General features: G+C 44.9%; 5 protein-coding genes across 5 annotated transcripts; 3 read left to right on the top strand and 2 right to left on the bottom strand.

Annotated features, from left to right (window-relative positions):
• Window positions 1-5,201: 5,201 nt before the first annotated feature.
• Window positions 5,202-6,196, top strand: LOC123114420 (protein NUCLEAR FUSION DEFECTIVE 2). The gene has a single exon (XM_044535881.1). It carries the CDS (start codon window positions 5,355-5,357, stop codon window positions 5,910-5,912), a length of 558 nt encoding a protein of 185 aa, XP_044391816.1. The 5' UTR covers window positions 5,202-5,354; the 3' UTR covers window positions 5,913-6,196.
• A 111-nt stretch (window positions 6,197-6,307) lies between these two features.
• On the bottom strand, window positions 6,308-9,955 carry LOC123114418 (nucleolar protein 12). Its single transcript, XM_044535878.1, has 6 exons — window positions 9,263-9,955; window positions 9,105-9,163; window positions 8,362-8,431; window positions 8,107-8,229; window positions 7,846-7,974; window positions 6,308-7,034 (listed from the first exon to the last, which is right to left on the bottom strand). Exons 1-6 carry the CDS (start codon window positions 9,938-9,940, stop codon window positions 6,588-6,590), a joined length of 1,506 nt encoding a protein of 501 aa, XP_044391813.1. The 5' UTR covers window positions 9,941-9,955; the 3' UTR covers window positions 6,308-6,587.
• Window positions 9,956-10,049: 94 nt separating this feature from the next.
• On the top strand, window positions 10,050-13,245 carry LOC123114419 (exosome complex exonuclease RRP46 homolog). The gene is made up of 7 exons (XM_044535879.1): window positions 10,050-10,408; window positions 10,484-10,584; window positions 11,662-11,682; window positions 11,910-11,982; window positions 12,077-12,144; window positions 12,649-12,778; window positions 12,870-13,245. Exons 1-7 carry the CDS (start codon window positions 10,177-10,179, stop codon window positions 12,971-12,973), a joined length of 729 nt encoding a protein of 242 aa, XP_044391814.1. The 5' UTR covers window positions 10,050-10,176; the 3' UTR covers window positions 12,974-13,245.
• A 13,510-nt stretch (window positions 13,246-26,755) lies between these two features.
• On the bottom strand, window positions 26,756-37,500 carry LOC123114417 (E3 ubiquitin-protein ligase listerin). Its single transcript, XM_044535877.1, has 14 exons — window positions 37,179-37,500; window positions 36,955-37,017; window positions 36,761-36,838; window positions 36,152-36,243; window positions 35,671-35,773; window positions 34,673-34,825; window positions 33,231-33,886; window positions 32,646-33,132; window positions 31,514-32,001; window positions 30,535-31,333; window positions 29,385-30,075; window positions 28,252-29,288; window positions 27,666-28,136; window positions 26,756-27,530 (listed from the first exon to the last, which is right to left on the bottom strand). Exons 1-14 carry the CDS (start codon window positions 37,359-37,361, stop codon window positions 27,072-27,074), a joined length of 5,760 nt encoding a protein of 1,919 aa, XP_044391812.1. The 5' UTR covers window positions 37,362-37,500; the 3' UTR covers window positions 26,756-27,071.
• A 14,899-nt stretch (window positions 37,501-52,399) lies between these two features.
• On the top strand, window positions 52,400-55,582 carry LOC123114415 (F-box/FBD/LRR-repeat protein At1g13570). The gene is made up of 5 exons (XM_044535876.1): window positions 52,400-52,660; window positions 52,858-53,235; window positions 53,331-54,191; window positions 54,278-54,421; window positions 54,877-55,582. Exons 2-5 carry the CDS (start codon window positions 52,864-52,866, stop codon window positions 55,189-55,191), a joined length of 1,692 nt encoding a protein of 563 aa, XP_044391811.1. The 5' UTR covers window positions 52,400-52,660; window positions 52,858-52,863; the 3' UTR covers window positions 55,192-55,582.
• Window positions 55,583-62,515: the final 6,933 nt, after the last annotated feature.

Here is a 62,515-nt window from a genome sequence, read left to right as displayed (position 1 = left end):
ACGTTCGTTCGTTCGTTCGTTAGGATTTTTTTCTCAGGATTTTTTTGTTGAGACTCAAAAAATGTGTAGGAACAAACACCTTTGTGTTTTTCAGCGTTTTGCGCGGAACGGAAACCTTGCCTTCTGCCCATCATAAACTCTCATCTCTTGCATTACATTATTTGTCATTTGCCTCTCATTTTTCTCTCCCCCACTTCTAAAACGATTTTCAGAAAACACAAAAATATTTGCCTTTTTATTCACCTTCTTTCCATTTGCCTTTATGTCTTACTCGGTTTGTTTGCTCGTTTACTTGGCATAATTGTGTTTATTCAAATTCAGAAGCAAAGAGATTTATGGATCCTCATCCACTTACTAATCTTTTTAAAAGATCCAATTATGATGAACCAATTGCTAGTGAATTGAGTGCACTAGATTATCTCTATGAGGTTTTGCTTAAAATTCATGAATCTGGAAATTGTGATGAAGTGTTGAAACAAGAAAATTATAATGTGATTCACGATAGTGCCTTGAATGAAAAGCATGATTGCAATGATATTATTATAAATTCCATTAATGTCAATTGTGCTAATGATATGAAAAACCTAAGCTTGGGGTTGCTAATTTTGCTATGTCTACTAGCTGCAATAATCATGATTGGGGTGATTCTTCTTATGATCTTGAAAATTTATTTAAGCCCCATGATGAATATGAGATTGATAATAATGTTTGCAATAATATTGAAAATGGGTTTGGAAGAGTGTCAACTTTAGATCCCACATATTTAGAAAATGTTCAATCTTATGATTTTTTTTGATAAAAGTGGGTTTGGAGAGGTCATGCACTACAAAAAAGACACATCCGTGACATTTTGGGCCAAACGAAAAAATTTCCTGTCATACTTATGACACTTCTATGACGATAATTGTGACAAAACCCGGTATCATCATAGATGTGGTGGGCTCCTACTTCTATGACAAAAAATCATGACAGAAAATGGGCTTTTCATCCTGGGCGGGCCGGAGACGCAGCTGCATGACATTCTTTGGGCCGTCCATGACAGAAAAAACCGTGGTAGAAGCGAGGGCGAGGAAAATATCGGGGTGTTCCCGGTTATGGTGGGTGGTCGGGGCCGAGCGATGCACATAGGTTTGCGCATTTCTCTCGTACACGCACGCGCGTGGGTGCGAGGCGTTGGGCTCTAACTGAACCCGAGCGAGGCGTTCGCCTACTGAACCCGAGCGATTGCACTGCAGGCTCCGTGTTACTGAACTCGAGCGATAGATCGATGACTGTTAACTGAACCCGATCGAGCGGTTCCTTCGCTACTGCTGCTAACTGAAGCCGATCGATGCTGCCTCAGGATGAACAGTGAGCGTTGTTGGGGGGTGGATGAATAGTTCCGGTGGGGGGTTGGATGAACAGGACCCCGTGGTAGTAGAGGTCGTTGCCGCTGGATGAACAGGACCCCGATCGATCGAGCCGGTTGGGGGTGGATGAACATGACCCCGTGGAGGGCTGGATGAACAGGATGACCCCGTGGAGGGCTGGATGAACAATAGCCGGTGGAGGGCTGGATGAACAGTAGCCCGTGGAGGGGTGGTTGAACAGGACCCCATGGAGAGAGCTGGTTGAACAGTAGCCGGTGGAGTAGCGCACAGTGGAGGCTGGATGAATAGGAGCCCGTGGATGAACAGTTGCAGGTGGAGGCTGGAGGAGGTTAACGGTGGATGAACAGTAGCCCGTGGAGGCTGGAGAAGGTTGACGGTGGAGATGAACAGTATCCCTGGAGTCCCATTTTGCGGTACGCCACACCCCTCTCGATGAATAGGACCCCTGTTTCGACTGTAGCGCTCCAACACAAGTTTGTTGCCTCTGTTTTACGGTACGCCACACCCCTCCCGATCAACATGACCCCGTTTCGACCATAGCAGGTCCAACAAAAGTCCGTTTCCTCCGTTTTGCGGTACGCCAGACCCCTCCCGATGAACAGGATCCCGTTTCAACTATGGCCAGTCGAACACAAGGCCGTTTTCTCCGTTCTGCGGTACGCCGGGCCTCGTTTCCATTGGATGTTCTGTCCAAACCCTCCTGATGAACACGACGACGCATTCCGTTCCGACCCAGCCGGTTGGCTCCCCATGAACACGACGACGATGCAGTTTCTCCATTTCGACCCAGCCATGTACACGAGCCCTGGCCGTACGTATGCGTGAGTAGGCATTCGAGACCCCGCCCGTATGTACGTACGTGGCCGTATTTTCATTCTGGCACACTGGCCGCTGTACGTACGTATGCGCGAGTAGGCATTCGAGACCCCGCCCGTATGTACGTACGTGGCCGTATTTTCATTCTGGCACACTGGCCGCTGTATGTACGTATGCGCGAGTAGGCATTCGAGACCCCGCCCATATGTACGTACGTGGTCGTATTTTCATTCTGGCACACTGGCCGCTGTACGTACGTGTACATGCTACGTGCGCGCCTCTACTACGACACGTGCCCTTCCTTACACGGCCATGGTTCATCGCTGCAGCCTGCAGACAGACCGATTGTATGTACGTACACGTTCGCGACCAGAATGACAACACTATGGGCCAGTTCTTTTGGGCAATTCTCCGAGAATTGCCCCCCTCCCCAGCTTCTCCCAGAATTGCCACTTCGTCTTTTTTTACAATTCCTAACTAGTTAAGATCTAGTTAGCTAGGAATTGTAAGAAAATATAGAGTGGCAATTCTATATTTTCTGGGAGAAGCTGGGGAGGGGGTCAATTCTCGGAGAATTGCCCAAAAGAACTGGCCCTACGTATGCTTCGACCAGGTGGGTCCCGACTGTCAGGCACTCCCAGGTGCCCCTCTCCTGCAGGTCTTGGCTCCAGAATTTTTTATTATTGATATAAAAAATCCTCGCAAAGTTTCGTTCCATTCTGAGAACTTTTATTTCTACACAAAAACAACACCAAGGTAGTTCTGCTGAAAACATCATCTGTCCGGGGTTAGTTTCATTCAAATCATGCAAATTAGAGTCCAAAACAAGAGGAAAAGCGTGAGAAAAGGTAGATATGTTGAAGACGTATCAGGTATCTGCATAGAAATCTCCGCTCCTCGAGAGGCATGCTTGGAGAGCTGCTCCTCGGGAGGTCTTGATGTCGTTCTCCTCGCGAGGCTGGAGGCCCCGTGAGGGTCTTGTCTTGGAGGGTCTTGCAGCTAGGCTGTACCGGGCCGTCATCAGGCCCATGCGCTGAGCCGCAGGCAGGCAAGTCTGGGTACCTCCGAACCCAGAACGCTGACAGGACTAGTGTTCGAACCCGGATACGGGAGCCCGGCCATCCAACCATGTATGTATTTACCGGGTTTTAGTAAACCCAGACAATTATCCTGAAACGTGACAAAATTAGCATCATTTTAGCTAGCTTCCACCAAATAAAATCCATATTAGCATTGCATTACAGTAGCTTGCGCCAAAGAGAAACAAAGCTCCGCCAAATTGATGCATGCTAGCTTTAGCTTCGGCCGAAAGAATTACATCATTAGTAGCTTTTGCCAAATGCAACGCTTAATTTACTAAATGGTAGTGGCCTTTCGCCCAAATAGCTTTCCATCAAAACGCCTAATCACCTTTCAGTTAGCAGCCTTCCGCCAAATGCCACATGCTAATCTTCCGCCAAATCTCAACAACGAACGACCTTGGTCCATCTAGATAGAGAGAGAGGGGTATGTGGTGCCCTTGGCTTCCCGCAAAGCCCTCCTTATTTGTCTTAGAAATGTGGAAAAACAATCAAACAAATGCAAGACTGCGTTGGATGATAAAATGTGCTCATACGCTTATAATGCAGACGCTTGCGAGAGGTATGAGGGTAAGGATGATACGGCAAGTGGGAGGCGTGGCTATAGATTAGATTAGAGTAGACGGCCTCGAGGCTCGAGTCCATGAATCGACAATGATGATGATGAGGAGGAGGAGGAGGAGAAGGTGCACACGGAGAGTTGTAAGATTCCTAGTCACGATGGCAGGAACACCTAGCTAGCTAGACAGCCGATCTGACATTCTGACATTGCGTTGCAAGTTCAACGTCTCACTCGAACCTCCAAGCATGGGAGAAGTTGAGTAGCATATCACCTGCCTTTCTACCTACCTACACGAGTCAACAGATACATCGGATCTGTGAATGTAGGCTGCACGGTGCACTTCACCTGCCAACGTGAACGTCGCTTCGAGTTTAGGGCAGGGCAGGACAGTGTGGGAAGCACGAGACCAATTTCGCCATGCTGCCGTGCCGATTGGCCCATTGGCCCCACAGACGCCAGAGGCCCGATTCCGACCCGGCCCGTACACAGCCCAAGGGCTCTGACTCTCACCAACTAGAGAATCCCCACTCTCTCAGAAAAAAACACACCTAAAAAAAATACCTAGAGAATCCCCACGTCAACACGACCGGACGGTCACATTTCCTCTCCCGCACTTCCCCACCCAAACCTAGCAGCAAGCGTGAAGTGCTGGCCGGGAGCCAAGGTCAGCACAGAGCTCCCCGGTGCAATCCAACAATTAATCAAGGAAGAACTGGATACAGAAGGATTCGTTGAACCAGTTTTCAAGACGGACGACCCAAGACGAAGAACAACTCGGAAAAGTCAAGGTACGACCCAGACTTGAAGACCGGTTCAGGGGCTACTAACGATGTCCCGACTAGGGGGTCTCTCAACACATCGTTTCCCGGACAGGTGGGCTAGGCCGGACATGGTCGAATCCTACTTGCACTGCACGCGCAGATGATGGCGGAGCTGTGCGGGGACACGTGGCGTCCTGCACATCCCCGAGGCACGACCAAGGAGCACGCGAGCGGGGCAAACAGGATCCCGACAAGCTCGACCATGGTGGCAGGTGGCAACGACGCGAGCAGGGAAGTGTCTAGAGGCGCGGGTTCGGATGCAAAAGAAGGGGAGTAGGCCAGGGGTGTACACAGGGACCACGACATTACCGAGCACCAGTCATGGCGACGGTGGCCTTGACAGTGGGTCCCACCTGTCGGCTTTCCTGTGAAAACGCGATCATTCAACCACTTGGTATTTCTAGTAGATTAGACAGCCGATTTGACATTGAGCTCCAAGTTGAACGTCTCTTTCACTCAAATCTCCTGGCAGCAAGATGGGCATGGGATCTGTGAATGCATCGCTTCGAGTTTAGGCCATGCTGCCGTGCCGATAGGCCCATCAGGCCGACATACGCCAGTGGCCCGAGTCCAGCCCGGCCCGTACCCAGCCCAAGGGCTCTGACCCACTCCACCTCGCCAACCAGAGAATGAGAATCGCCACGTCGACGCAACCGGCCGGTCACCTTTCCTCTCCCGCACTCCACCCAAACCTACCACAGCAGCAATGGCGCCCCCGCCGCCGGCAACGCTCGCCGCCGTCCTCCTCCTCGTCTCCGTCTCCGTCTCCGTCGCCTCCCACCCACTAGCCTCGGGACTGAAGTATTCCCCGGCGGCCTCGTCTCCGTTCGACGCGGCGCTGGCGGCGCTGCAGGGCCGGATCGGCTACGCGTTCGGGTCCCCGGACCTGCTCCGCCGGGCGATGACGCACGCCTCCTACTCGCGCGAGAACGGCCGGGCTTTGGCCGTGCTGGGCCTGGCCGCGGCGGAGTCGGCCGCCGCGCTGCGCGCGCTCGCAGCCGACCGCGACGCGCCGGCCTCCGCCGTCTCCCGCGCCGCGCGCGACGCCGCGGGGGAGGCCGCCTGCGCCGCGGCGGGGGCCCGCGCGGGGATCCCGGCCGTCGTGCGCGTCGCCGGGTCCACCAAGGCCTCGGCCCCGCCCGTGGTCTGCGGCGCCCTCCGCGCGCTCCTCGGCGCCGTCGCCGTCGACAACGGCACCGCCGACGCCGCCGCCGAGGTCTTCTGGCGCCTCCACGTCGTCGCCGCCTCCGCCGCCGCCATGTGACGCGTGCACGAGTAATAAATCATCCAATATGGTTTGCTGCTGCTGCTGCTGCTGCTGCAATCTACCACCTCTATGTAAATTATGAACTCTCACTTCCACTTTGATTTTCTATGCAAATTATGAACTGCCACTTCGAGTTGTGCTATGTTTGGTGTGATATCCATCCAGATCCAGGAATGCGCGATCGAATTTCCGTTTTGAGATGGATCATGGAACAAGAGTTCCTTGTCGAATTCAGTAAAACCTAAACCCATGTTTGATCTTGAGAATCAAATGCTTCTGCATTTGACACTGTCAGTCAATCCCTCTGTTCCATTTGAATTTAAACCACAATAAAAATTATGGAATGGGGTCTTTACCAAGACCAATGATTCTTTTTTAACCAAACATGATACTTGTAGTTCCATCACTTGATTGACATGGGAACAAGCAAGGCAAAAACGGTGTCAGTACATGATGTTACATAGATAAGCATCATCTTGACATTAGTACAGCGGCCAAGACTCCAAAGGCAAGTACCAAATGACAACACTCGACTCTTTTCAGCATTACATTAGCAATGTCAACCTCGTATTTTTTTCCCTCGCTGAACCAAAGGCCATCAGGGACTCGTCTCATCCAAAACCCTCAACACTCATATTACAAAGTGAAGCGAACAATCCATGACAGGGGTGGCTACTTCCTCGCCTTCTTGCTCCGGTGCGTGTTCTCGGGCGTCGAGCCGTCCTGCTTGCGCTTCTTGTTCAGCTGCTTCGCCTTCCTTGCTGCCACGGCGGGCCGCTTGGCCTTGCGGGCACTCTCGCTTTGTCCCGTCTCGCTAGGCCTGCCTTGCTGCTTCCCTTGGTTGATGGGGCGCCGGGCCACCTTCACCTTCTTCACGACGCCGGATTTGGTCGACTTCAGGCCTTGGTAAGACAGGCTTGCCGGCGCCTTGCGTTTGTTACTGTCGCTGCCTTCGCGAGACTTGCTGCCTGGCGTGAAAGGTGTCTTCTGTTTTGGAGTGCCGCGCTTTTTCCCAGAATCTGCCTTCGGCGTCGCGTCGGCTGCCTTTGCATGGGTGAGCCTCAAAAAGCGGTCTCTGATCTTAAGGCCACGTTTTTTCACAACAGAGTTAGCAGCTTCCTGCATAATAACACAATGAAACAATTATGAGAGAGATCCTGACGAGATAACAGTGTATGCAGAGAATGTGGAAAATTGTTCAAAGCATATTACGCGATGATAACCGGAGGTCGTTATAACATGTTATGTGCCTCAGAAAATAGAGTTTTTTCCTTAGTAAGTCACAATGTTCAAAGTGCATATTGTATATTATCAGTGGATAAAGTAATGAACTGACTGGACAATTCTAATAAACAGATGCAATTGACTAGCCAGGATCATAATAAGCCAGCCTTCAAAGTAGATGTAGTTACCCGGCATCGAGTTTACTACTCTAAGTAGTTTATAACTGAACTGGTTCACCTAAAAAAAAAAGAATAACTGAACTGATCCAGCATAAACTTTTCTGGACAACACTTAACAAGATTCTATCGTTTTTCCATCCTGCTCAGTTGGTTAAAGATGATCAACACTCAACAATGTAAGGCACCATAAATGAACTCTGTTAGATATGCAGTTCAGCATGTATTGGGCTGTGAGTCTACAAATTGGCTTAGTTTTTACAGCCTGCTTATATAAACTGATGTTTCCATTGTAAATATGTAGTTAGCAAGGAAGTCTTAAACTCATTCTTTTCACATGTAATACTAGCATTTAACCATATGACATGACTAACGATACTATCTTCAAGGAATGTTGTGCACAATCACACAAGGATTAACAAATTATACTATTCATAAACTTCTTATGCACCCGACAATTTTTTTGACTGTTGCAAAGAGTCAGAACTCAGAATAACTCAAGCGGGAAGATGAAGGATAAGAAATTATACCCTTGTTTTGAATAGAACATAAGCGATACCCTTTCCTAGGCTTGAATCTGGATCTCTGACAACTCGTATAGCTTCAACATCACCTTGTGGTCCACTGGGACCGCAGAAGAGCTGGTAGAGCTCCTCATCCTGATGCGCCACCAAGAAGCAAAGTTGACACTGGTTACTTAGTTTATGTGGACATTGTGGTGCTCCTCATCCTATCATTTCTTAAAAAAAGAACAACAAGGAGCCATACAAGAATGGACACATCATACATACCTTTACATCGAATGGAAGGTTACCAACAAACACTGTCCTCTTTCTGTCATAAAGAGGTCCTTCTCCTCTTAGCTTTTTACGAGGCGGACACGCCATGTCAACACGGATGTGATTGCCATTGAACTAGAGGATTCAAAATTCAGATAGATGCATTATATATTAGATATTAGATATGACACAGAACGTTCTTAAGATGTACTTAAGCTTTATGAAGTAATTTGTTATCAGCTGTAACTTGTAAGACAGGGAACACACCAGTGCCATATTATGAGATAAAGCTGTCCGCGCACACTGCTCATCTTTGAAGACGATGTAGGCATGTACACTGCAAAGGATATAAGAATATAAGAGTTCGAAAAGCAACAGGCATACAGTATGTTTGTGGCACAAAAACAGCTAAACAATTCCTTGTGTTCCATCATCGTCTCACTACCATATATATAGCCTAAGCGTCATAACAGCGCAGGGGGGACTAAACTAAGATGAAAACAATGAGTTACTTTGCTTCATTATGGAAAGTATTCTATGGAGAGAAACAGGAATTGTATTACATACATGTGTGAACAAGGGACTATGTAATAGTTTCACCAAAATTATGCGACGCTGAATATTCCTTAGAGAATACTTTTATCTATTCAAGTATCAACAGGAACTAAATATAACATAACAACTTGTGGTTATTAACAGCTCATAAAAGCAAAGGAAAAAAACTGTATACTAAATTAAAATGAAGGCCATTAATAATTAGCAATTGCAGAAGTAGCACAGAAATGCCAAGCTCTAACAACAGGGGAAGTTCTGAATTTCTAATTGCAGTCAGGTGCTTCTCACATCAAGAAATTCCAACTGAAATTTATGGCAACCAGCACAAAGCAGATGGGAAAAATCAATCATCTATTTATCCAAGCATAGCATAAATTCCACTTGTTAGGCAATAATAATAACCCAAACAATGCGCCGCTAGCAATCCATATTATGTAGTATAACAATGCACTCACTTGTCGACCAAGTCATTGATCTTGCCTTTGATGACGGCTCCCTTCCGCGGAATCTTGGTCTGCAGCAAGCACACAAACATATGATTGATTAGCACACCAAGGCCAAAAACTATCCACAAATGCATAAGCAGGAATCTAATCCGGTGGACGGTACTGACGTCGCCGAGGGGCACAGAGCGGATCCTGACGGAGTCGACCTCGCCGAAGGCGGCGAACTCCTTGGTGAGCGCCTTGCGCTTGGTCCGCAGCGGCAGGTTCCCCACGAAGACCGTCCTGAGCAGCTTGCCCTCGTCGTCGAACGCCTCGTCCTCCGACTCCCCGCCGGAGGCCGCCGCCTCGACGTCGTGGGGCGCCTTCCTCTTGGCCCCGACGACCGGCCGCGGCCGCTCCTCGTTGTCCGCGGGCGCCGCCCCCAGCGTCCGCCGCTCGTAGCCGGACTCCACCTCGTCCCGCTTCCGCTTGCGCCGCGCCGGGCCCTCCCCATCCTCCTCGCTCCGCTTCCTCCGGGACGGCACCGCGGGCTCCGCCTCCGCCTCCGCCTCCGCCTCGGGCCACCTCCGGGGCTTGCGCGCCGGCTTGGGGACGGCGGCGGATGCGGACGCGGGGGTCGGTGGGGGAGCGGACTCCTTGCGGCGGAAGGGGTTGTCGGCGGAGAAGAGGGAGCGGACGGCCGCCGCCTTGGCGTCGGGCTCGGCGGCGTCCTTCCCCTTCTTCGCCATCTCCCTCGTCCTCGGCGTCGGCGTCGGCGGTTTGCGGGCGGCGGCGGCGGCGGCGGCGAGGAGAAGAAAAGGTGGGAAATTTATTTGGCCCGCGACCGTGGGGAGCCACCCACCCATCCCCTCCGAAAATAGACGTGCGGCCCGGAGGGTGTCGAGCGACCGCAGCCGTCCGATCTACCAGGAACGGCTAAGATCGTCCCTGGCCCTGCCGCGAGCCCCCCTCATCAGCCGCGGGGGGCGGGAGGCTGGGCAGAGCGCCAGGGTTTACCTAGGGTTTCGACTCGCCGACCGCCGCGCCGCCACCTACGACGCCGTGAGCAGTGAGGGAGGAAGCGCCGGCGGCGAGGTGAGGGATGGAGGGGGGCGGAGGGGAGGAGCGGGCGGGAGGTCGGAAGGCGAACCAGCTGCGGGCGTACTCGTGCACGCGGAACCCGCTGGAGCGGGCGCACGGGTCGGCGCGGTGGGCGCAGGGCGACACGGTGGTGGTGGCGGCGGTGTACGGGCCCCGGCCGGGGACGCGCAAGGGGGAGAACCCCGAGAAGGCGTCCATCGAGGTGGTGTGGAAGCCCAAGACCGGGCAGATCGGTCAGTGTCACCGACTGTTTGTTCTCTCGAATTTGCAGTGCGGCAGTGCTGAAATGGTTGTTTGATTGTTGGCAGGGAGGCAGGAGAAGGAGTACGAGATGACGCTCAAGCGGACGCTGCAGAGCATCTGCCTGCTCACCGTCCACCCCAACACCACCACCTCCCTCGTTCTTCAGGTCAGCCCACCTTCCTTCTGCTTCCACTTGCTCTGTTTTTTTGCTTAGTATTGTGTTAGCCTTAAATGCGCATTGTGTCGTGTTGCTACGGCGTTAGTCCATTTAGTCTGCCTGATGCCGCGTTTTCCCAAATGGAAATCTTGTATTTCTTGTGGGCGCGCAATGTCATTGCTACTTGGGCTGCAAATCCTGTGTCTCTGCTTGTGAAACACTCCCTCTGTAAACTAATATAAGAGCATTTATAGATTACTAACGTAGTGTTCTAAACGCTCTTATATTAGTTTACGGAGGGGTACAAAAGATATAATAACTAGGGCGGTCGCTACCGTGAAATATTGCTAGGAAATATTTGAGATGCATTCTTGTATGCTACATGAAAGGAACATGCTGCTGTGGGAAATGACTGCACTAGATGGAGTTCAGTTCTGCAGCCGTTGTTGCATGTTGCAACTGTTTCTCGGTGCTTGAAGCTTGCTATTCTCAAAGAAAGTGATGTGAACTTGCGTCATAGTAGAGTGTGCATTATGTCGATCGGTCCTTTTAATTAGTCTGTGTGTAATATTCATGCCATAGCTTATACTGTTTTAATTCATCCCTGGTTATTTCTAGCCTTGTGCATCATGCTGTCGCCACCATTAGCCCATTTAGCCCACCTGATGACAGCCTTTTTCCTAAGGGGCAATCTTGTGGAATCGCTAGTTGGGCTGCGAGTCTTATGTCTGTGCTTGCACAACACACAAGATATAATAACTAGGATGGCCACTTCCTTGGAATTTTGCTAGGGAATAATTTGAAATGTGTTCCTGCATACTTGTAAGCTATATACATGCTGCTGTTGGAAATGGCTGCACTAGGCGGGGTTAGGTTCTGCAACCATTGTTGCAAGTTGCAACTAGTTGTTTTCAAAGAACTTAATTAATGTTGTTGATTGGTCATTTTATAATTAATGTACTCCCTCCGTCCCAAAATAAGTGTCTCAACTTTGTACTAAAGCCGAGACACTTAATTTGGGACGGAGGGAGTACCATGCCATTGCATATATTGTTTTTCCTTATCCTGGTTTTGTTTTTTGGGCAGGTTATGGGTGACGATGGTTCTGTATCCTTTATACATTAATTAATTGATAATGTAGTTAATTCCTAATGTCACCATAGTGTTGTGAGTTATGACACGTATTTCTTTGTGTTGCACTGCCTCACAAACCATTTTTGTTGGCTGTAAATGATTGGCAAGAACTGGGGGAAGTTCCAATATGCATTGCAAATTGACAAATTCCGTAATCTGTATCTTATTTCAATCAAGAGTAGCCCTTGACAGTGCCTTAGCTTCTTCCATGTGCAATTAATGCTTCCTGTGCTGCCCTTGTTTTTGCTGGCATCCCTATGAAACATCTTGCTGGTAAGTTTACTAATTTCTCTATGTTCACTGATTAAACCTCTTGCTGGTATGTTCAATAATTTTGTATGTTCACTGACAAGGTTATGTGCTGCAGTTGCAATTGGCTGCGGAGTGTTGGCCGATGGTGATGTGATTTTGGACACAAGCAAGGCAGAAGAGCAGGTATGGAATTGTTCCTTTTCATCTGAATTCCACTCCGAAATGGAAGCGCACAATGTTGTCTGATTCTCCCTCAAGGAATTTTCATGGTGCTGGTTGTTGGTTTGCCCTTCAAACTTTTGTCAAGTATATGGGGCTTTAATTTTACGTGATGTTTAGCATAAAAATTTCTAGTCCCTAGGGAGAGGTACAGTTTTAGTTTGCCGACCCCCTCCAAACCCATATTACTGTGGGGACTGCCATGAGTAACTGTTTTCTGAGTTCATGTGATTTACTTTTTGATGGTGTTTACTGTTTAGTGTACTTCCAAGTGCCGACACGAACAGAAATTTAACCGCAGATCGTCCGTACTTGACAACTTGAATATTGTGTTACTTGTTTCTCGAATGTGTTGTGCGAGATCAAAGTAAATTTTTCCAGTGCCTCCATTACCACAAGAAATTTTCTAGAGTATACTTTCAGTACCACAGGAAGTGAAGTATTGTTGTTTGTCACAACCTGCTGCAGCAATTGAAATCGTTTGCTCACCTGGTGTTCCCCAATTCAAGCAAGTCTGTTGATGTGAAAGAATCACAACAGAAAGATGGGCAGTCAGAACGGGGATTGATAACTTCCATCACCCATGGAGTGATGTCCGGTACGGTTCCATCTGTCTCATGCCTTGGATTTGAGTGTTCTTCTTGCCCTTCTTTGCCGTTGTAATCCTGATCTGTTTCATTTGTATTCAGAGGACGATTACTTCAACTGTATAGAGAGGGGACTTGCCGCATCTGCGCGGATCTCAGATTTCATGAGGACCACCTTGCAGAAGCACACACCTGACTATCTCTGAGAGAGACACGTCGAAACTTGGCGCGACAGGTCGTGTTGCAAACATAGCGCCTTGGTGACTTTGGGGCGTGGTTGTGTTGGCATGGAAAGCATGCGCGCACGAGGAACAATTTTGCAGGAAAATGCAGGCACTAGCTTCATTTTGGAATGTTGAACCACTAGAATACTATATAGCAGTCGTTGTCCTGTAGAACCTTAATTATCTGTTGTCATCCATGCTGTGCTGATTGAATAGAAAGGGTTGTTTCGGCTATGTATGTACCTTTTGTTTCATCTAGCGTCTCCTTGGCTATCAGTCTCCATGACAACTTTCTAGGCCCCTACCTCTATCCCTAGCTTTGTCGACCATTTGCATGCTCACAACTTTGCAAGCTACAAAAGTGCATGAAGTGGACTGGGGTACGATGAAGAGACGTCTCTCTCTTCCGGCCAGTTACCACAAGAACTTCTCGGGAGTTGATGTAGGGTGGAACCCTAGAGGCAGATCTTTCAGGATTTGGAGGGGATCCCACGAAGAACATGAAGAACACATGAGAGGGGAAACAAGAGGAAACACTCAAATCAACGAGAAACGATCACACATGTGCTAGATCCATGAACACAAGGAGAGATACATGATCAAAACACAACAAGGGATGACACAAACGGTCGGCAGTTCTTCCAATCCATGATGAGATGGGGTCTTGAATCCACGAGGGGATCTTCCCTTGACGGGGTCTTGAATCCACTTGGGATCTTCTCCGAGGAGGCCTCGGTCTCCAATCGAGTATGTATCAAATGGATGAGCAAAGCTCTGTCTCTAAAATGAGCTAAACCAATGCTAGTAAGAGGGAGGAGGAGGAGTATATATAGTGTAGGGGGGGCGAATGGGTACATGGGCCTCGGCCCTAGTCACTATGCACAGGCAGGTGTCGGACGTCCGGTGGCTCGCGAGGGTCCGGTTGTCCGGAGGGTGCCTGACGTCCGATGATCCTGCTCTAGTAAGGTGTCGCCGAATGTCCGGTGGACGTCGGACGTCTGGAGGCTCGTACGTCCAGAAGTCTTGGATTTCCGCTATTTTCGTTCTGTGATGTGGCACCGGATGTCCGAAGGGGCTTGGTCATCCGGGCGCTGGGAGGTGTTGTCCAGTCCATGTCGGTCGTCCGGCCACTGTAGCACTTGTTGGCTGGGTTCTTGGCCGGCTGGTGTTCCAGGCGTCGGACATCCGGCGTGGTCCGGTCGTCCGGAGGCTGTAGGTTCCTTGCAGCTCTTCCATTTGGTCCTTGTACTTGGTGTCCTTGCCATCTTGTCCATTGGGTGTAGTTGCTCCCTGGCTTTCCTCTAGGTACCTGATCACACATAGGGTCTCCGTTTGACGTAGGAGCCATGTTTCACTTGAAGAATGTGTAAGTTCGGAGAGGAGCGAGTTCACCTTATCTTCTATAGCCCTTGCTCGAGCTCTAGTCATTGGTCCATGTGGTGTCCTTTGAGACGTAGGTAGGTCCATGGATCAATGATCACTCAATAATGTAGCAAGGAAATAGCACAATTGGTACCGGATCTTGTCAATTCTCACACCTACAAATAAAGCTTTTGGAGTAGCTTGGTGAGGATGGTGGCAGAAAATTTATGCAAATGTTAGCAAGATTCAATAATGTTGAAAAAGATTCACAAGTTTGCAAATGCAACAAGTAGACCAATAGTGTGGCACACGGAAACACATGCACAGATAGATAAATGGGGTCGTGCAACCAAGGAATGAGCTCAAAATATGGAATCCAAGGAAAATGCTCTTGTTGCACAACACAAGAGAGACGCTAGCACGATTGCTCAATAGGCGGATACGAGACTTGTGCACAACCTACAAAGCAAAAAATGCAACGACTTCTATCCCAAGTATGCTATGTGTATGGCATTTCGGTTGTTGGAAATATGCCCTAGAAGCAATAATAAAATGATTATTCTTATATTTCCTTGTTCATGATAATTGTCTACTATTCATGCTGTAATTGTATTGACCAGAAACCGTGATACATGTGTGAATACATAGACCACAACATGTCCCTAGTGAGCCTCTAGTTGACTAGCTCGTTGATCGACAGCTGGTCATGGTTTCCTGACTATGGACATTGGATGTCATTGATAACGGGATCACATCATTAGGAGAATGATGTGATGGACAAGACCAAATCCTAAGCATAGCACAAGATCGTGCAGTTCGTTTGCTAAAGCTTTTCTAATGTCAAGTATCAGTTCCTTAGACCATGAGATTGTGTAACTCCCGGGTACCATAGGAGTGCTTTGGGTGTACCAAACGTCACAACGTAACTGGGTGACTATAAAGGTGCACTGCAGGTATCTCCGAAAGTATCTGTTGGGTTGGCACGAATCGAGACTGGGATTTGTCACTCCGTATGACGGAGAGGTATCTCTGGGCCCACTCGGTAATGCATCATCATAATGAGCTCAATGTGACTAAGTGGTTAGTCACGGGATCATGCATTACGGAACGAGTAAAGTGACTTGCCGGTAACGAGATTGAACGAGGTATTGGGATACCGACGATCGAATCTCGGGCAAGTAACGTACCAATTGACAAAGGGAATTGTATACGGGATTACTTGAATCCTCGACACCGTGGTTCATCCGATGAGATCATCATGGAACATGTGGGAGCTAACATGGGTATCCAGATCCCGCTGTTGGTTATTGGTCGGAGAGCTGTCTCGGTCATGTCTGCGTGATTCCCGAACCCGTAGGGTCTACACACTTAAGGTTCGATGACGCTAGGGTTATAAGGAAGATTTGTATGTGATTACCAAATGTTGTTTGGAGTTCCAGATGAGATCCCGGACGTCACGAGGAGTTCCGGAATGGTCCGGAGGTGAATATTTATATATGGGAAGTCATCATATGATCATCGGAAATATTTGGGGGTATACCGGTATTGTACCGGGACCACCGGAGGGGTTCCGGGGGTCCACCGGGAGGGGCCACCTGTTCCGCAGGGCCTTACGGGCTGTAGGTGGAAGGGAACCAGTCGCTAAGTGGGTTGGGCGCCACTCCCCTAGGGCCCATGCGCCTAGGGTTGGGGGGGGGACCCTAAGGGGGGCGCCCCCCTTGCTTGGGGGAAGCCCCCTCCCCCTTGGCCGCTGCCCCACTCTAGATCTCATCTAGAGGGGCCGGCCCCCTTCCCCCTTCTCCCTATAAATAGAGGGGTGAGGGGAGGGCTGCAGCACCACATCCAAGGCACAGCCCCTCCCCTCCCCAACACCTCTCCTCCTCCACGCGAGCTTGGCGAAGCCCTGCCAGAGAACTGCCACTCCATCACCACCACGCCGTCGTGCTGCTGTTGGAGCCATCTTCCTCAACCTCTCCCTCCTCCTTGCTGGATCAAGCCGCGGGAGACGTCATCGGGTTGCACGTGTGTTGAACGTGGAGTTGTCGTTGTTTGGCGCTAAGATCGGAATCCACCGCGATCTGAATCGCTTCGAGTACGACTCCTTCATCCGCGTTCTTGCAACGCTTCCATCTTGCGATCTTCAAGGGTATGAAGATGCACTCCCCTCTCTCTCGTTGCTAGTTACTCCATAGATTGATCTTGGTGATGCGTAGAATGTTTTTAATTTCTGCAACGATTCCCAACAGTGGCATCATGAGCTAGGTCTATGTGTAGTTTCTATGCACGAGTAGAACACAAGTTTGTTGTGGGCGTCGATTTTATCAATTTACTTTCCACTACTAGTATTATCTTGTTTCGGTGGCATCGTGGGATGAAGCGACCCGGACCAACCTTACACGTATGCTTACGTGAGACAGGTTCCACCGACTGACATGCACTAGTTGCATAAGGTGGCTAGCGGGTGTCTATCTCTCCCACTTTAGTCGGATCGGATTCGATGAAAAGGGTCCTTATGAAGGGTAAATAGCAATTGGCATATCACGTTGTGGTTTTTGGCGTAGGTAAGAAACGTTCTTGCTACAAACCTATAGCAGCCACGTAAAAACTTGCAACAACAAGTAGAGGACGTCTAACTTGTTTTTGCAGCATATGCCGTGTGATGTGATATGGACAAAAAGGATGTGATGAATGAAATATATGTGATGTATGAGATTGATCATGTTCTTGTAATAGGAATCACGACTTGCATGTCGATGAGTATGACAACCGGCAGGAGCCATAGGAGTTGTCTTTATTTATTGTATGACCTGCGTGTCATTGAATAACGCCATTTAATTACTTTACTTTATTGCTAAAACCGTTAGCCATAGTAGTAGAAGTAATAGTTGGCGAGACAACTTCATGGAGACACGATGATGGAGATCATGGTGTCATGCCGGTGACGATGATGATCATGGCGCCCCGCAGATAGATATCAAAAGGAGCAAAATGATATTGGCCATATCATGTCACTGTTTGATTGCATGTGATGTTTATCATATTTTTGCATCTTATTTTCTTAGAATGACGGTAACATAAATAAGATGATCCCTCATAATAATTTCAAGAAAGTGTTCTCCCTAACTATGCGCCGTTGTGAAAGTTCGTTGTTTCGAAGCACCACGTGATGATCGGGTGTGATAGATTCTAACGTTCACATACAACGGGTGTAAGCTAGATTTACACATGCAAAACACTTAGGTTGACTTGACGAGCCTAGCATGTACAGACATGGCCTCGGAACACAAGAGACCGAAAGGTCAAACATGAGTCATATAGAAGATACGATCAATATGAAGATATTCACCGATGATGACTAGTCCGTCTCACGTGATGATCGGACACGGCCTAGTTGACTCGGATCATGTATCACTTATATGACTAGAGGGATGTCTATCTGAGTGGGAGTTCATTAAATAATTTGATTAGATGAACTTAATTATCATGAACTTAGTCTATAACTTTTGCAATATGTCTTGTAGATCAAATGGCCCACGCCAATGTTGCCCTCAACTTCAACGCGTTCCTAGAGAAAACCAAGCTGAAAGACAATGGTAGCAACTATACGGACTGGGTCCGGAACTTGAGGATCATCATAGCTGCCAAAAGAGCATATGTCCTAGATGCACCGCTAGGTGAAGCACCCGTTTTCAACATGTTGTTCTCTTTATTATCGCAGTATCTAAGAGAAAACCAAGCTGAAAGACAATGGTAGCAACTATACGGCTGTTTCTCAGGAGGCGTATCCTCGATTGGATCCTTTTTATTATCACCATTGTTCTCTTTGGGTGTATCCAACATGTATACATCATACGAGGAGGTGGTTGTCCAGCGCCCTATAGGCGGTGGTTTTTGTGTCTGCTCCTCTCCGGCATCGTCGTCCATATCGTCGATGTCTTCAGAGCCGTAATCGAGCATGTAGGTTAAGTCCTCGACAGTGGCTATGAAGTGGGTGGTGGGTGGGTGATACGTCTTCAATGTATCTATAATTTTTGATTGTTCCATGCTATTATATTACCTGTTTTGGATGTTTATGGGCTTTACTTATCATTTTTGGGACTAACCTACTAACCGGAAGCCCAACCCGAATTGCTGTTTTTTTTTGCGTATTTCAGTATATCAAAGGAAAGGAATATCAAACAGAGTCCAAACGGAATAAAACCTTCGGGGCGATCTTTTTGGAACAAACGCAGTCCAGGAGACTTGGAGTGGATGTCAAGAAGCAGCCGAGGCAGCCACGAGGGTGGCCGGCGGGCCCAGTAAGGGTGGGCGCGCCCCCCGCCTCGTGGGCCCCTCGTGGCTCCCCTGACCGACTTCCTTCGCCTATATATATCTACGTACCCCGAAAACATCTAGGAGCACCACGAAAAACTATTTCCACCGCTGCAACCTTTTGTATCCGCGAGATCCCATCTTTGAGCCTTCGCCGGCGCTCCGCCGGAGGGGGAATCGACCATGGAGGGCCTCTCCATCACCACCAAGGCATCTCCGATGAGTTTTGAGTAGTTTACCACAGACCTTCGGGTCCATAGTTATTAGCTAGATGGCTTTCTTCTCTCTCTTTGAATCTCAATGCAAAGTTCTCCTTCCTCTTCTTGGAGATCTATTCGATGTAACTCTTTTTTGCGGTGTGTTTGTCGAGATCCGATGAATTGTGGGTTTATGATCAAGTTTATCTATGAGAAATATTTGAATCTCCTATTAATTCTTTTATGTATGATTGGTTATCTTTGCAAGTCTCTTCGAATTATCAGTTTGGTTTGGCCTACTAGATTGATCTTTCTTGCCATGGGAGAAGTGCTTAGCTTTGGGTTCAATCTTGCGGTGTCCTTTCCCAGTGACACCAGGGGCAGCAAGGCACGTATTTTATTGTTGCCATCGAGGATAAAAAGATGGGGTTTATATCATATTGCATGAGTTTATCCCTCTACATCATGTCATCTTGCTTAATGTGTTACTCTGTTCTTATGAACTTAATACTCTCGATGCAGGCAGGAGTCGGTCGATTTGTGGAGTAATAGTAGTAGATGCAGGCAGGAGTCGATCTATTTGTTACGGACGTGATGCCTATATACATGATCATGCCTAGATATTCTCATAACTATGCACTTTTCTAGCAATTGCTCGACAGTAATTTGCTCACCCACCGTAATAATTATGCTATCTTGAGAGAAGCCACTAGTGAAACCTATGGCCCCCGAGTCTATCTTTTATCATATAAGTTTTCCATCTACTTTTATTTTGCATATTTTACTTTCCAATCTATATCATAAAAATACCAAAAATATTTATCTTATCATATTATCTCTATCAGATCTCACTTTCGCAAGTTACCGTGAAGGGATTGACAACCCCTTTATCGCGTTGATTGCGAGGTTCTGGCGCCGTTGGTTGCGAGGTAGCAAGAAGGATTTCTGGGGCCGTTGCCGGGGAGGTCTTCGCTCAAGTCAAGACATACCAAGTATCCATCACAAACTCATCTCCCTCGCATTACATTATTTGCCATTTGCCTCTCGTTTTCCTCTCCCCCACTTCACCCTTGCTGTTTTATTCGCCCTCTCTTTCCCATTCTCCTCTCTCTTTTGCTTGCCTTTTTGTGTGCTTGTCACGATGGCGCAAGATAATACTAAATTGTGTGACTTTTCCAATACCAATAATAATGATTTCCTTAGCACTCCGATTGCTCCTCTCAATGATATTGAAACTTGTGAAATCAATGCTGCTTTGTTGAATCTTGTTATGAAAGATCAATTCTCCGGCCTTCCTAGTGAAGATGTCGCTACTCATCTAAACAATTTTGTTGATTTGCGTGATATGCAAAAGAAGAAAGATACGGATAATGATATTGTTAAATTGAAGTTATTTCCATTTTCATTTAGAGGTCGTGCTAAAACTTGGTTTTCATCTTTGCCTAAAAATAGTATTGATTCTTGGAATAAGTGCAATGATGCTTTTATCTCTAAATATTTTCCTCCCGGTAAGATCATCTCTCTTAGAAACGATATTATGAATTTTAAACAACTTGATCATGAGCATGTTGCCCAATCTTGGGAAAGAATGAAATTGATGATTCGCAATTGCCCTACTCATGGTTTGAATTTATGGATGATCATACAAAACTTTTATGCCGGATTGAGTTTTGCTTCTAGAAATATTTTAGATTCAGCCGGGGGAGGCACTTTTATGGAAATCACTTTAGGAGAAGCTACAAAACTCCTTGATAATATTATGGTTAATTATTCTCAATGGCACACCGAAAGATCTACTAGTAAAAAAGTTCATGCTATAGAAGAAATTAATGTTTTGAGTGGAAAGATGGATGAACTTATGAAATTGTTTGCTTCTAAGAGTGCCACTATTGATCCTAATGATATGCCTTTGTCTACTTTGATTGAGAATAATAATGAATCTATGGTTGTGAATTTTGTTGGTAGGAATAATTTTGGTAATAACGCGTATAGAGGAAACTTTAATCCTAGGTCATTCCCTAGTAATTCCTCTAATAATTATGGTAATTCCTACAACAACTCCTATGGAAATTTTAGTAATATGCCCTCTGATTTTGAGAATAGTGTTAAAGAATTTATGAATTCTCAAAAGAATTTCAATGCTTTGCTTGAAGAAAAATTGCTTAAAGTTGATGAATTGGCTAGGAACGTTGATAGACTTTCTCTTGATGTTGATTCTTTGAAACTTGGATCTATTCATCCTAAGCATGATATCAATGAGTCTCTCAAAGGTATGAGAATTTCCATTGATGAGTGCAAAGAAAGAACCGCTAGGTTGCGTGCTAAGAAAGATTGCTTTGTTAGAGCGTGTTCTTCTAGTTTTCATGAAAATAATGATGAAGATCTAAAAGTTATTGATGTGTCCCCTATTAAATCTTTGTTTTGCAATGTGAATCTTGATAATGATGGGACTGGAAGTGAATCAACTTTAGTTAAAAAGTGTTCCGATGATTTGGAGTATTTTGATCTTGATGCTAAAATTGGTAAAAGTGGGATTGGAGAGATCAAAACTTTACATAGCAATGAACCCACTACTTTGTATTTCAAGGAATTTAATTATGATAATTGCTCTTTAATAGATTGTATTTCCTTGTTGCAATCCGTGTTGAATCTCCTCATGCTTATAGCGAAAATAAAGCTTTTACTAAAATATCGTTGATGCCTTGATGCAATCTTATGAGGAAAAACTTAATTTGGAAGTTTCTATCCCCAGAAAACTTTATGATAAGTGGGAACCTACAATAAAAATTAAAATAAAAGATCATGAATGCTATGCTTTGTGTGATTTGGGTGCTAGTGTTTCCACGATTCCGAAAACTTTATGTGATGTGCTAGGTTTCCATGAATTTGATGATTGCTCTTTAAATTTGCACCTTGCGGATTCCACCATTAAGAAACCTATGGGAAAAATTAATGATGTTCTTATTGTTGCAAATAGGAATTATGTGCCCGTAGATTTTTATCGTTCTTGATATTGATTGCAATCTTTTGTGTCCTATTATTCTTGGTAGGCCTTTCCTTAGAACGATTGGTGCAATTATTGATATGAAGGAAGGAAATATTAGATTCCAGTTTTCGTTAAGGAAAGGCATGGAACACTTTCCTAGAAAGAAAATTAAATTACCTTATGAATATATTATGCGAGCCACTTATGAATTGAATGCCAAAGATGGCAATACTTAGATCTATTCTCGCTTTTATGCCTAGCTAGGGGCGTTAAATGATAGCGCTTGTTGGGAGGCAACCCAATAGATCTATTCTCGCTTTTATTTTTTGTTCCTTGCTTTTCGTTTCTGTTTACTAATAAATATCTCATCTAGCTTCTGTTTAGATGTGTTTTTATATTTTAGTTAGTGTTTGTGCCAAGTAGAACCTATAGGATAACCTTGGGTGAAAGTTAATTTGATTCTGCTGAAAAACAGAAACTTTGCGTGCACGAGAAAAAATTCAATAAATCACAGAAACGTGCTTTTGCGTTGATTCTTCTTTCTGTAGATCAATAGAAAAATTACCTAGGACTTCCTATTTTGGTAGGATTTTTAAGGTTCCAGAAGTATTCGAGAGTTACAGATTGCTACAGTCTGTTCTGTTTTTGACAGATTCTGTTTTTCGTGTGTTGTTTGCTTATTTTGATGCATCTATGGCTAGTATCGGGGGGTATGAACCATAGAGAATTTTGAATACATTAGGTTTAACACCAATATAAATAAATAATGAGTTCATTACAATACCTTATGTGGTGGTTTTTCTTACTTGCACTAACAGAGCTTATGAGATTTCCTGTTGAGTTCTGTGTTGTGAAGTTTTCAAGTTTTGGGTAAAGATTTGATGGACTATGGAATAAGGAGTGGCAAAAGCCTAAGCTTGGGGATGCCCATGGCACCCCAATATATTCAAGGACAACCAAAATCCTAAGCTTGGGGATGCCTCGGAAGGCATCCCCTCTTTCGTCTTCGTCTATTGGTAACTTTATTTGGAGCTATATTTTTATTTACGACATGATATGTGTTTTGCTTGGAGCGTCTTGTATGATATGAGTATTTGCTTTTTAGTTTACCACAATCATCCTTGTTGTACACACCTTTTGGGAGAGACCCACATGATTTAGAATTTATTAGAATACTCTATGTGCTTCACTTCTATCTTTTGAGCTAGATAGTTTTGCTCTGTGTGCTTCACTTATATTTTCTAGAGCACAGCGATGGCTTTATTTTGAAGAAATTGTTGATCTCTCATGATTCACTTATATTATTTTGAGAGTCTTTTAGAACAGCATGGTATTTGCGATGGTTATAAAATTGGTCCTAGAATGATGAGCATCCAAGTTGGGTATAATAAAAACTATCATAGAAAGTGCATTAAAAACTATGATCAATTTGATGCCTGATAATTGTTTTGAGATATAAAGGTAATAATGTTAGAGTCATGCTAGTTGGGTAATTATGAAATTGAGAAATACTTGTGGTGAAGTTGGCAAGTCCCATAGCATGCACGTATGGTAAAAGTTGTGTGACAAATTTGTTGCATGGGGTGCTCTTTGAGTGCTTTCCTTATGAGTGGTAGTTGGGGACGAGCGATGGTCTTTTCCTACCAATCTATTCCTCTAGGGGCATGCGTAGTAGTACTTTGCTTCGAGGACTAATAAATTTTTGCAATAAGTATATGAGTTCTTTATGACTAATGTGAGTCCATGGATATACGCACACTTACCCTTCCACTTTGCTAGAGCCGCGCAACTTTCGCTGGTATTATGAACCCATTATTTACCTTCCTTAAAACAGCCACCATACCTACCTATTATGGTATTTCCATAGTCATTCCGAGATATATTGCCATGCGACTTTCCACCATTCCATTTATTATGACACGCTCCATTGGCATATTGCTCTTTGCATGATCATGTAGTTGGCATCGTATTTGTGGCAAGGCCACCTTCATAATTTTTCATACATGTCAGTCTTGATTCATTGCATATCCCGGTACACCGCCGGAGGTATTCACATAGAGTCATATTTTGTTCTAAGTATTGAGTTGTAAATCAATAAAAGTGTGATGATCTTCATTATTAGAGCATTGTCCCAAGTGAGGAAAGGATGATGAAGACTATGATTCCCCCACAAGTTGGGATGAGACTTCGGACTTTATAAAAATAAAAGAGGCCAAAGAAGCCCATAAAAAAAGGCCAAAGAAGCCCACCAAAATAAAAAAATGAGAGAAAAAGAGAGAAGGGACAATGTTACTATCCTTTTACCACACTTGTGCTTCAAAGTATGTAGCGACCAGACCTCAAACAGTCTGATCTCTGTGCATCAGTGTCATCCCTGGATCGGTAATGCTGACATGCACAGTACCTGAAGGATTTATAACAGAGTAGCAATCACACACTTATTACATCGAATGTCTCAAAAGAGAACTTATTACAATAATATGGCTTAAGGCCATCTAATAACGATAACAACGGAAGGCTTGGAAGATAAAGTGAGTCCATCAACTCCAACGGCATAGCTGAGTGAAAGATCACGACCTAAGGCACCTTACTCATCGTCTGAAAAGTCTGCAACATGAACGTTGCAGCCCGGAAACGGGTCAGCACATGGAATATGCTGGCAATGTAACACATAGAGAAATAATGAACTGATAATTGTTATCACTACATGCAATATGGCTGGTGTAAAGCTCTATGGTTACAATTTTGCATAAAGCCGATTTTTCCCTACAACAAAGGAATAATTTTATTTAACTATCATGGTGGTTGTTAAACATTGAGAAGGTTCACCCAACTCAATCCTAATTAAGCATCATCATTAAACCCAATCAATTTATTTAAGTAACATGATGAGATCAATATGATAATCCAAGAACCAGATACTCAAGACGTCCATAACCGGGGACACGGCTAACCATGATTAGTTTGTACACTCTGCAGAGGTTTGCGCACTTTTCCCCACAAGACTCGATCGGCTCCGTTGGAATTCTCGCACGACATGGTGTTTGAGAAACGGATGATCGAGACACGGTCTTTCAGAAGCGTTAGCACCTTACGATGGGTAGACAGTTACACCTACTTTCCCCTACATCTGCTAGTCTACCACTGTAAGAGTTCACACAACTTAATCAACTATGCTAGAGCCCATAATAGCTTGTGGCTGCACACGGAAGTTTCTAGCATGAATAATCTTATGATCCCTTTGAGCCTGGGTGGCGGTCCATAGGAGAATCACACGGTAACCCCGGGATTTCCAAAAAAACAGGCAACACTGGGTTCCCCAGGTGCCTCAATCCACCCAGATGTGTATTTAAGTTGCCACCTTAAGTTAACCAAAAATTATCAATACTCACAGCTGTCATGGATACACTCGTCCAATCCACGTCTACTAGCATAGCATAGCAATATAAGCAGTACGTAGAAGTAACTCCCAAAGGTTTGATAATAAACAGGTGAATAGGTACTACCTCATCTACTTCCCAAAACCCACGTATTAATCAGATCCTAATCATGCAATGTTTGATGGATAGATCTAATGCAATAAAACTGGGTAGTAAAGAGGTATGATCAAAGTGTTACTTGCCTTGCTGATGATCCGCGAAACCTAGAGACTCGTAGTAGCACGCTTCGCACTCTCGGTACTCTATCGCAAACAAACAAGCATACAATAAGCAATCAATCTAAAGCACGGGTAAAACTCAAATAAGAGATCTAACCGGAAAGTTCAACTTAAGAACTCCGCTTTGCAAAAAGAATCAAATCAAACGAAGCAACGAAACTCAAACTGCGAAAGAAACAAGATCCGATTACTAATCTGGACTTAAGTCAAATTTTACAGTAATAAAATCTTGTTTAAGTTGGCTAAACAGAAAGAGGACTTCGAGACGAAACTCTAGGCGCTTGAATCGCCTGATTTCGATAAACAAGCGAAAAGGTAAACTAAATCTAAAATTCGGGCTGAAATCGCGATCGAAAATAATCGCGGAAAAACCCTGGAAAAAGAAAACTAATGAACAGGCTAACAAACGAACGTTCGCTGTCTGCGGCTAACGAGTGAACAGCGTTCGTTAAAATGAACGGACAAGCGGATGCTCGCTAAATAAATAAACCAGAAAAACTGACCGATCTAACTAAAAAAACAAACTAGGGTTTTCTTAGAAAAAACGAAACGGTTTTCTCAAAAAAAAAAACGACGGCGGCGGCTTCTACCTCGGCGGGGCTCCGGCGGGTTCCGACGGCGGCGGGTGGTGGCTGGTGGCTAGCGGCAGGCGGCGGCGGCGGCAAGCAGCGGCGCGAGGCGGCAGGAGCAGCGGCGCGAGACGGCGGGGTTGGCGGCTCAGGTGGCGGTGAAGGGCGACGGCGGCGGCTATTTAAGAGGGAGGGGGGGGGGGTCGGCCTTGGCTTGGGGAAGGTGGCGCCGGGTCGGGGTCGGCCTCGTGCCCCGGCCGGACTCGGCGGCGGGGTCCTCACAAGTTACAGCAGACAAAGAACAGAAGAGTGCATTTCGACACCTCCAGTTTAGACAGCACATTCTGAACATGAGAAGGCGATAAGCAACAAGTGGCATACTCCATTTGATAGGCTTCTCTTGGTTGGATATGAGCAAGTTGCCACTGGACCTGGCGTGCCATGGCATGTGCAATGGTGATTGCATCAGTGCTGCTCGCCTATGTTGTGTTGGCTGCCTCGGCCAAGTTGACAAGACCTCCAGTTGGCCTCTACGATCCTAGCCAACGCTGACAACGAAAAGAGATATCTGATATTCGTGCTTGCATAAACCCTAACAAATGTTTTCATTCACAGCATTTTAGTGCAGATGTCAGATGCATAAACTAGACATGGATTTTATACACATGAAAAGATGGGGTGGAACTGAACATACTACATGATGCTCCTTTGATTTCTTCATCCTCAAAGTATCTCGCATAATTCCTGATTACAACATGTCCCTCTATTTGCACAAAATTTGTCATACATTCCCAAAATCTGGAAGTTCCCTACTGAAAGACTAGTACCCTACTGCGTACCAAAATTTGCTTCTCTTTGTTGGGCTGCTCACGCAAAACTTGTCATACATCCCCAGCTAACAACACAAACAAACTTGACGTATAACTCGACACAACATGAATCATTTGAACAGGCAAGAACTAAACATGAAAGGATTTGCTTCTAGAGGCTCACTAAACTAGAAGGGGGTCTGGCACAGCGGGCATGTGGACTTGTTGGAGGTGGAGAACCACTTGTAGAGGCAGGCGCCGTGGAACTTGTGCTTGCACGTCTTGCACGCCAGCCGCGGGAGCCCGTGGTTGCTCGTGTGCAGGATGCTGTAGCAGATGGGGCACTCCTCCACCCCCTCAAACTCCTTGTCGAAGTTGCTCTTCCACGTCCGGATCGCCTCCGCCACCGCGCCATTCTGGTTGCGCACGAACGACGTCAGCGACAGCAGCCATTTCCTGCACTTGACCTCGCTGATGCCCAGGCTTCTCGTGCATTCAACCTCCACATGCCGCAGCGGGTAACAGCTCGGAAGCCGTATCACAAGATCAATCCCTGTTTCTTCCTTCTTGTACGTAGCAATGATCTCGTATGCCGACCGGTTCACGCTCACCGAGAATGTTTCATCAGCATAAACAGACTCCTTCACCTTTTTGCAATCAATATACTTTATTAGTTAAAGTTTAACCAGCAGACAGACCGACAATTATATAGTATAATATAAAGTAATTCATTCATGGTCAATAACAATAAGACAAAAGGTAAAAGAGCCTGAATGGCATACCTGACAAAACTCATCTAATAGAAGCGGAGGACTGCACCATACTCTAGTCAAGGACTCGATGGATGATGACAGTGAACGATCTCTCAAGCCAGTAAACCATGTGCGCACATAAGAAGGCAGCAGTCTAATCATCATCCCATACAATGACCCTGCCAGTGAGGCCATCTCCATAACTCCAACAGGCCAAAGGGATTCCACATACGGCAGCAGTGAGCATGTTACGATGGCATTCTTGGAACCTTCCGCAGCAGCTTTTGCTTCAGGCACCAGTTCAGCATCTTTCTTCTTCCCGCTGGCGCTAGCTCCACCGCCACTCCCACTCCTTAATGGGATATGCTGGAAAATGCAATCCAATATGCAGGGACTAATCTTATCTTGTACATATGATAACAGCAATGCCCTGCTACTGGATGATAACGGCAATCGCTGCAGGTGCGATAACAGCAATGCCCAGGCAACAAACACATTAACCTATGAGTCAAAACACAAACAAACCTAATATTAGCACATGGATGCACGAAGCAAGAGATATATAGCTGAACTAATAATAATACAGCTGAAACGAAAATAATATTAATTATTATACCCTGTCTCGTGCAATCAGATCTGTTTTGGCAAGTTCAGAAGTAGGCATCTCAATCAAGGATGAGAGTTCATCCCTGAGGCACAGGACCTTCTCTGAATCTGGCGTCGACTCAGTACTTTGTTGATCCATGTCAGACTCCTGAGGGTTTCCTCCATTGACTAGTGAAACTTCACAGAGGGGCTCAGACATAAGTAGGGAGTAAGCTGCAAACTGTAGATGGGATACTGGCTCTGAGGAGAAAAGAATTGAATATAGCCCACTGACTGAATCCTTGCTTAGTCCCCACAGTTTCATGGACTCCAGTGCACATCCTCTAATCTGTGGTGAAGCATCGATGATGAATGATGCCACTAGTTCCCAAAAATGCAGATAAACCACACGGCCAGAAGCTATGATGGATGAAGCCTCTTCACTACAAGATCCCGCAATTGCCTCTGAAACACCAGAAGCCAAGAACAAACGGAGGACATTCTCCATCATCTTGTCATTACTCTCTGCATACTCCCCTGATCTAATAAGCTGCAGAGTTTGGGATTCATGGAGACTGTCAACATGGTTGAGGCAACACAATGTAACCAGAGCAGATTCAGCAAAAGTAAATGTTAGCTCCTCTGGAGTGCAAGCTATCAGTTTAAGCTTCTCCAAAATATCCACAGCGGATGTCCGGTGTATTACAGCATCATTCACGCCATCTGTCATTTCTTCAACAAGTAAAACAGACGATTCAATCCACTTTTGTAGAATACGGAACACAAAGCACCAATCATCTTCACCAATTTTTGTACAGCAATAACCAACCATAATCGCTGTTAGTTTCACTCCCAAAAGTTCAGCAGTTTTCGACAGGCTAGTTCCACTAGAAGACAATGATGGATCTGCGCTAGCATAGAAAGCCCGGTACCTCGAAAACAGAGTAAGCAGTAATGATGTTTCTGCATCGCTGATCTCACGTTCAAACTTAACTACCAGTTTCGCTGTTCCTCCAGTTATCTCCAACGGGAAGCAAGATAACACCACTTGCATCCAATCCTCAATATCTGCCAAAGTAACAGATGATATATTTATTATCTGACTGTAAAAGCATATGATTTATATACACTAGTACAATTTGAAAGGATTATAGTGTAGCCTACCTTGTTGTGTTACTTCCCTTGTGCTCAATGACAGACAAGAGATGGCTTCATTAAGCCAACTCAATATGCTTTCTCCCACCAAATCAGTGCACGAAGAAGCTTCACCCGACTTCATTTTTTCTGTCAAGGGCTTGATGATCGTACTCATGATGAAGGGAAGAGTCCTTAAACATTTTCTATTCACTGTTGAACTGACAAAAAGACTACCCAGTAGCTTTTCAAAAAGTACAAGTGCATCGGATTCTCTCCAAATACATTCCTTTGTGTAAGTAGTAAATAACAAAGCCACAAGAGCACGGAGAAAACGATCTTGAATTTTATCAATCTCACTGTCAGACAGATGCCAAACATTGAACAGTGCCCAGTTACTACTCTCGTGCATCAGGGCCCCTTCTAGCAACGTGTCAAGCAAAAATGGCATGATGCTGACCTCAAGACATGACTCTGTTTTCATGTACTGAACCAGAGAAGGTAAGAATGTGCTAAACGCACTTCCCCCTTTCCACTTCCAGGTGCAGATCATCTCAGCAGCAACCCATGCTCTGGAGAAGGAAGAAACAGGTGAAGTAACATCAATCGATGATGATGTGGTACAATGCTGATTTCTTGGAATCCCTAGAATCACTTCACCAAAGCTAAGGTTTAGGACAAGCTTGTCAACAAAAGCAACGAACCGCTGATGTTTCAGTTCCTGCATCAAAAGAAATTGTCCATATTAGGCGCATTTAGTTATTTGCACTGTATTCAATCATAGCAACTCAAGATCTTTTAAACTAAATAACCGATTTAAGCTTGCCTAGAATTTTGTCAAGCAAAAGAATTATGAAAAAAACTGTTTCAAGTTTAAATGTATATTCCGCTTCAGAATATTTAACTATGTATACTTCCTTTGGTCAAATTTAGGACTTCATTTTGTATTTTCTTAACACTTTGCAAATTAATCAAGAAAGGAAAAGATAATGAAGCCAAGCCTCATCCTGTCATTCTTCAAACTAACAGTATTCAAATCAAATCAGAGAGAGAGAGAGAGAGAGAGAGAGCTATGCTATTACAGTCATAGAAAGAACTGGATCGCGTCTTGTTAGTGTGTGAATAATAGAAGCATGCACTGGTTTTGGTGGGGTGGGAACAAAAAGAAACAGATTCTTACAATTTCTTCTGTAGCAAGAAGTTCACATTGGATCTTCACCGATGCATGGCCATTCTGTAAAGAAGGCTTGACCCAGAGCGGCCAATCTTCTCCCTCGGATAACAAAATATCATAAAAACTTTGCAGCTTTATGTGGTCAAGACAGATGAGTCTCAACATGTCCACCACCCACTCAGAACATAAGGCTGCTGTCCTATCAATACCTAAGTCTCTTGTATCAAATACAGCATGCCTGACAGACTGTGCTAGAATATTAGCCAGCCTATTCAAAGTGTCTGAATGAAGGTCATTCCAAAAGGATGGAATTAAGCTTTGGCGGAAAGCATGTATATGTTCTGCAAGGTTAGCCTTCAAATGCACTGTAGCACCCAAATGAACATCTGAACTGTTGCACATCGAAGTCTCAGCATCAATTTCTTCCTTGTGACCTTCCAAATCATTCTCTTCTCCAAGAGTTAAAGCCATGCTGCATTCCCATTCGATGATAAACAAAGCCGCCAGAATATGAGAGAAAACCGAATCTTCCTCATGTATCCTTAGCGCAAACAAGCTACGCTCAAAAACTTGAAAGGCGAACTGAGCCATCTCAAAGTTTGCGGACAAGGACTGTTCTCCTAGAAGCTTGAAATGCTCATGTTCCGCTGGCAACAACAGAAAATGTGCAGATCTTGTCCACTCAAAAGTTGATGTGATGAGTAACGATGCCAAAGACTTCAAAATGGATTCACGTATTTTGCAAACAGCCTCAGCAGAAAGAAAACAAACTTGATCATCTTGACTGGAGCCACCAAGTGCAGCACTACAATTTGACATATTATAAAATTCAAGTCAAGCCCACATCAACCACATATTTTGTGGAACGTCACCAACATGGCAACTCTAGTAAACCAAATTATCAACAGTTTCTGCTGCTGAGTAATCAAAATGAACTATAACTTTTGACTAAAAGAATGGACATAATGAAGTTAGAAGCACATACCATAGAAAATGTACATGAGAATCTGTAGTGGGCAGATCACAGAAGACAGAAACTGCAACAGAATCTAATAGATCATGTCGCCAATGTTCTGGCAGAGAACCACTTCTCTGCAAATTTCTCAGCTTTCCGACAGCAATTCTTTCTCTGACTTTTTGAAGTATAAGTGTCAGCAGTTCAAATTGGTCATTAGTGTGTGAGATTTTATCATCAACTGATCGCTTTTGTTTAGCTATAATATATTTGATGATCGAACACCACTGGTCAAAAAAGCACTCTTCTTGAATTAAAGAAAGCAATAAATCAATCTTTGAGCTGCAGGTGATATCCTTCCCATCCAAGCACCAAGGGACAAAGTCGGAATTGAATACATTCAGATAAGGCTCAACATATGATTTATCATCATTTTTCTCAACATATTTCAAGAACAGGTGGGCAGGTCCGAATATTTCAACCAAACTTATTAGGAGTTTAACAAGACTTGGGGAATCCTGCATCAAGTAAAAAAAAACCTGAATTAAGTAAATTTGTATGTAGTTTGCATATCAGCACAATATATCATAAATTATGAAACATTTTTGCTGCAGTATATATCAATATTAGCATGATATAAGTTGAGGAAACAAACAGATATGACGAAGCTGGTAACAAACTTCTACCTATGAAAAATAATTAACTTCAAAGCTGTGGAGGACAATCAAAAGCATTGGTGGCCACTCAAGACCATGACTGCCTACTTGTTCCATATGTAACGTTATAGCTAAACAAGGTCAAGAATGCACATTGCTGTGGGCCACAATGTTGCACTAATCCTTGTGCAGTGTGAAACTTCTATGGACAGTTTCATGTGTCCATGCGCCCGTACCTGTGTGTGTCGTAGACCTCAACCGATGCCAAACTATTACAACTGAACAAGATCAATAATTCACATTGCTGCAACTAAGTACCCATATATCCAGATTTATGATCTACAGAAAACATTTGCATGCTAGACACCATTTCTACAAAAATATAACACAATGGAAGATGCCCTTTACTCAATCAAGAGCAAGTAATTACCATGAAGATTATATGTTTTGTACCATAAAATATTCTGTATCACAAGAGTCAAGAGAGATGGATGGACTTAGCTTACCATGGACTTGATAGTTGGCAGAGAATGTATAACCAGTGGTCTTGCTAAGTTTTCCAGCGGCCATGTCCTACCGTTCTGTACAACGAGTAGATCCAAAGAACAAAAGAAAGAAGCAAGTTGGTCTACATGATCCTGAAATTTTGATAGCTTCTCCCCTTGGTGAACAATGTCCAAATAGTCCCTCAACAGAGACTCACAAGCAACTTCCAACAAATGACTTTCTGCAACTGAAATCTCATCCAGTATTTCAACGATACATTTCCCCAAGTCCTGATAATAGTAAATTGGAAGGCGCACGTTCTGCACCAACAATGACTTATGAGATAGCTGGTGATCATCAGTAGTTGCTTCTTCAGACAACAGACCTGGAATTGTGTCCAGGTTTTTGGATAACGATAATTGAAGGTAATCATGCCAGACAATTTTGACTAGAACATTCGTTATAAGCCTGTTGTGAATATTATCTGTAGAATCTCCTACAGAATTTCTGAAATGAAAAAGGGAAAGGTAATTATGCAGAAACAGGAGAACTTGCAAACAAATGAAATCAAACTTAATAAACCAGTGAAAGTTTTAAAAGGATACCTTGGTACTTTCTTAAGAAGCCACAAAAAGCTCTGTTTGAAGGCAATGAAGAAAACCAAACTGTCAGCAGCTGATAACTGCCTCTGGTTTCTACCGGCCCAAAGATTTTGTAAGAACTCAATAGCAAATTTCTCTGTAGCAACTTCCGATGGTATAACATCCAAAAACTGAACAATTAGAGGGTATGAGGCCTGTTTAGACCCATAGCAACCATTTTGTAGGAAGTGCCGAAACCGATTGAGGACAACCTTGTGAATATTGCAATATGACCAAGCCTCTGGAAACTTTCTAGAAAAAACAAGAATAGTGTCCCACATAGCAGAGTGACACAATGGGTCCTTTTCATTGAAGGCGCCAAGTATTGTGGAAGACAGTATCTTCATGGCTTCTTCGTTGAAAACATGAGGAACATACTTGATATAACTTGTAAGCAGAGTATATGTAGCTGACCGTATAGCAGCACTTTTTGACTTCAGAAAATCGATAAAATATTTATGCATAGAAAGTGCAGCTTCGGCAGAAGACAATGTGGCAGATCGAACTTTTAAATGACTCTTGCTTTCGGTATTTGCACTTTCACCGCCATTACTTTGTAATTTTACTCCCAGTAAGATGTCGATAAGAGTTGCCATTGCTAACAGTGACGATGATATTACCTAAAACAAGGAGATAGAAAAGTGGGTGGCGGGTATTAGAAGCACAGTAGGCATTTGAAGATAGAACACCATAAGTGAAAGACCATAATTATATCCAGCAGCTAAACATGATGAAAGCTCCTTTTCATAAGAAAATAGAGGCTCAGTCAGGCTCTCAAGGCATAGCTTTTCCATGCCTCCGTGCAAGCAGGAAAAGAAAGTGTGGTAGTATTTGGGTAACCCCCTTTCCACTGCTGCACGCCACTCGTGGTGGTCATGGAGGTGGAGAATGCGCAAACAGTAGTGCAGCATTTCTAAGCACATACAGATCCAGAGTAATAACAGGAAGCAGCGGTATGAAGGGCGCATCTGATGCTAAAATAACAGGAGCATCAGCAAAGCAACAAATTGATGACCCAATCAACTACCCCAAAACCAACTGCAACAGATCTAAGCACCATTTCGCACAGCACAAAGAACACACAGAGATCTATCTACAACTCTGATGTTTTCCCATTATGAATCAAAGACAGTTGCACACCCCATAGAGTTCTAAAGTATGAGCCTCAAAAGTCCAAACTCCAAAACGCTGAAACAGAATACTTAAATCTTCAGTATAAACGATAGCCTTACTGCCCAAAGAAAGCTGCGAGATTAATCAATCTGGTTTACAAAATTGCAGAAATGATCAATTTCCATTGCAGCTGGAAAAACATTTAAACAGGTTGCGTGCAGAACAAAAACAGCTTAAAACATGAAGATAACTGATCACAGGATTGCACGTTGGGTTAAGGCCATAAAGCATACCCGCTGATGCATATCTTCTAATTCATCCGCCGGTGTAACCTTGTCAGATAAAGCTTGTGTTGTTAATTTCAGGTTCTCATTTAGGTACACAAACGTCTCCTTCACACACAGCATTAAAGCATCCAACCTTCTGTCCGATTGTGGGAATGCTGCCTACAAATAGAGTAGAAAAATGTTAGAAAGTCATATATGAGCATGGGTACAGGTGCACACAATACCCTGTTGAGGCATCCACATGTCTTCAAAGGTTATGCTATTCATGCACACGGTGCACTAAATATGTGAGCCTACAAAATTCCATGCAAAAATATGACAATTGTGGCCTGCACAAAACAAATCATGAGCTAACTGAAGAGTACTTTAGTTTAAAGGTGACTAACTCTTATTTTTTATGTGCAGGCCACAGCGGGTCTTAATTTCAAGAATGAGAAAGCATCACTTATTTATGCTTCGACAGGTCAGTGTAGCAAACCAACATAACGGGTTGCTCCAGTGCAAATAGAACTAAACAAATAACCAAGCCTGTTTGGTCCAAAAGCAACATCGACTAGCTAATTAAGTTTAACAGTAACAGTAATCTATGTCAATCAGGTTAAACATCCAGCATGTTTGCTATGATTAGATATTTGAGCTTTGGCATTACTGGAAAAAATCTGAGTTTCCCCAAACATTTTAAGGACATGCCATACAGGCACCGTGTTAAGTGATATGTTACAACCAATAAGAAAATTATATGAGCTGGCTAAGCAAACATGCCCAGGCTAAGTTTGAATATGGGCTTAAACTAATGCTATTGCATCAGAGGCGAATATTTGGTAGTTGATTGACACGAAATTCATTCATGAATTTTGTTTTTAGTTCTTCCAAGCCACTGGGTTTAAAGTTTACTGCAGAAAAGCATTGCAGCTGAAAAATGAATGCAAAATCCAGATGGAACAATGACTTAGAGCCAATATCATCAACCAGATAAAGGAAAGATCATCCATCATATGCAGCACCTCGAATGAACGACGACCAGCCTGTGCAACCTCAGCAGCAGGGTCAAACTGAGAAAACCACCAAGGACCCATCAGAGACTTGAGATGCGGAGCTAGGCCCTTCCTGAAACAGTAAGTTCAAACATCCATAAACATTGGAGACTGAAAGAATTTGCTCTGTTTCCAGATATTTTGTCAGTTTTGAGCAAACACACACGCATATTTAAGTAAGTGATCATATCCTTTATATATGCTGGCCCAAATACTACCCTTGAGTCTCAAGCACAAGTAACAAGGTAGCGGAGATGGATAAATCTTATGTGTCGAGTATGCAGGAACAAATCTTTAGTCAAAAAACAGTGTCAAGTTTATGGAAACAGAGCATGAGGCCTTTAATAACTGGACCAACTAAAAGCCACGTCACGGTAAAGAAAGGTAAAAGCAGTAGAGCACAGAGCACTTGCATATCATCAAGAATTCCAAAGAAAGGAAATGGTCATACTTGACTGCGGTGACTAGGCTAGACATGGTATCGTTGGTAGCACGACGAACTTCTCTGTTATAGTCAAGCAGCAGCCTCTTGTACTCGAAGGCCTATAAAATAAAATGGAGAAGGTAGATTGATTAATGATTACTGTAGGCGCAGCACATTTTCTGGAAGAGGCATAAGCATGACATGAAATAGATGTAGTATCATCACTACATGAAAGGAGCAAAATACTCGGAAGTTGAAAAAAACAATATCCTGTAACCAAACAAACACTCACTTGACAGGAAACTGTGGCATTTCATCCCTGTATCCATTTAGTGAGCGTACCAGGAAGAACAGAAAACGAATCACAAAGGAAGATACTGATGCTAATCTACAGCTATATAAGTTTTACTACATGAATGAACTGTGTGGAAGAATTAGCATTATTACGTGTTGCTGAAACAAGACTAGCTTGGCAATTGGCATATTCTTCTCATAGATAGAAATAATATCATTGCAGATATTGGAGCTAAGGAAGATATAATGAATCAGTCCTAGAATGAATTAATGCTGGAATGAGGAGCATGTATGATAAGAAAATGTGCTGTGTGACACAAGCAAGGGGAAGAGAGCAAGTACCCATTGAGGAACAATTTGCACGACTTGGTCGGCAGGTTGCTGTGTAAACAGCACGGAGAGCGTAGATAGTGCCTTGAGCTGCATTGAATTGAATTGAAGAAAGTGAGGAACAATTTGCAGAACTTGGTCGGCAGGTTGCTTCCGATAACAATGAACGATTTAGGGGGGCAGAAGCAGGAAGGAGGGAGGGAGACCTTGGTGGTGGGATCTTTGCGGCCGAGCCTCCGGAGGTGCTGCAGCACCTGGGCGTCCACATCCTGTCGGCATGATGATGCGAAACAAACAAGAAAAATTAAGGCCCTAATTAAGTGGAGCTCGAGAGCGAGCGAATCAATCGAAACCCTAGCCTAGCCTAGCTAGAGCAGTGAACTCGGTAGGGTTTACAAGAGGAGAGGAGAGGAGAGGGGAGGGGACGTACGGGGGGCAGGCGGGCTGGGGCGTCGGGGTCGTCGGAGGGAAGCGGGTGCAGGGCGGCGGGCTCGACGCGGGAGGCGCCGTGGTAGCCCCCGAATCCGACGGCAGGGACGGCGGCGCCCTGCGCGTCGGGCAGCAGCGACGCCGCCAGGCCGCTGCTGGACGCCCGGCCCTTGCTCTTCCCCATCCTTCTCCTTCTTCTTCTGTGTGTCGCCGGTCGCCGCCGAACGCCCGCCGCCGGAGTATAGGAGGAGTAGCGCCGACGCGAGAGAGGGGAAGGACCAGCGGAGGAGGAGGAGGGCTTGTCTGGTAAAAGGAAAAAAAAACTTTGGGTGGAGTCGGCCAAGTCTTGTTGCCGACTTGTACAACTTTTTTTTTATTTCCTTTTACGACGAGACGCTTACGATAATGTTGTAAATCTCATGATGATATGCTGGCTTAGGCCCTGTTTGGTTCATAAGTTCTACGACTTTTTCTAGTCCCAACTTATAAGTCTCAAGTCCCTAAAAAGTCTACCTGTTTGGTTCCTAGGACTTAACATGGACTAGAAGACCATATTATAACTATAAGTCCCTCCTTGAGAGTCTTATTTCATAAGTCCCAAATGCCCATTTTAAGTCCCTATAAGTCTCTCCTGTTTGATTTAGATGGGACTTATAAGGACTTATTTAAGTCCCTAAACTAATAAGTCTCTTGAAACAAACACCCTCTTAGTCTCTAGAAGGTGTTCATAGAGGTAGAGTGTGCGTGTGTGCATTCATAGGGGTGAGTGTGTGCGCGTATGTATCAGCGCTTGCCTCTGTGTTAAAAAAAAACACTTGGTATCCTCGTTCTTCATTCGTGGGATTAAGTCTTTTCTCTTCGGTAGGATGGCGGTTGGTTGTTTTAGTATTTTGATTTTGTGTGCACATTGGCTAGATTTCAATTTATGTTCTTGTCGTGTTTTTCATTCATAAATCGTGCTAAGATGACCCTAGAGATGGTTTTTGGCATGAGGAAAGAGCGGAGTTGTTCGGTGCGTGTTATGGTGTCTATATATTTCGGCCGATGTCAGTTGGTGGTCTTTGAGCCTCTTCGGAGCAAAGCTGACCAATCGAGTCCTGCCTGGCAGGCCGGCCCGGCACGTCATGGGACAGGCCTTGCACAAGCTAATCATGTCGTGTCAGGAACGCAGCACGCTCTGGGCTGTGCTTGGACTGCTAGGCTGAGCACACGGGCCTGCCTAGCACTATTATATTTTTTTTTATTTATATGCATGGCCTATAATTATCAGCCCAGTAGGTTAAATTGACCCAATAAATAGCCCAACGGGCCAAATAGCACGTGGACCTTCGTGCATGGCGTGTCGACGAGCCGGCCCGATTAGTTAGGGGTTGTGTCTGGCCTGAAAGAGTAGCACGCATGCCGTCATGGCACGCCCTATACATTAAACATTCCCCTGCGGGTCGTATCGTGCCATGTAACCTTACGGCAGGCCGGCCCAATTAGTTAGGGGTCGTGTCTGGCCTGAGGGAGTAGCACGCAGGCCATCATGGCACGGCCTATACATGCGGGTCGTATCGTGCCATTAAGAACAGTAAAACTGCACCTAAACCGAGCTCTCTCACGCCATCAACGATTTTAGCCATTAGATTTCGCGCCTGGATCATTTCTGGTCGTTAGATCTTCCTTATAGTGTCAGTTTACCGCGACCTGGGCCATCTATCCCGATGGGCTGTTACTCTGGTGACTTTTTCCAAGGCATGTGGTTGATTGGGCTTCATTGAGCTATTACGAGGCCCATTTCTCTAACCGAGCAAGGGATGACAGAGCTCTGCTCGTTAAAAAAATTGTTTGCTCGAGGGGATCCGGCCCAGGTGCTCGATTGAGCCGACACACGGGTGGGAGGACCCGAGGCGAGACCTGCTCGAGGGGATCAGGCGCGGTAGGGGATTATCCAGCTGAGGCGAGGCGCGCGAGGGGATCCAGTCGAGGCGACGCGGGCGAGAGGGTCACCTTGCGAGCATCAAATAGTCGTCGGGAATCGAGGAGGTAAATAAACATCACTACAGGACCTTAATGGCGACTAATGTACGCCACTCGCCGGCGATGAATAATTGCAGGGCAGTTACCACATCGATTGATGCTCGTTCTTTACTCCTCGTGCGTCATATACTCTCCTCTGATCTGTTAATCCTTCCCGTCTAGAGTTCTCAGATCGAAAACTGATATTACTACATGGTGTCGATTCAACCAATAGGTGGTAGTTCGGCTATGCCGCCGCACATCCAGGTCCATCTCCACCTCCTGGGTTGAATCAACTCTTCTTCCTAGCGGTCAACCTCCGTGATAATTTCAGATTGTTGTATTGTGAGCAAGGGACAAGATTCTAGCTATCAGCGGCGAGATGATCTGTTGGAGATTAAATGATCTCACCATTTTTCAAGTAAGCTATCTTACTTTCGTCCTTCTATGTTTTCCCTCTGTATTTTTATCACATGTTGGTGCGATCTGTACAGGTTGTATGCCTTTCTGAACATATGCAATCTGGCTACTCAATCTTGCGTGGATTATGAACACTCTGATGTTTCACTCATTTGGAAATTTATGCCCCCTCTATTTTTAAGCACTACGCGTACAATGATTTTCATCTAAAGTAGGCAAAGAAATCTTAATAATCTTCATTGTATATTACAAGATTCTCTCACGCCATTCTTAGTTGAATTGTAATTGGTTCAGACCTTAATCTTTATAAGGACCTGATGTCATCAAAGTGAACAAGCCAACCAAAAACATAGGCACTTGCGTAAAACCCTCCTACCTCATGTAAATATGAACTACTTTTAGAGTTCGTATATGTCTTGATCCTCTAGAGTTGGTATATGCCTCGATGGATTTAAAATACAACTTCATTTTTGTGAAGCTGAAGTTGCACCTTTTGGAAATCTATTGGGACTAAACAAAACCTCCATACATGTATAATTAGTAAAACATTTACTTATATTTGGAAATTAGTACGATGAACATTGATCAGAGTTACATGCTTTCATCTTCTTATAATGCATTGTACACTTGGAACTTAGAGCTGACAATTATGTGACCTGTCATGCAGGTACTGTAGGACACCAAAGCATAGTTTTCCATCCTACAGCTTGGCTTGGGTTCATCCTTGCAATGATGTTTCTCCACTTCGGTTCATAGTTCTTGTTTCTAGCAACTCCATGTTTCAAGTTCTGCATTCATCCAATCAGTGGATGCTAGCTGTTCCTCTAGATCAAGGTTTAATTTTCAAATGAGTTTTGGAGTATGTTCATAGACCACTAGCGAGGCTTATATGCTTGGCTTTCGTTTGCATGCATTTACAGACTTCTTGAATATTCTATCGTCGAAAAGTATGGGCACGGCAATGCGGGGGGCATCATTGGTCGAAGCCTTGCCCTCGTCTCCACGGCATACCTATTATGTAAGTTTCCAATTTGAGAAACACATTTTCTATTATTGTTTATTTGAGGTAATGGAAGGAGTTATGACTTTGGTGTATCAAGTGAGAACTTTGCTTACAATTTGAGTGTTGTCCAGTGAACTGTATGGTGAGAGTCAACAAATGTTTGCCCATAAGTGCAGATCAGATTGCTGCCTGCATTACCTAGATGCCTATTGTGCCTTACCTATCAATTAGAGTTGCGACTTTATTTTATCCTATCTTAGAGTAATGTAGTACTCCCTCCGTAAAATAGTGATCTAAACGCTCTTATATTAGTTTACAGAGGGAGTACTAAATGTTGGGATCTTGACTTATAGAGACTGCTTCTGTAGCATATACGTTCATTTTATTAATACACATAGTATTGCAACATCTGTATTCTATATGGTTGTCTTCGTCGCTCTGGTGCTATGTTATTGTGAATATTGGGACAGATGGTACTTCATAGTGTAATACCCTATACGATTCCTTAGTTCCTTCTTTAGAAACTACTACACTCCTTTCAGTGACTAGAATCCGCCTCTTCTATATATTACTGTCCAATACATGGATCATCTTTTACAAACTTATCCCGGTGTGTTGTCTCGAGGAGACCCTCTTTGGAGTGGTGTGCGTGGGTATCTTTGTGTGCCGCTCAGCGTTGTAATGGTTTTTGCCCGGTTCTCTATAATTAACTCCAGCCTGGTTTTCGCTCTGTTTTCCCTAATTAACTGACAACTATTTTCTTCTTAATGAATGCATGCCATTTTGAAAAAAAAACTTTACAAACTTATCATGCATGTTGTGTGTCTCCATATACTTATGAAAGTTCCTATCATTTTATTGAAAAAAATTATGGGCGCGGCAATACGCGCCACCGTGAGCTATATTTTTGTGCAATTTCCTATCATTCAATTGATAAAATTGACGGGCGCAACAACGCGCGTCATCAATGATCTAGTGTAAGCTTACAGCAGGCCAGCCCGTTTGGCCAGCTTCAGAGCTCCTATTCCATGCCCAAAACGGTGAAATTATTGTTACAACATTCATATAGATCAGCCCACAAACCTATTGCTAGCTTAGTATGTTTTCCGCTCACTCCGCTTCTATCTTATAAAAAGCCGATTATCTTTCTATTTCAAAAAGTCATCAAATAAAAATGTTATTGGTTTTTTAACTATTTATGGATTTTAAAAAATATTCATAAATTAGAAATAAAGTTCAGAAATTTTTACAAAGGTCTAAACCTTAAAAATGTTCGTAAATTTCAAAATTATTCATGTATTTAAAAAATCCAAAGATTTTATTAAATGCTCGTAATTTTTAATAAATGTCATGAATTAAAATGTGCAAAATTAGTACGTGAATAATAAAAATACTAATGCGTATGTGCAATGCACGTTGATATTAGGTAACAAATTAATTACATGTTAATATTATGTAATAGGATATCAATTATGTGTTAATTACGTGGATAGTCTATATTTGGTATGTTATTAATTGCACGTTAAACATGTTGAGTGCTCGGCATTGGATCGTTGGATTGACGTTGTTTGATGGCTGAGATTTATTAGATCTATCCCTTAGGTCTTTTTATATTGGTATAGATATAGATATATAGATAATAAAACATGAACCTCAACCAATGACACACATCCTTACATGAGGGCCAATGATCCCACACGCCCGACACACTTGAAGGCTCCAAATTAGGGGATTTAGTATCTTAATAGATAATTTTAGATTGTTTACGATTAGGGTACAAATATAAATAGGAGGTCCGTCCATCTAGACACTAGTAGTAGAAAATTTCATAAACTAGCTAGTTCGTGGGCTACAAAATTTGTGTCTCTCATGCAAAATTCAAAAATGTATACAAGGAAATTTGCATGACATATCATACCAATCATAAAAAATAGTTGTTGAACCCTCCTTCATCATGTTTGTGCAGTGTCGTGACCTCCACTAATAAGACATAACACTGTTCGGTTCTGCTACTACATGCAGCAATAAACTCCCTCCTACTATCACAAATAATGGACGGTTCCTCTTAACATCTTATCATCAAACAAATGTGTCCGTATTAAGGACAGTATAACCGAGCCTAAAGCGAGTCTTCTTAGTATTTTGGATTTCCAGCCGTCCGTTTTCATGATCTAGACGTTTTTGGGCGTCTGATCTCCCGTGTTCAGCCATCTCTCCTGAAACTGGCCCATCTGTCCTTTGGGCTGCTGGTCCAAAGGCCGAAACAAAGCCTTCTGGTTAACTGTGCCTGTTCTCTCAGCCCAATCGCTAGTCCACGGTCACGCACAAACCTGGCCTCCTTTCCCCGTGATCCCACCTCCAGCATCGCACTCCTCCGTCCTCCTCTCCCTGATCTGCCACCGCCGTTGCCGCCATTCCGCCTCCCTCCTCTTTGTCTGACACCTACAACGACCTAGGTCGGGTCCGACTGAAGCACCACGATAGGGTTGTGCGGGCAGTGAATCATGCCCTATCGTTTCAATTCCTTTCACCGGCGGTTTCAGAAGTAAATCACAAATGCTGCAAGTCATTGATGGTAATCGATGTGCGAGTCGCCGGTAACTGAAGGTCATTTACACTTGCGATTCATGCTCCCCCTTTACGACGCGCTTATATATAATCTTCATCGCCTAGCTTCTCCTTACTTTCGCAAAACTCCCTTGGGCGGCCATGGTTTGACACGGATGTCACTAATTCATCTTCCCCTTCAGGCAGTGTTCTCTCCTTCCTACCCACCAGTTCTGCAACGATTTATAGATTTTTTTGTACTGATGCACTTCTTTATCCCTCCCAAATGAATGCAGGTTTTGTAGCTCCGGGTGGACCGTGGTTTCACTGGGTTGGCTACTGCTACATTAGAAGGTGATGAACAACTTTCATCTTTAATATTTTGTTGCCCAAGAGTACAATGCTTGAATACCAACATCTTGGAGTTGCTCAAGGTGCTATAGTGTGAGATTACTTGCTTGGTCCAATATTCTTTCACAAAGTATCCATGGATATTTAGCTTCTGTATTTTAAAAAGTGTATGATTGTTGTGTATTTCTGATTGATATGAGCAGGTGTGTTATGTACTAATATAACTTGAACTATTATGTGGGCTATATGGACTTCTCGCAACAACATACCACATGACAGAGAGAGCTTGCATCCGGGCCAGTTCCTGAAGCGGATCCGAGAAGCCCTAATGTTGTTGGAGCTTCCCGAAGAACATACTAGGATTATACCTGGTTATGGGTGGAGACCACCCGATCTAGAGTGGCTCAAGATAAACACAGACGCTAGCGTCTCATTGATTGATAACAGAAGCGGAGCGGGGGGCCTTGCTCGAACCTCATCCGCCTTTGTTGCTGCCTGGAGCAAGCCGCACCATCATGTCACCGATCCGCTCATCGCAGAAGCCCTTGCTTTGCGAGACGGAGTCATTTTTGGCAAGCTTCGAGGTTCTTCGCGAGTGGTGCTTGAAGTAGATTGACTAGAGCTGGTGCAGCTTTGGAACTCGCGACAATTTTCGCGCTCTGTCGTAGCGCCTATTCTTCTCGAAATTGAAGGGCTAGCCTCAACTTTCCTTAGCTTTGATATTCATCATGTACTGAGACAAGCCAACAATTCAGCGCACCTCTGTGCAAAGCATGCTAGCACATTGGGAGTGACTGATTGCTGGATGGACTCTCCCCCCGGTTTCCTAGTGACGAGCCTAATGGCTAATCACGCTGGAGCCAATTATGTCTGAATAAAGCTCTATGTTTCCCGCAAAAAAAAATAGCTTGAACTGAATGCATGTGCTTTAGGAGGATGAATTCAAGCTAGGTACTACTTGGTTTGCTGATACAACATTGTATCAAGCCAGTCAAACATCTACCTTTTATTGCACCTTTTTTACGAACCAATTTGATCACTTTTTTGAGAGAGCAGAACTAACAGAGCTGAATTGGCGGGTAGTAGGAAGGAAAAGTGTCCTTGAGTCTCGTGTATGCTAGATTCTCTTTTTTTTCGAAACGAAGGCAAAAGTTTTGCCTCATCGATTAAATAAGCAGAAGAGAGTTGCTCGGTTAATTAGGGAAAACCGAGCGAAAACTCTCACAACCGCTGAGCGGCACACATAAGATACCCCACACACACCACTTCAACGAGGGTCTCGTCGAGATAGCACGCAAGTGTCATCGTCATCACTCCTCCCTTAGAGGCGTCATCGCCATCCCTACACTCTGAGCAAACGACTCCGACTTCGCCGCAGGCGATCGTCGACTCAACCCACACCAAAGCGGACGCGTGAAGCTACATGAAGATCTGCGCCAAATCTCAGCTACCTGCGGCCAGACAGCGCAGCTCCGACTCTGACGGAGAACTCTGAAGAACAGAACCAGGCACGGCTGGCGCCACGGGAGATCGCCGAACGGGCACCTGCAGCCGGTCATCATATACCACAGGGCCCCGCCACCATAGCTTCGACTCCACATCAACAAACAACCCGAGGCAAAACCGCGGACACGCCGGAGAAGAACCGACTACCGCAACCATTGCCGCGTCGTCGACATCGCTCCCACCGTCATCGTTGCCACAGAAGCCTGGTCGCCACAACCGCCGCCATCCACGGGTCCCGCCCACCGATGCCGGGCTCCCAAGACGAAGCCCCCAAGAGGGAAAACGACGCCAAGGCGCCGCCATCGTCCGATCACAGATCAAGGGTTTCCCCCGGAGAGGCCGAGATGGCCGGATCCGTGCAGGAGGGGAGCGGCAACAAAACAGCGATGCCTTCAGGAAGGTCAACGACGGCCACAGCCGCCGCCATCACTGGTCACGGCACAAGACCGGGACAGGGTTTTCACCCAAGCTCCCACACCACCTCACCCACACATCATCCCGCACCGGCACCAGCGAGCCCACCAACCACCACCACCATCGGAGCTGCCCAACGGCGAAACAACATCACCCACAGCTGGGGCGCTCTTCGCCGACAACCCGGGCCCCCGACCTGCGCATCACCAGGGCGTCCTCGTGACGTCCTGCCGCGCCCCTCGCGGCCGAAGCCGCCACCCAAGCCCGCCCCCGCACCACAGGGCCACATGCGCCGCACGTCGCTGCGCCAGATCCGTGCCCGGCCGCGCTCGCCCACGGCACCGCGGCGCCAGGAAGCAGCAGCACCTGCGAGACGCCACCTCTGCGCCGACCGGCCGGCCACCATCTCCGTGCCGACGGGCCAAACGCCGCCGCCCGACCCGAGCTCGGCCCTCAGATCCACCGCGAGTCAACGCCCCTCCTCGAGCACGCGCGAGAACCAGCAGAAACGCCCTGCCGACACCTTCCCCGGAGCGCGCGCGGCCTTCGCCGGCGGCCTCCTCGGGTGGCGGCGAGGCAGGGGGAGGGGGGGAGGGGGACTCGACGGCGCGACGGGGGGTTCCCCCGTGTCACCAGAGGAGGGGCGACGCGGGGGGGGGGATGGGCTGTGTATGCTGGATTCTGACTCTATTGCTTTTGGAGTTGTATATGTTGTACCAAATGCTGGGCTTCTGACTAGGGGCCAAGGAACATGAGCGGCACAGAATGGTCAGGACATTTTAACGGTGAACTAACTGTTTTAGGTGATATAGGGATGAAATGATGACTTTTGCTAATGCTTTAAGTTCAGATGAATACTATTTTCTCTATAGTTTTTATTGCTTGTACATATCTTCTATTAACTTCCTCATCATTTCATATTAAGATTTCTCTAGATGCTTTGTACAGTGAAAGTGTTGTATTTTGAGAACAACTGCCCTGTTGTCTGTCTATTCCAATCTAATGTTTGTCAACTTATTTTTTTAAAGCATGTTTGCCAACTCTTAGTTGTTTATATTTTTATTCTTCATGATACTTTTGTTCAGGTATTGTTTTCCTTTACTGTACCCTCTTTTGATAACACACGAGTTAGATGTACTCATATGTTCTATGCAAAAGATCCTTCATAGGAAAAAAAACAAGCTGATGTGTTTTGTTATATTGGGAAGCTACTAAACCTAAGCTACATGTTTTGTAGTCTTCAATACTTAATACCCTCCTATATTACTCAACATATTACTAATTTATTTTTGCAACAGAGATTCTTGCAGTACTTTCCTTTGTATGCAATGGGGAATCAGTCTCTTTGTTTATTTACCAACAGTTATTTGTGTGCTCTTAGCTGTTCATGCCTTTGTTTAACGTTTTATTTTTATTATTTAAGTACCCAATCTTCTTATCCACTGTATACTGCAGTGGGTGGCAATGCAGATGAACCGTTCATGCTAATCAACAGTGAGCTCCATCTCTAACATGCACAGGCTGTTTGCTTTGGCATGATCTTGGCACTGTTGCGACTCTCTTGGTTTTTTTTCTATTCTTTTCAGTTCCATCCATAGTTCAAATTATTTGAGCCAAAGCCAAATCCGTCGTGTAAAAATTGTGAGAACGGATTTTGTTCAAGCGGGTCTGCAATGTTAGCTTTGAATGAGCAAGAGTGACAAGTCAAAGTGAAGATTTTCCAAGCCTCCTTTTTCATTTTCGTTGTAATTTTCTAGTTGCACACCTTTACCATATAATAATCTTTATTGTTATAAATTAGGTTGCAATTTATCGCATTAATCCTATGTGAAATACCACTTAGTTCTTGCCATCCTTATATGCAAATATTTCCATCGACGGAAGGGCGACTAAGAAATAACTTTTCTTCTTCAGTTTTATACATGGTTTCCTGTCATAACAAAATAACAAGCAAAAACTATCATTTAGATGATGTAGTATCACATTTGTATGATCTATATTTTGTAAAAGTGAAAAATATATGGACAACTTTTCCTAAAATCAATTTCTATTTTTCATGCATTGATATATTTATGAAAACTTCTATTATATTACCGTACAAATAGACGAGCACAGCAACGCGTGCCCATCATGATCTAGTTCAGCTTAACATAGCCCCAAGTAGGACGAGTCCCACCTTCTCTCTTCACTTTTGTTTTTGGTGCAAAATTACACAGTAAACCTCAAATAGACATAATTGCTTTGTGTTGATGGTCGTGTGGGATTGTCATGTCCAAGCTTCCTCGCGTCCATCACAAGTACCAACATCCCATAGGCCATAGCTATTGTCAGGTCACTAAAAAAAGACAAAACCTTTTTTAAGCAAGCTAAACGTTTAGAAAAATGGATCTATGAAAAAAGCACAAAAAAGCACACATGAGCCCTCACATGCTTGTGAAGAAATTCCGCCAAAATTTACAGGTTACGACAAGTGTCACAAATGCAGTGTGCCATTGGTAGCCACTAGAGAAAGTGGGAGTGACCTTTGAAAGGGATACCCCTTATCGACCTTCCGAGAACGAATGTCTGTTGTATGAGATGCTCATGTTCGAACCGTGTCCGAGTTGTCATTGCACATTCCTCCGTGTTTGCCATGCCGTCGACCTGTGGGAACCCGGTATCCGGGATCACCCCACCATCGTTTGCATGTTCTGCACATCCACACTTTCTTTTGCACCGACATCTCGACGAGTTTTCGGATCGTCGGAATGTTACCGTGACACCATTTCCACTGTCGTATCCGTGGCACCCCTTTAGTTCCGCCACGGTGACCAAATGCTTCATAACATGCTTGTGTCAGCATTTTCATAAAACTTGCATATGCCATCCGCATCATGATAACAACATTTAAAATGTTAAAAATTGTTGTTTGCATTAAATTGCTAAAAGACATGTGGGGATTTACCGGAATTGTTGTTTGTTGTTTTCAGCCTCATTTAAATTGCCTAGATAGGTAGTTTTGTCATGCTTCACCTCTTGCCATGTTAATTAACATTTAATATTGTTGTCTACATGAACGGGAGTGAACTAAATAATTAAATGTGGTGTTTCGTCAATATGCAACTCGTTGCATATTGAGCTCCACTTAAATTGTAGTGTTGTTTGTTTTCACTTTGCCATGCCATGCATATTTAAACCGGACATGCACCATACTTGTTTGTGCATCATGCCATGTTTATGTTTGTGCATTTACCATGTTGTTTGCTTCTTTCCGGTGTTGCTTCTTAGTTTCGGTAATGTTGCGAATGTGAGGATTCGTTTGACTACGCCCGCTTGTCTTCTTCATGGATTTGATCTTCTTCCTAGCGGGATTTGAGGCAAGAAGACCGTCACCTTGGATCTCACTACTATCTTTGCTATGCTAGTTGTCTCAATGTTATCGCTATGTCGCGCTACCTACCACTTGTTTATCAAGCCTCCTAAATTGCCATAAAACAACCTCTAACCTTTTCCACCTTCCTAGCAAACCATTGTTTGGCTATGTTACCGCTTTGCTCAGCCCCTCTTATAGCGTTGCTAGTTGCAGGTGCAGTTGCGGGTTGTTCCATGTTGGAACATGGATATCATGGGATATCACATTATCTCTTATTTAATTAATGCACATATATACTTGGTAAAGGGTGGAAGACTTGGCCTTTTGCCTGGTGTTTTATTCCACTCTTGCCGCCCTAGTTTCCGTCATACCGGTGTTATGTTCCTTGATTTTGCGTTCCTAACATGGACGGGGTTTATGGCCCCCCCTTAACAGTTTGCTTTGAATAAAATTCTTCCAGCAAGGCCCAACATTGGTTTTATCATTTGCCTAATAACAACTAAAACTTGCATAAGGACCGACTAGCACCCGAGGACTCTTAATTAACAACCCGGGCCAGTGCTCCTCATGAGTGTTGGTCCAAAAATAGAGCACCTTGAGGCGCCCCCTTGGCAACTTGGGTCTCAGCGACCGTAAGCTTCGCTCATCCGTCGTGGCCTGAGACGAGATACGCGCGACTACTATCAGGGTGTCGTCACGTCGGGAGGTCTTGCTTGTTTTGTTTTACCATTGTCGAAATGTCTTATGCACCGAGATCCCGAGTTTGATCGGGTTGTTGTCCCGTGATGGAGGATTGTCTCCGCGGATCGTGAGCTTATCGTGGGCTAAGTTGGGACACACCTGCAGGGTTTAATCTTTCGAAAGCCGTGCCCGCGGTTATGTGGCAGATGAGAGTTTTTAATATCCGTTTGTAGAGAACTTGACACTAGATCCGAATTAAAATACACCAACCGCGTGTGTAACCGTGACTGTCTCTTTTCGAGTGAGTCGAGAAGAGAACACGGTGGGGTTATGTTTGAACGTAAGTAGTTCAGGATCACATCTTGATCATTACTAGTTTGCGAATGTTTGCGTAGCTTCTCATCTTATTCTTGTACTCGTAAGTTAGCCACCATACAATGCTTAGTGCTGCTACAGCTCATCCATTCCATACCCATTAAGCTTTGCTAGTCTTGATACATATGGTAATGGGATTGCTGAGCCCTCGTGGCTCACAGATTATTACAACAACAGTTGCATGTTAATGCGATGATCTGACGCGAGTGCGAGGCTTACTTGTTTGGAGTTCTTCTTTTGCTTCTTTGATCAAGGGATATAGGTTCTGGGTCAGGAGCCTGGGCTAGCAGGGTGGATGTCGTTCCTTTTTTTCGTTTGATTTCATCCGTGGTCGGATCCTGCTCTTCTGTATGATGATTGCTATGTATTGATGTATTGTTTGTATTGATGTTGTAGCTTGTGGCGAGTGTAAGCCTTTATCTTGTACTCACATTTATTCAGTACATGGTATGTTGTAACGATATCCACCTTGCTATGCGCTCGAAATGCGATTGTGCCCCAATCATGAATTCATCACGTGATTGGGATAGAATCGCATCTTGGGCGCTACAACAACCCATCGACCAATGTTAATATATTACTTTAGCTATGATTCATGCTTGTGACGTGTGGGTACTATAGCTACACACTAATCAACAAGACTCCTTTGAATGCTTTATGGAGAATAACTGATGTCGTAGATAGAGACAATGCACTTTAAGATGATTGTTTTGTTGCAATTTTTTGTGTGTTAATCCATCTACTTGCTTTTGTGCATCGTCGATGGCGTCCTCACTATGCAAGGGAGCATCTTCACAAGCGACAAGATGGCGATGTTGCAAGAGGGCACACCCCTCCGACTAGCGGTGCTTCGTGAGGCAGTCCGACAATGTGGTCGTCATTTGAGGTATATTGCATCGGTTGGGCGCATTGAAAGAGGAAGAAGGAAGAACAAAATCACTAGTTTGTAATTTATTTTTTTTTAAAGCTTTTTAAGTTTAAAAATCACATTTTAAGAAAGAACAAGAATCAATAGTTCTTAAAATGTGATTCTTAAAGTGGTTGGACCTAATCAAACCTTAAAATGTGGTTTGATGCAAAAATCATCTTGGATGGTCGCGTGTCACCATCACATTCCTTCATCACCACCATGTTAAAATCAAATTGTCACGACCTATTATTTAGGGCATGCTTCCAATCACCGTCGCTACCAAACCGGATGACCAACATATTACTCCCTGTATCCTTGAACTACCATCATGATGCAATCCCCGTGCTCTTTGCAAGGCCCTTTCGAAAGCATGAAGATGAGCGATCCAGGGGAGAAAACTTTTCCCACTTTGATCACCTTGGCGATGATCGGGATGGGACCAACGGAGATAAACCTGTCCACTTCCTTCTCCGTAAGAACCAACCCTCCTAGCCACACTAAGAACGCCCTCCCCGTCGAATATTTCCCATCAACAAGTGACTTGGACATCTTCCTGCTCGAGTTCTCGTTGGTCGCCATCTTCGTCGGTGTTTTCATCCTTGAGGCTTTGTTTGGTAGCACAAGGGAGATAACCCAGGGCCACATACCCCTAAGGGGAATTTTCACGAGCACATGGGGAACCCGCACCAACGACGGGGGAGATTTTTGCTCCCATTTAGCAACAAAGGGGAGGAAATCCCTACGACCAAAAGAAAGATCACGCTCTTGCAGCTAAAGGTGTGTATGTTGTAGCAGTTAAAATATAGATCCGCGCAAGGAAGCTGGTTAAAAAACTAAGTTGCATCTGCAATAAGAAATCGGTGTTGCAGCTTGGTGTGGCAGCCATATCTACGTAGGGAAGCTGTTGAAGAAGCAATTGTCACCAGATTCGTGCAGGGAAGCTGCTGGAGGAGGAGCTGCCGCCCGATTCATTCAAGCGAAGAAAGATGATGAGCTGCTCGCGGCACAGATCCACAATTTGGAAGAAACAGGAGGAGGATCCGCCACTGAATCCGTGCAAGGAAGACAAGGAAAAGGTCACTGAAGCCGCGAGAGGAAGTGGGACACGAGCTAGAGGGAGGCAAAGAAGGTCGCGCAAGAAAGAAGTCAGAGTCGGTATGGGTGGAGGCGCGCGATCGCGAGAGAGACAATGATTCCCCCCCCCCCCCCCACCCCCCACGTCCTGAGACGTGGATTCTTTCCCATGGAAAACACGTGGATTGGGCGAGAAACCCCTAGATGAAGGGCGTCCAAATGCGCATATGGATCAAACTGGCGCTAACTTGGCCCGTGGACGGGCCACCCGGGGTTTCGGCTGGGATCTCGGGAGGATCCCTGGCTACCAAACGAGTCCTGAGGATGTCGTTTCTCCACCTCTGTTCCGCGACACCATGAACAACTAGCAATAAGAGAAAGCGCAGTCTCCTCGTTCACCACCACCCCTGGTTGAAACCCTAACCCTAGCCGTCCGCTTGCCGATCACCTAAGCAAATCGCCACTCGGAAGTTTGTAAGGATTTCCGTGGTGGACCCGCTTAGTTCATAATTTGGAGTTCTTTTTGAATTGTGCTTAATATAAGCTGCTAAATAAAAGAACGAAAAGGCCAAAAGAAGTGGACCAGAAATCCCCATCATCTTCCTCGGATACCTTCCTTCCTTGTTTTACTCGCCGCCGGTAGGGGTACGCCTCTTTACTCCCCGCCGACGCTCGCCGTACTCTCCTCAGTCCGACCCACCGGCCCATCCCACCGCGGCTCGACCTGCCGCTGCCGGTGCCCTACCTCTCCTCCTCCGCCACCTCCTCTGCCCTTCACGCGCCGCCATCGCCGTTTCCCCTCCCTGCCTGTCTCAGCCCGGTCCGCAATTCCGGCCTCTGATTTCTGAGGTATGAGCATCCATCCACCCATGATTAGTTAAAATCCATTGGCGCCATCGAGAAATTCTTGGTGCACACCGGATCCGCCCCTGTCCTGTCCCCAGTAAAGGAAGCAACTTTTTTGGGGGTGGGTTAGGGGGCTTGACTTGTTATGAAAATTTGTTAGAGAAAATATGTTTTAATTGGGCTTCTCCTTGTTTTTGCAGTCTAGAATGGGGAACATGCTCACCTTCATGCCTGGAAGAACTGCAGTGGTGAATCATTGCCATCCAAGGCAACTCCACCCAGGAGCCACCAGCAGCAGCAGCAGGATTGCAGGCCGTCAGTTTGAACCGCTGAGCATTCTGGCTTTCAGGGCTATGTCTGAGCACATAGTACGGAGTGAAGCGTTCTGTCGAAAGCAGATATCGAGCGGCCGGTTTCAATTGCTGACCATTCTGGTTTGCGGAGCAACCCGTGCAGAGGGAATTACAGCAAACGATCCATTCAAACTGTGTGGCATTCTCATCTGTGGAGTTTTGTCTGACTACATCAGTCATGGCGCAGAGGAACCAGCGGTTGATCTGCTTGGAGACCTTCCAGAGGTACTATGCTAAAATCTCGTGCTCCAGCCCGTCTGTTGGTTGCAGATTACTAATTTCTACCTGTGCGCAACTACAATATATTTTTTGTTCTGCAGGACGTGTTATGCACAGTTTTGTCAAAGTTGTCTCTGGAAGAGGCTGTAAGAACCAGTGCCGTCTCAAGGAAATGGAGATACTTGTGGACAGTTTGTCCTAAACTGAGTTTCGATGGAAATACAATGTGTGGCAAGAAATATCATGAGAAAAGAGTGTATAATCTAGTGTTCAGTCACATTGTTAATAGGGTCCTGGGACAGTGCCGTGGCAAGTTGGTTGAAGAGCTTGAAATCAAAATTGAGTTGAACCGGATGTTGGTTGAACATCTTGATAATTGGTTTCGTTTTGCTGTATCATCACGGACAAAGGCACTAGTTTTTGATTTAGCACGAGAACAGCGTCAACCCCCAGGTTGTGTTGATCGGTACAAATTCCCATTTGAGCTTTTAGACGAGGACAGTATATGCCGTCTACAGAAACTTCATCTTAGCTTTGTAGATTTCCAGCCACCAATGCATTTTAGTGGTTTCCCTAACCTAAGGAAGCTTGATCTGAGCATAGTGAATGTCAGTGGGAAGGATATTCAACATATGTTGTCAAACTGCTGTAACCTAGAGTGGCTGAGTATTGTTAGATGCCATTTCAATGGTGAACTAAAGGTTAACAGCCCACTGCCTCACCTGCTATACTTGAAAATTGCTTCCTGCAGATTAACAAATATAGCATTCCATGCCGTGAACCTTGCGACTTTCGAATACAGAGGAGTGGCGGTGCCTATTGACCTCGGTAAATCATCGGAACTGAAATTTGCAAACATATATTATTTTGGAGACACTCTTGAGCACACTATTACCGTGCTTGCTAAAGTTCTTACAAGTGTGCAACATCTTACCCTCAATGCAGGCTGTAAATCACCAGAGGTTTGCTCTTCAACCATCTTTTATATCGTGGATCATCCCATTATATTATATTATTGTGGCATGACCTTTGATTTTCTATCTTTCAGGTTCCCTGTTTGATGTCTTACCCATGCAAGTTTTCTTGGATGACTAGTTTACAATTGAGCTTGGACTATGTCAACGAATTCGACAGCTTGTCGCTGGTCTCTTTTTTGAGGTCTGCTCCTTTCATTGAGAAGTTAGAGCTGCACGTAAGTACTCATATGGGTTTTTGGCTGATAGTCTATACATTTCTTATTAGTATTACTACATTATTGCTTTTTCTAGGGCACCATACATCTCATTTTTGAACCATGCAAATGTCATGCTTACAACTGAGAAACATATTTGTCTGTGTATAAAAACGTTACAGCCAAGTTGTGCTGGACAATTTCTTTTTATCTGTGTTGCTGCACATACTGTCTAGGAACTAATGCATGGAGATTGACTGTTAGATAGAGTTGCCGTTCCTTTCCCACCTTTTTTCTTTTCTTAAGCTACTGTTTCTGTTCAGTTTAAATCTTTCACAAACTAAGACGGCAATTTGATAAAACTCTGCCGCAACTCGGTCACGTACTCAGATTATTCATTGACATTTGATTACAGATAAAATGAATAACAGATTAGTCACAAGCCTTCTCACTTCATGTTTGGTTCAAAATTGCAGTTCTGTAACGCTGCTTATGTGCGCGTGGTACAAGAACCTGAACCTATCAGGAAGCTTTCAAAGCGTCTGTTCAACAACATGAAGAGCTTGCGTATTACAGGATTTGAAGCATGCAAGGGCGAAGTTGAGGTCCTTCTGCACATGGTTGAAAATGCCCCTGCATTGGAGTTCTTATGTATAGATCACTCGTATCAATATCCAGTAGAAGGAGGCTTTCACAAAGACAAAGAATTGGATGTTGACTTGCTTCATACAACTACTAGAAGGCATCTTAAAGGAAGGATTTCACCCAATTGCACCTTGATTTTACTTTAAGGGATTATTAATTGGTGTAGGGATGTATAGCCAGGGATGGAAATCCGATGCGGTATCCTGAAACATGTTTGCACGGTCTACCCGCCATTTACTTGTGCTTTGTGACTAGTTTTGCACATTATATATTGAAGAGGATGGACCCGCATGAAGATACAATGCAAGAGTTGTGCCGCTGACATGAAGAGAGATGGAACTGTTTGTAGTTCGTTTCATGTTCTTGTTTCATTTCTTAGTTTGGTTTGGCTGGCATTAACAATTAACAATGATGGTGCCATTTCTGTCTCTTTGAGACAATAATGTTGGTGAATGGAGGATTCGGCCACTCTTGTAAGCATCAACACTGTAACTGGGTACATAACATGGATAAGCACTGCAGCTATTTTTGATTTCCTTTTGTTGGCAATGATTTCTGAATGTTATGCAAAACACACCGTTGCTGCATCTGTCACTCTACTTTGCAGCTGCAGGTGTCTGTCTCAAAATTTGGTGTAAATCCAACTACGTACATGCTAACAACACATAGTTGCCGCCCACACTTGACCTCATCTGTCTCCTAGTTTCTGCTATCTATCCGAACACATGAACATGAATGAATGCAGCTACGAATATACTCAGCAAATGAAGAGCGCGAGTGTATCTACTCTATGATGAACGACAAGATCGGACCTCGGCGAAAGAGCGATGGCCGTGCTCCGGAATCCATAAGGATGTTGTCGATGATGAGAGCCTCCTTGCGAGGGAGGTGCGGCGGCACATCCACGACCACCGTCGACGTCTCGACGCTATCCCAGCCCCGGATCATAGCTCGTGCCTCGTCAGCACTCGAAACGAGCACCTCCTGGACGCCCTCCTCGGAATCAACCTTGCCCTCGGTAGCATCATCACTCGGAGTAGTCAGAGCTACAATGGCAGCAGCACGCGCAGCGGCGGCGGCATCGCGCATCTCGAGCATCCTCATCATGGCCAGGACGTGAACAATGATGACGTACACCGTGCGGTCGAGGGCCAGACGAAGGGCGATCAGCGCAGGGGTCGGAGCAACGACTCGACGTCGAGCCGGGAACCTCGCGAGAGCGTGGCGGATCAGTAAGTGCACGCCGTCATCAGCGGCTGCGGCTGCGGCTGGGGTCGGAGCACACGGGCGGAGCCTGGCGGGTGCACGCGGGGGCGGGGGCGGGATGCCCGCGTGGGCCTCCTCGGTGCCCGATGGGAGAAGACGGAGGCTGAGAGGAGTACTCGAGCTGCCTCGCGCGCCAGGAAGCAGAGGAAGTCGAGGGGGGCGTCCGGTGGGAGGCCGCGGCGACGGCGGTGGAGAAGCCAGAGGAGGCGGCGGAGCAGGCGAGCGACGAGCTCCATGGCCGCCGGCGGCGAGCTGTTGGTACTCGGCGGTTACGGTGGGCGGGAGGGTTCTGATTTTGGGGGCACGGGCGGGGATTTCGTGTTTTTTTTTCCATCAGGGAACGTGGTAATTATATTTAGATGGGAAAAGATTACTCGTGCTCTGTTTTCTGGCCTTCAATCAAATCAAATTTGGGATACAAATTTCCCTTCAATTCTTGTTGGAGACAATTTAATTTGTATTAAAAAAATGCATCATTTCTTTGCATGGATATTATCTACTTCCCTTCTATTTATCTTTTGCAGATCAAAAAGAGTCGAGGACGACTCTTCATCAAGGGAGGGAGGATGATGAGCACATGGGTACATCATACATGGCATTTCATAAAAGTGCACAATTTAGTTGGAAAGAATTACTAAACCGAATCAAGCAAACACATGGCCAGGTGAACGCTAACTTAAGTTCATACCACAATCTTGAACACATGGCTGCACTTTCATTCCCATTGTTGTTGGTTGAACTTAGGTATCACATGTAAGAAATCCAACAACCTATGATCTCTTTAAGCAACCGGTTTGGAGGAACAAGTTTGAAGAAAACAAGTTTCAAGTGAAGCTGATGCTGTCAGTTTTTACCTTTGATGTTTCATGGTGGCACACCCATATGGTGGAGAGACGTGGCAATAGGGTTACATCAACAGAAGCTAAATCAAATTATCTTTCCAATGCAAAAAACCTCACATCATTTGGAGTTGTGAGTCAAAAGTACTAGTCATTCTCGTGGAAGGTTTCCAGGCTGTCTGGGCTTCGCGAATTTCCGAGGAGCTCTCCAACAACTTCCAAAGTTGACTGCTTATTCCCCCAAAGAAGCCATGCAAACCTGCTTACTTTTGAAACCATTTTCACACCTAGCTAACGGGGGTTGTCCCTGCTATAAGACCCCATCTCCCCCATCCTCTTAAAAACCTTTTGTCAAACCATTCAGCTACAAGCTTATGCAGTAAGACTGCTAGAGAGATTCGAGAGATCTTGCTACCTTTGCTCTTGTGAGTTCATTCGGATTCGCGAGAATGAACCTCTGGTTCCCCCTAGTTCGTGCTCTATGGTTCCGTCCGTTTTGTGTGGATTAGTCCCGGTTTGTGGTTCTGCGATTGTTCGGAAAGTGGGTTGGAGTTCTTGTAGCTTCGGTCAGCCATCCCCAATGTATGGGTTGCATCCAACCTTGGCAGGTATAAAGCTAGTTATCCCGGCTGCTTGCAGCTTGTTATCCCTCCCGATTCGATCCTACGACGTGAAGATCGGGCCACCCTCGGGCGTGAACTCGTTATTCGGGTTCTCACCTATCATCTGGCATCAGAGCCTTCATTGATACGTAGGATCTGTTATCCAAGTTTATCTTACTATCACCCCTTTAGATCGAGTGTTTTTATGCTATATTTTCTGTCCTAGAAGTCCAAAGCCCCACCAAAAATAAATCCAAGCCTTGTTGGTGCTGAGATCTTGTTATTGCATACCTTGTATGTTCTTCATCTTTTAGATCTGCACTAAGTTCATCTTTGTAATTGCTTTCAGATTTGGTTGGTGTGCTTTGGGAAAAAAGAGAAAAAAAGAGTGGCAAAAAAAGTCAAGAGAGAAAAAAGAAAGTGTTGTGTAAGATCCAAAAGTTTCAGCTTGGTAGAAAAATTTCAAAAGCTTGGGTGTTGTGTGTTCTTCAATCTTGGTGCAAAGGTGCAGCAGATCTATCCCCATATTTTCTTGGTTTGCATCAACTTGATTTCAGCACAAGCCCCTTTTTGTTTACCCCACCGAGCTCCACCAAAAACCGAAGCTAGTTCTTTGATCCATGTCTTTCAATCGCTTTAACACATCCGGGAGAAGCACAATCTGATGTGAACTCATAAGAACTTTGGTGAGTAAGAGGTGAGGTTGTGTGATTCCACAAAATTATCCTATTCCACTTTTGGCCTTACTAACATGGCAGGATCTAGATTGAGTGTTCATGGAGAAAACCATGGGGAAGAAGATGCCCGGTCACACGTGCTGATTTTCAGGAATTGGTTTGAAACCTTGGAAGGATGTTTCACGAGTGACCTCCAGCAGGTGGCGATAGGGTTCGACACCGAGAACACCCTATTGACCCACTTGAGGAAGTTGTGGATGAGAATTTCGTGCATGCTGCTGTTGATGGTGCCTTGGAGGATGATAACAATGGCTATGGTGGACATGTGGCTGCTGCTCATGGAGGGCAGCGAGGAGGACAACTTCGAGGGCAAGGCCATGGTCCTCGTGGGCACTACTATGACCTTCATGAGCGTGTTGCTCGTGGTCATGGAGATGATTTTGATGATTATGATAGTGTCCCATACCGTTGTGCTGCTGAAGATGGGCATCATGCCGAACATCGTGACCGAGTTGGTCGAGATGACATAGCAAGAATCAAGTTGCACGCCCCCAAGTTCACAGGAAGGGAAGACCCCGATGCATATTTTGATTGGGAAGAGCAGTGTGATCAGATTTTTCGTATCCATAACCTTGCTGATCCGAAGAGAGTAAACCTTGCTTGTGTTGTGTTTTCTGGTTATGCACTCACTTGGTGGAATCAACTACAAGAAGATCAGCTGCTGCTAGGCCGTGGCCACATGGACACTTGGGAAGAGATGAAACAAGCCATGAGGCGAAGGTTTGTTCCTTTACAATATCAAAGAGATCTCCGGAACAAATTGCAGCGCCTCAACCAAGATACGCGCATGATGGATGAGTACTATAAAGAGATGGAATTACTTCTCGTTCGTGCTCGTATTCATGAGGATGAGGAGTCAAAGATGGCAAGATTTCTGCATGGTCTCAACAATGAAATTTCTGATTTTGTGGAGATGTTTCCCTATAACACTCTACAAGATCTTCTGGAGCAAGCAAAGCGCACAAAGAGGAAGGTGCAGCGGAGTGGTCATGGACGGATATCCCATAACCACACCACTACACCATGGCAAAAGTCGCAGTCGAGTGCCTCTCATGGTGGTTCTCGGTTTCAGCATACTTCACATCCTACTACCACCCGACGAACATCAGCTTCATCGTCATCATCACCGGCTCCTAGAATGTTGACAAGCGCGCTCCTTCTGCTACCGGAAGTACCTCTAACCCCATGACTGTACCATCATCTCTAAGCCAAGACATTGAGTGTTGGAAGTGCAAAGGGCATGGTCCCATTTCTTCTGAATGTCGAAACAAGAGAGTTCTATTTATCAATGAACAAGGTGAATGGGAATCTGAGAGTGATAAGAAAAGCAAGTTGAGTGGCTCCACCAAATGTGAGGAAGAGAGTCCACTTTCCAAAATTCCATATAATGAGAGTGATAATAAAAGTGAAGTGAGTGAGTCCACAAAATGTGAGGATCAGATTGATCATCATGAGATTAAGGAAATGAAAGATCTATACCTAGATATACCACACATTCAGCGAGAGAGGATAAATGTCTTGTGTGAGTCCACAAAATGTGAGATTGAGATCATTCCACACCACATTAGAGAGATGAGTGAACCACAACATAATATACCACATCACCCAATAGAGAGGATTAGTGAGTTGTGTGAGTCCATCAAACGTGAGATTGAGGTGTTTCCTCATAATATGAAAGAGATGAGTGATCCACCGAATGAAAAGAGAGAGGAACATTCAATAACTAACCTTTCACAAAATTCTCTTTCTTTGCAATATGTGCAGGTGCAAAAGGCATACATATCAGCTCTCTTGCAACGATGGGAGACTGAGATCCAAGATAAAATATGGAGGACATGGAGTACCACTACACAAGGTGCGTGTGTGAAGATTGTTTTTCCGAAAGGCATTCAAGTACTCAATGAGGTAAAACAAAAAGGATCTTCCATTTTGATGAAGCCAGAGGTATGCACTTATGAGTTTTTGAAGCAATGGCGCGATAAGATTAGAGAAAAAAATGTTTGGTACATCATCCATCCAACAATATGTTTTTGTTAATCTTGAAGAGGCTATTAAAGATCCAATAAAACTGAATGTTGCACATGATTATTCATCATTTTCTTTTCTAGTTATTTTGTATTGTCCTTGTGCTATAATCTTCTAGACCAAATGAAGTCGAGGACAACTTTTCTCCTAGAGAGGGAGGCTGACATGGACATGGTCATGGTTGGTTATAAATTTGTACTCCATGGAAGTGTTTGCTGGAAGGAACTCCTAAGTCGAACAAAACATCATGTTTTCATCATCCATAAGATAGAAAAGTTGAAAACTAAAATTCTCTATATCATGAAACCTTTGCATTATGATTTGGTATTGCCCTGCTTTCTTTTGTGTGATGACCAGGTAGAGTCAAGGACGACTCCTTTTGAAGAGAGGGGGGATGATGAGGACATATCGATCATTGAAATGACACCAATCATCCTTGAACAAACTCTAAGTTGTGACAAACAAGTAGATGATCAGATGCAACACAATTCAAAGGTGAAAGCTACAAATGAGGATTGCATCATTTCTTTACATGGATATTATCTACTTCCCTTCTACTTACCTTTTGCAGATCAAAGAGAGTTGAGGACGACTCTTCATCAATGGAGGGAGGATGATGAGCACATGGGTACATCATACATGCCATTTCAGAAAAGTGCACAATTTAGTTGGAAAGAATTACTAAGCCGAATCAAGCAAACACATGGCCAGGTGAACGCTAACTTAAATTCATACCACAATCTTGAACACATGGCTGCACTTTCATCCCCGTTGTTGTTGATTGAACTTAGGTATCACATGGAAGAAATCCAACAACCTATGAGCTTTTGAAGCAACCGGTTTGGAGGAACAAGTTTGAAGAAAACAAGTTTCAAGTGAAGCTGATGTTGTCAGTTTTTACCTCTGATGTTTCGTGGTGGCACACCCATATGGTGGATATACGGGGCCATAGGGTTACATCAACAGAAGCTAAATCAAATTATCTTTCCAATGCAAAAAACCTCACATCATTTGGAGTTGTGACTCAAAAGTACTAGTCATTCTCGTGGGAGGTTTCCAGGCTGTCAGGGCTTCGCGAATTTCCGAGGAGCTCTCCAACAACTCCCAAAGTTGACTGCTTATTCCCCCAAGGAAGCCATGCAAACCTTCTTACTTTTGAAATCATTTTCACACCTAGCTAAGGGGGGTGTCCCTGATATAAAATCCCATCTCCCTCATTCTCTGACAAACCTTTTGTCAAACCATTCGGCTACAAGCTTATGCAGGAAGACTACTAGAGAGATCCGAGAGATCTTGCTACCTTTGCTCTTGTGAGTTTATTCGGATTCGCAAGGAGCCTCTGGTTCTCCCTAGTTTGTGCTCTATGGTTCTGGCCGTTTTGTGTGGATTAGTCCCGATTTGTGGTTTCGCGACTGTTCGGATAGTGGGTTGGAGTTCTTATAGCTTCGGTTAGCCATCCCCAACATACGGGTTGCATCCAACCTTGGTAGGTATAAAGCTAGTTATCCCGGCTTCTTGTAGCTAGTTATCCCTCGCGATTCGATCCTACAACGTGAAGATCGGGCCACCTCGGGCGTGAACTCGTTCATTGGGTTCTCACCTATCAGAAGGCATGGGAGGGAATGTATTATGTCAAGTCTCGTGATGCCACAGTTGTGCTAGAGGTTGTAACATATGAGGATTTATGGATTTGGCATTGCTTTTTTGGTATGCCGGGTACTCTCAATGATATCAATATGTTGCAACGGTGTCATTTGTTTGCTAGGCTAGCTAGTGGTGATGCTCCTGCTTGCAACTGCATATCAATGGACATGAATACATAAAGGGGTACTATCTTGCAGATGGCATATACCCTCCTTGGTGCACATTTGTCAAGAGCATCAAAGAACCCACAACTAGGAAACAATGTGAATTTGCAAGGGTGCAAGAGGTGGCCCAAAAAGATATTGAAAGAGCATTCGGGGTTTTGCAATCAAGGTTTGCCATTTGTTCGTGGTCCTC

This window comes from Triticum aestivum, chromosome 5B, assembly GCF_018294505.1.
Source record: "Triticum aestivum cultivar Chinese Spring chromosome 5B, IWGSC CS RefSeq v2.1, whole genome shotgun sequence".
NCBI classification, from domain to species: domain Eukaryota; kingdom Viridiplantae; phylum Streptophyta; class Magnoliopsida; order Poales; family Poaceae; genus Triticum; species Triticum aestivum.
The sequence above is the reverse complement of the archived record's forward strand: the minus strand, read 5'-3'. Positions and strand labels throughout refer to the sequence as shown.

Excerpts from the sequence above, each read along its gene's own strand:
- LOC123114420 (XM_044535881.1), top strand. The coding sequence starts at position 5,355 with ATGGCGCCCCCGCCGCCGGCAACGCTCGCCGCCGTCCTCCTCCTCGTC.
- LOC123114418 (XM_044535878.1), bottom strand. The coding sequence starts at position 9,940 with ATGGGTGGGTGGCTCCCCACGGTCGCGGGCCAAATAAATTTCCCACCT. Across the intron at positions 9,164-9,262 it reads GCTCTGTGCCCCTCGGCGAC|ACCAAGATTCCGCGGAAGGG; the intron begins GTCAGTACCGTC and ends TGCTTGCTGCAG. Across the intron at positions 8,230-8,361 it reads TATCTCATAATATGGCACTG|TTCAATGGCAATCACATCCG; the intron begins GTGTGTTCCCTG and ends TGAATCCTCTAG.
- LOC123114419 (XM_044535879.1), top strand. The coding sequence starts at position 10,177 with ATGGAGGGGGGCGGAGGGGAGGAGCGGGCGGGAGGTCGGAAGGCGAAC. Across the intron at positions 10,585-11,661 it reads CCACCTCCCTCGTTCTTCAG|GTTATGGGTGACGATGGTTC; the intron begins GTCAGCCCACCT and ends TTTTTTGGGCAG. Across the intron at positions 11,683-11,909 it reads TTATGGGTGACGATGGTTCT|CTTCTTCCATGTGCAATTAA; the intron begins GTATCCTTTATA and ends ACAGTGCCTTAG.
- LOC123114417 (XM_044535877.1), bottom strand. The coding sequence starts at position 37,361 with ATGGGGAAGAGCAAGGGCCGGGCGTCCAGCAGCGGCCTGGCGGCGTCG. Across the intron at positions 35,774-36,151 it reads AGCCTAGTCACCGCAGTCAA|GAAGGGCCTAGCTCCGCATC; the intron begins GTATGACCATTT and ends TTACTGTTTCAG. Across the intron at positions 33,887-34,672 it reads TAGAAGATATGCATCAGCGG|GTAATATCATCGTCACTGTT; the intron begins GTATGCTTTATG and ends TCCTTGTTTTAG.
- LOC123114415 (XM_044535876.1), top strand. The coding sequence starts at position 52,864 with ATGGGGAACATGCTCACCTTCATGCCTGGAAGAACTGCAGTGGTGAAT. Across the intron at positions 53,236-53,330 it reads TGCTTGGAGACCTTCCAGAG|GACGTGTTATGCACAGTTTT; the intron begins GTACTATGCTAA and ends TTTGTTCTGCAG. Across the intron at positions 54,192-54,277 it reads CAGGCTGTAAATCACCAGAG|GTTCCCTGTTTGATGTCTTA; the intron begins GTTTGCTCTTCA and ends TCTATCTTTCAG.